The sequence below is a fragment of the Mya arenaria genome, chromosome 5 (assembly GCF_026914265.1).
Source record: "Mya arenaria isolate MELC-2E11 chromosome 5, ASM2691426v1".
In the NCBI taxonomy this organism is placed as follows: domain Eukaryota; kingdom Metazoa; phylum Mollusca; class Bivalvia; order Myida; family Myidae; genus Mya; species Mya arenaria.
Window position 1 is genome coordinate 76,063,435 of NC_069126.1, and position 72,089 is coordinate 76,135,523.

Here is a 72,089-nt window from a genome sequence, read left to right on the forward strand (position 1 = left end):
GTCACTGTGACCTTGACCTTTGACCCGATGACCCTCAAAATCAATAGGGGTCATCTACTGGTCAGGCCCAACCTTCATGTGAAGTTTGATGACCATACATCCAGGAATGGTTGAGTTATCACTCTGACAAGCTTTGGTCTACCGACGGACCGACCGACCGACATACCGACATGCCTGTGCAAAGCAATATACCCCTCTTCTTCGAAGAGGGGCATAAAAGTGTTATTCCCATTTTGTATGCATTGAGGTCAGGATCCTTTATTCCACTTTCTCCTCATGTGTCCCCTTTTTACATAACAAAGGCAACATATGCTCAATAATGTTCAATCTCTGACTGAAGCAACCCTCTGTCCTTTAATGCAGTTCATCGTTTTATATACATGTCAAAAAGTAAGGTGATTGCATTTGATGTATCACACCCAGTCATCTGTGTGAGTTAACTGCCTTAAATGTCAATATTAATTTACCATTTTAAAACAGGAAAAGGAAGTTAAGTTTATCTATACCATGTATTACTGAATTTTGATCATGTTTTTATATTGAAATGTTGTTAATTCAAAAAAATATGTATAAACTAAAACAAAAGGTCTCGACCCACCCTTAACAAATCATAAACAATACTATGCTGCTTATGAGACTCGTTTATTTGCCAACCCACAATTCCCTTTTTCACCTTTAACACACATGTACACAATAATTGACATGACGCGACCAGACAATCAAACCATCCGGTCGATAATCGACTGACCAATCAGTGTCTAGATTAGGCAGGGCTTATCAGTTACATGTTGCTATCCACCATGACTTCCCACATTCTGCTACCATATACTCATTTACAGCACTGTACAATGCATTCAATAAATGATAATGAACTTATATAATGCTCCATGCTATTTTTATCTGATTGTAAAGTATAACTTCTGTATTATTATTATCATCTGTTTCTGCTTACTTGTCTGAGGGCCCTTACTAAGGGGTCACGTGACACTGTAGGTGTAGCCTTATTGCTATCGGCATGGTGTTAATTTAGTTTCAGTCCAAATCTTTGCTTTTAATCAAATCAAAATTTTATAATCAAATGCCCCTTACCTTAATTCACATTAAGATTAGAGGAGAGAAAAGGTCACTAGTGTTTTCTAATTCAAGGAAAAAATCCTGCTGTTAGAAAAAAGCAGTCAACATAATTGTACAGAAATTGATACATTTATTATGATGCATAATTTAAAAAATCCAAGAAAATATTTCAAGATTAGAAGGATTGCAATATTTAAAATAATGAAAATTTAAAAACTTAAAAACCATCACATTTTTGGCATCTTCACAAATCAAGATTCCAATATTCATTCATAAATTAACAAATATCTGTAGTTTTCTCCATATAATATACTATTAGCTATAAGTATCAAAGATGAAAATAATTCCAAAGAACCAAGTCCGCTAAAGTTGTCCACCATATTATTGATCAATATTTATCAAATAATTACTTTTAACCAATACAATGATAAACATTCGTGAGATAGTCATAAGTTAACCTGTAGAATATCTCATTGGTTCAAATGTTCAGGACTTTGTCAAAGTTAGCAATTTTGTTAACGTCATCGTTGTTTACTTTCAAATCTATTCTGCTCTGGAAGTTTAATGGAAACACATGTTATCTGGAGTATTTCTAACAAGATTTGTAATCACTCTTTCAGCGGTACTCGTTCTATTTAAATATATGAACATATCAACAACTATTTCACGCTTAAAAGTTTACAAGGATGTCATTTAAAAGTTAACAACATTTTTTTTTGCATTGCTAACTTTAACTAAGTTCTGAACAACTGGCACATTACACTTTGGTGCAGCAGTTTATGACCATTGTCACAGGTTAAGAAGGAGATAAGATAATAGTTATTTTAAGTCATATCTTAACTCCTCTTACTAGAAGACTTCACATTAGGAACATTCAAAAACATAATAATATAAATAAAAACCATACACCAACTTTTATAAAAATAATATTCTTACTATACACAAAAATCACAAGCTGATTTTTTTATGAAAATTCCTCAAATTCTTTTCTATTAACAGAATATAAAATTGGAAATATTGAACAAAATCTACATTATATATAAAAATATGAAGTGTAACAACAACAAATAAAAGCATATAAATCAATCATGTGTAAAAACAATCATTCAATACCATAAAGGTCCGTGGAAATGATTCATGGAAATGGTCCTTGTAAATGATCCGTGGAAATGGTCCTTGAAAATGATCCGTGGAAATGGTCCTTGAAAATCATCCGTGGAAATGGTCCTTGAAAATGAAACTTACTTTAAAAATCAAGTTTAGTTATTTTATTGAGTTGCCTTTTAACAAAAGTATTCTGAAAATAATAAACAAATTAACTTTCTATGGTCTTATTTATAAGGCAACTTAGTTGATATTTGCTGCAAAGAGAACACGAAAACTCGCCTTTTGCTTGTTGCTGTTGTTTTTCAAATGAAAAAGGGGCATTACTTCTTTACCAAGTTACATTTGAATATCTTGAATGTTTTTTATATTTATGGCTGAGGCTTAAGTTTCAACTTTGCCGACAATGACAATGTCGCAAATGAAAATGACACTAAACCTGGCAATACTCTAACATCAGAACAAACACAAAGCTATCATAGAAATAAGGATAAAATAACAACTTATGATGGAAATGACATACATGTATAAAACTATGTACAATTCGTGCTACTACACTTGGTGTAAAAATATATGTATAACATCTTCTTTATAAATATGTAGACATCTATAAATATTCATGAAAATGTTTAATCTGATACAAGAAAGTCAGAAGTACAATTACTGATGTAAAATGGACAACATATATATTTGATGATAAGCTGTACAAACTATTACATTGGGCCGATTGTTGAGAACATTATTAAAGTTAACAGGGTTGGTTACTGGATCGTTGTTAATTTTAAAATATTTAATACTCTTACTGAATGTCTCATGGACACATATGAGATCTGGGGTACTTTTCCCAAATATTTAGCCAACTGACTCAGCTATGCTTGTTTCATCTAAATATATCTGCACGTGATATAATATTATTGTCACTGGCAATATTTGTACTAACTAGGTTTAATTGGCATTTGAGTTATGGTCAAGGCTGAAGATTTTACAAGTAGAAAATGCCATGTACATCGATACCAGAGCTAAAACAAAATGGAAGCATCAATTAAAATGTTAATTTTTTTAAACCAATGAGGTCTTAATAATACCTATAAATAACATTATACACAAATATTACAACATTCATTCATTAAACATTTACAATATTATCAAAATATTGTATTGAAATTATATTCAACATAAATTATTATGATTACATTACAACAGCTGTCACACAACAGCTGTTGTATTCGCCAACTTTGTATATGAGATATGCAACTAATTAGCAATCATTATTCATGAAATATGAGAATGAAAAAGGATATAAATTGTAGTTAAATAACATTTGAAGTATTACGTCAGTTATACAAACAACTTTTGAGATATGATCAAAAGCCCCAATGTACCAAGACAAGTTTTGACCTAACTTTCTTAATTAATCAGAATAAATAGAGTTGTGTACCTTTATTTCTGATGGCCCTGAACAACAGTTACTGGAAGAAGTATCAAGTCAACTAAATGCATGGTTTTTGAGATATGGTCAAAAGTCCAAACATGCCTTTAAACTGAAAACAAAGTTTGTATGTCAATCAGCAGCAAAAATTTGTATTTAGAACGATACAGAGTTGTCTTTCTTAATTGTCTGATGGCCCTGATTATGTGCCTTAAGCATCAAAAGAACAAATTGTATTCAATATACAAGTTAAAATCCCAACTTCCCCTAAAGCTTAACCCAGACACCATCACCCGGGGAGTAGAAAAACCCTCCTCATTGTATGAAATCATCAAACAAAATTAATAAATACATGTTCTAATTACCAGAGCTAAGATATAATTATATATACCGGTATATGTAGAGAAATTACCATTTATTCATTTACAGCATTTCAGCTACCAAATACTCATTTACAGCATTTCAGCTACCATATATTCATTTATTGCATTTCAGCTACCATTTATTCATTTACAGCATTTCAGCTACCAAATACTCATTTACAGCATTTCAGCTACCATATATTCATTTATAGCTTTTCAGCTACCATTTATTCATTTACAGCATTTCAGCTACCATATACTCATTTACAGCATTTCCGTTACCATATACTCATTTACAGCATTTTAGCTACAATATACTCATTTACAACATTTCCGTCATCATATATTCATTTACAGCATTTTCGTTACCATATACTCAATTACATCATTTTAGCTATCATTTACTCATTTACAACATTTCAGCTACCATATACTCATTTACAACATTTTCGCTACCATATACTCATTTACAACATTTCCGCTAACATATACTCATTTACAGCATTTTGCCATCATATTCTCATTTACAGCATTTCAATGACAAAATAGTTTTTAGGAGCACAAAGTATACAGTATTGACAGGTTTAGGAAATGCTCATTCAAAAATTGTGGTAATTAAAAAAACTTCAAACATTGCTGACTGGGGTATACATGTAGGAATATGACTTATCATTAACTAAAACGAAAGGTCTTTGAAAGCATTCACTATTCATTCACGTACCATTAATTCATTGCATTCCATTACTTTAGAACAGTTTCTACAGAGAGCTCTCCCATTACGCATAATGACTATTTGTCATTGTATAAAGCTTCTTGACAACATTTCCAGTCATCTTGGTACATCAATACATTATTGGGGAAAGCAATGCCATCAATAGCCATTAAATCAAGAAGACATTATGCATCGATAGGACTGTTGTTCAAAGAAAACTATAGCAAATGCTTAATTATCTAAGAGACATATATACATTACTTCAGATACCCATTAACAATATGGTGATAAGATATCACTCAAAATCTTAAAAAAGCTAGTATAAAACGGACTTAAACCTGATACTAACGTTTCAAACAATGTTAAAATCAAACTACATGTATATAAAATTGTTAAATATTGTTTATCATATTTGTCCATGAAAACCATCCTAGTGATTGCAAATAATCCAGGAGTTTCTTGTTAGCCCTCCTGGTAATGGCATGACTGTACAGCACATGTATGCATGCGTGAAACAGGTTTGACAATCTAACAATTAATTAATCATAAGATGTCTGGAGATGGCATTTGTTATGCAGCTTAAAAAGGATATTCTCCTTGAAAGTCTTTCACCCATGTATCGTAACAATCTAATCAATAGACCAGGGACCAGGGCTTTTTCTGCCCATTTTGGGGAAAAAAACCTAGACATTTTTGGAAATTTTGCGCCGTGAAAATGCCGAAATTGGGAAATTTTACAGTTAAAAGAAAAAGCTGTCAAGTCTCCTGCGAATTATAAAATGATTTCATATTAGTTTCTTTCCCTATAAAAGACCCAAAATGGCTGAAATAGCAATCCATGGGGTGTAAATATCTATTGAAATAAATCATAACAGATAATAATATTTCATACTGATCTCTGGATGTGATGAAAATAAATGATTTCGGCGTTCAATTATCAAAAAAAAACTGTACCTCACATTATTTATAAGGATGTTGAAAATGAACCAGTACAAGTAAAAAGACTTTCTAAAAAAATATTGGGATTTTTTTCTGAAGATTGGGAAAAATATCTCATATTTTGCTTTGGGAACGGGTCTGATAGTCAGACCCGTGGGTACTATAGAAATAGCAATGTTAAGACTTTGGGTGATGGGATTCCTGCTTGAAAGCCTCTCCACTAATTGATGGGGTGTAACTGCAATGAGTGTATCACCCGTGTGAACCTTTCCACTAAATGATGGGGTGTAACTGCAATGAGTGTATCACCCGTGTGAACCTTTCCACTAATTGATGGGGTGTAACTGCAATGAGTGTATCACCCGTGTGAACCTTGTGTGTTGAAGCAGTCTAATCATAAGACGTCGGGTGATGGGTTTTGTTATGCAGCTTAAGGAGGACATTCTGCTTGAAAGCCTTCCCACAGAGGCCACACTGATAGGGTGTATCACCCGTGTGTTGTCGGAGGTGGGTCTTCAGGTTCCAGTTGGTCGTGAAAGACTTGCCGCAGTACTGGCACACACATGGCTTGTTGTTGGAGTGCGTCATCTTGTGTCTGAAATCAGGCAGGAATCATGTTATATAAAAAGGAATTTTTAAAAAAGAACAATTTTATATAGCTATAAGCTTGAGAGCCCATGAGTTACATACAATTCACATATATAAAGAACAACTGTTAGAATGAACGGACAGACACATACAAAGTTCAAAATTTTGCTATGACCTTGGAAGATATGGACATGGGTCTTAAGCATGAAAAATCCTCATACTATTGCGGTCATGTCTGCCAAATAATTTTGAAATAAGACCATGAATGAAAAAGATATAGACTGAAAAAAATGGGACGGACGTTCAGACTTGAGGAAGCAAAGGATTCCTGTAATTTAAAAGTGCTTTGTAAAGCGGGGGTATAAATATTTAATTTTCTCATATTCCATATGAATGCATATAAAAATTACCCAGGGGAAATTTGCCCCATGGACTTACCAGAAGTTTTTCAGTTATATCATATCCAATGTAATACATGATTTTAAAGTGTAGACTCATGCTTCTGCCAAAGGGAATTCCAGAAAGACAGATTCATGTTCTATGATTTAAAAGAGCTCTGACAACCAAAACTCTATTGAGCAGATAACAACTACTCAAATTCCCTTAAGCAACAAAAACAAATGCCAACCTTCCTTTAAGACATTAATTCATTTTATTCAGTGAGGTATTTAAAAGCTTGCACATGCACACTTGCTAGTAAAGAGGTATTTGATAGGCATTTTGCGCCGAACACTAAGAGAGTTCTCACTCATTTTTGGTCTTCAAAACAATTAAAAAGTTGAAATGCCAACTATATCCTAAATTGAAGAGTGCTTCAAGACAGCACTATTTTAATGGTTGTAAAATGTCACTTAATAAACCCTAAAGTAATGGTCTACAAACCTTTAATTTTTAAATTATTTTGCCAATGTTTTATCATATGAATTGGACTTTCATGCTTCCAGGATAGTACTTGTTGCAGTGTAAGCTGCACATTTGTTCTTAAAACTCGCCTGTTAATTCCATTTAGTGTTGAAAACATCATGCCACAGTCGACACACTTGTACGGCTTCTCTCCTGTGTGGGTCCGGATGTGCCGCTTTAGATAGGACGCTTTCTTCACTGGATATGCCATAAGAAAATGAGTTAACATTTGAAGTCATAAACAACTTTCTTCAAAAGACATGAAGGTATTGTTATACATGGTTTTTTTATCTTTAAATCTTTAATCAGATTGTAGCAAGACCAACACAGAATTGTTTTTAGAAAAGATTCAAAGAGATAAATGCTATTAAAGGGGTATATTAATTTGTGCAATGATACTATGTCGTAATATTTAAATATGCACTCTTACCGTACTCCCACATAAGATTTACCACAATTGATACTATTGTTTTATTATTCCAAAATGTATGAATAAATGTGGAAAACAATAGTTCTAATGAAGGACATCTATTTTCATTTGAAAGAAATGTGCATAAAGCACAGTATTTCTACCTTATAAGACTTTAGTAGATCGCAGCTAATCTTTTAGCATTCACCAATCATTTAATATTTTTGCGTTTTCAGCTATTAAATACACGGTTACAATCTTGTTATTAGTAATTAATATTTTCCATAAATGCATGATTTAGTAAGTAGTTAAAGGTATATCAGTCAAAATTTATGTTTGTTATACATGTGTATGTATTGATATTGAATAAGAATGCCACTTTAAATTCCAAGAAGACCTCTTCTGGCGCATGACCAATTTATCTGATTTGATATATAAATCCAAGCAAGTACTTATTAAGTTATCATACAGTAGTGAGTACACCCATGCAAAGTGAGACTAGAAAAATATACCAAAAATTAAATTGTAGATGTAAGGGCTATTTCATTTAAACATATAACCACCGGGGAGAAGGCACTTTTAAATTATGCAGCCCCCTTACAGAAAAAAAAACCCTTTCGGGGTCCAAATTAGCGAAAAAAGACACCCATCCATATACTGTTTAAATAATTGCCTTCCCCCGGGGGTTATATGTTTTACTGGAATAGCCCTAAGAAAATTAAAGTTTTCACAGCATTGCATTAAAACTCTCAAATAGCATTGCATGTCATCACAACTTACATGCAAAGCCACAGATGTGGCAGACAAATGGTCGCTCTTCAGTATGCACCATAAGGTGAAGTTTAAGGGAATGATCAGTCTTGAACATCTTGTTGCAATGGGGGCAGGGAATCGTCTCCTCCACGGTACACTGCTTCCGGTGGTGAGTCAGGGCTCGATCTGTCGAGTACGCCTTCCCACAGTGCTCGCATTGTATCACTTTCTGGGTGTTGTGTTTAAGCATGTGACGCTGCATGTAATGCACATTAGTGAAAGCTTTACGACAAACCATACAACTTAGATTATCGGAATTGGAATGAACTACTAAGTGTACATTAAGTTCCTCAAGTGTCTCTGCGCGCTCACCACAAATCTGGCAAGAAAATTTTGGGTGGTGCTCACAAGAGCTAGTATGGTGATAGCAAATTGTTGCAGTCTCAAAAGTTTCTCCACACCATCTACATTCCATTGGAAGGGAATTGCAGGCTTTGGCTTTGTTTGGGTGGCTACTTTTCACATGTTTCTTTGCTTTGTAAAAGAATTTGAATTCTTCTCCACAAATCCTACACTCGTATGATCCATTTTCTTTTAGTTCAAGCCTCTTCTCATTTTTCCGTTCATCACTGGGATGAGTTTTTCGATGATGAGCATTGGCCTCTCGTTCACATTCAAAAACTGCATTGCAGGCTACACAATGCACTTTTCCATCTTCACCACCATAACTTCTTTGAATTTTCTTCCTCAGTCTCTTTTCACCTGGTAATTTTGGTACTTTCTTTGATTTTACAGGTTTTTCGCCATCTTCTTCATCTATTTCTAAAGCATTTTCGTACGGATCCATCCTGACAATGTTGGCGTCATATTTAGCTTCAAAGCCTTCTGACTTTATTCCCAAGCCCAACAAGCCTTCTGAAGAATCCATATCATAATCTTCAGTTTCATTGGAACAGTTGGACAAGTTATCATCTTTATCACTGTAATATTCCTTGATTTTCTTTACATATTTCTTCTTTTTTTTCATTTTCAGTCTTAAATAGTCTTTTTTCACAGTCTTTTTCTTTAATTTCTGTTCCTTAACCTTTCTTTTAACAAATGGCTTAGTTTCTTTTACGGTTATATCACATTTATCGCTGATTTCTACCTTCTCCTGTTTAATCGCAGAAACATTCACCAGATCTATTTCATTGGATTCTTCTACATCTGTCTGTATTGATATTGAGACCATCTCAAACTGAGGATATGCTGTTTTTATGGAATGATTGAAGATAAATGAGCCTGCGCAACCATGAGCCTCTAAATGTTTGTGTAGACAGCAAAGTGTATGGAACACACTCGGACAAGCACCACATCTATAACTCGCTTCAGAAGATATTTCCTCATTACAACTTTGTTCCCCACTGCCAGATTGTACAGTTTCTGCTGCCTTTGAACCATTCAAAGCTGCTTCTGTAGCCTTGTTAATGTTTTCTTGTTCAATGTCACCATCATGTTTATAAGACAAAGGCAAACTCATGACAGGTTTTGATGACAGTGATGGTAAAGCAGCATATTGACTTCCGGTACTAGTTTCCATCATTGCTTGGTTGTAATACTCAGGAAGCCGCATTTCATAGAAATCTCTTGGCCCATGAAGAGGGTATGGTCTGGAATAAGGAGCCATCTCAGGGTTGGTTGGGCCTGCTCTTCTCATGTCAACCCTGTATGGGTTTAGGCTCCCAGCAGCATCATCTGCTTTTCTTTCCATTCTTTCAACCTGAAAATACAAATTGAGAGATACATTATAACTTAAAACTTAATCTTAAAACACAAATTTTTCCCAAATCTAGCAACAAAGGGACAAAATCATGGACAAATTGAAACCAGCAGGATAGACCTCCAAAATGCAACGTTAAAGGAACAACAAAGCTGCAATTCAGGCACCAATGTGTTCCAACAATGTTAAGTCATTAATAGCACGGTCAAGCAAAGCACATCTTTCTGTTTGGTATAAATTGTGTAATATTGAATTATCCTCAATATAAAGAGCTTTAAGACTAATTATGGAGTAAATGGAACTTGGTTACTTTTCAGGTAAGCTTATGGTAATTGTTTAAAGCGACTGAACACCAGATTGGCACCAAAAAAAGTTTTTTTCTGTAACGCATCTCAGGACAATTATCTAATAGAATGTGTAACGCTTTGATATCATAATTGTAAAAAGAAAGTGCCAAAATGTAAAAAAAAAAATTGTGTCGGAGACCGGGTTCGAACCCATGTCGCCAAAATTGCAGTCCAGCGTCGCATCCACTGAGCTATGTCGGCTTACTCTTATTGGGTGACATAATTAAGCTATACACCTACCTCGGTAATATCACGTGATAACACCGACCAGCCAATCATGCATTAGGAATGAATTCTCCCTACTAGACATACCCAGTAATCTTTTTAAATGGAAAAATATGAAATAACTGCTAAACTTAAATAAATTGTAAACTATGTGGTACTTCAGTTAGTAAGTTTCAATGCATTTCAACACATTGATGCCAAGTTTATGTCAGTTTTCGACAATTTTCTTGTTGTTTTCGCTATTTTATCATACGGAGTACAGCCCCTTGTATATCTCATGATGTATGTTATATCTCAGTTTATGATTTACTGAGCAACAAGTAACATGAGCTCTTTAGAGAGAATTAAAAAAGGCAACAAACTGAATAACAGTTACTATTTAAATTCAGCTTCTTGCATGCAGTACACAGCTACCAGACCCTTTAACAGATCCTTACCAAATCAGCCCCTTGTTAAATGGGGAGGTTTTTTATCTCCTTGCCAAAGATGCTAAATCCTGTAGACATTTCAGCCCCTGATTACAGACATATTGCAACCCTCCTTATTTATTTTTTATAATACATGTAAAAAAGTATAAACATGCATTTTGTTAAAACCAATAAAAATAGATATACAGTAAAAACATTTTAGGACGTCATACCAGTTGTTTGTTTCGGCACCGATTATGTATTGCTTGAAAATACATTTTAAGACATTTCATAATGGACTAATAAAGAAACTTGGGTCATTCGAAGCATCAGATTACTCAAGGTTTTAGCTTCGGCCCCAGCGTCCTCGAGCAAACGCAGTTTTCTATAGATCAATAAAGACTTCAAAGAAATGTTTTCTTTCATCAATGCATCCTATGCCAGGCAAACTGTAGGTGTGAACAAGATGTGTGAATGAATTAGTGTCTTTCACTTCTTAATGTTTTTTACAAGGAATTAAAGAAGATTTGAATAATAACAAGAAACGCCGCAATGCAACAAAACCATGTTTTTAATGATTGACAGAAGAACTACAGCCTGTGTCTGTTTTTCTATTTTTAGTAACAGTGACCTTGACCCTAGGGACCCCAAATGCAATCCATTGAAAGGTATCCATAAACTCTTGCTTTATACCAAGTTGGGTCAGGATATGTCAATCCTAACTTAAGTTATTCAGTTTTTTCAGACGGATGAGTTTTGCACATGACATATTTTCTAAACATTTGTTATTTGCATGGTCAAGTAACAACCCTGACAAGCAAAAATGAAATGTTTGATCAATGATGATTGAATGTGACCTACAGACATGGGTCTGGTGTGTTACATGCTGTCCAGTCTCATGGTCAACTTTTTTGCAAGTTATTTTAAAATTTCCTTATGCATGACCAAGGTACAGCCACTACAAACCAAATCATACAGACAAACTAACGCATATACACTGAACCATATTTGACATGTACTTTATTTCCCTGCCTATAAGGCTATCCGCTTATAAGAGGACAACTAAACTTTGCCCATGAAATATGGTGTTTTTTGTATCTATAGACTTGTTTGTAAGACAGGGTCGATTTTTAAAGCAAATCCAGCACTTTAATTTCACAAAGTATGTGATAATGTTCAACCTAAACAGTCAATTATCAACTAAAAATGTTTATTTTCTTGTCAACTGTGAGCTTTCTAATGTGGAGGTAGGTTAATGGTAGAACTGTAACGGTATGCTGTAGGGTTGCGTAACAGTCCGCTGTAGGTGGCGGATGTGCGTTCATAGAATAACATTTCGTTAAAGACAGAAGTATGTTCATATGTATCGAGTGTTCATCGTAGAGAAACAAAGCAGATGGTCGTCTTAATATGACGGATGTGATTTTGGCACTTTTATTGGGGTGTCATCAACAGACAATAAATCGGAGAGTGGAATACTGTATGTTGAATATAACTGATTCTGAATTTCTTAAAACCTTGTTTATAAGACGGGCCCCTAACTTTCAGGTTAAAATCGGGACGCAATTTTCCCATCTTATAATGAGGGAATTACCGTATGTCATTACATGTGAGCCCGACATAAAGACAAGATTACAGCCAGACATGAAATGTCAAATCCTGACTGTGTTTTGTTATGGGTTTCATAATGGGATAACCAATATTACTATTAACAAGTTATTTCGCATATTTTATCATGTTAAAGTTGATATATTCATAGCCATATTGTAACCACAAAAACATTTATCATACGGGCCACAAAATATTTAGTTTTTACCCTTGCAGTAAAAAGGAGAGTTTTTTTATACATATCTCCATGATGTGTTGTACATGTAGGTAAACCTTTAATCTTTGGACACCCATGACTGACCCATTTCACGTTCTTTCAGCGACAGGGTTTCCACCAGGCCTATATGACTTTTCAGGGCCGACATCCCATTAAACTTAAACATCAGACTAACGGGTAACCTAACAGAACAATGAAATTTTACAAATACATTTCAAAAGCAGGAACTTGTGGAACTAGGAAACATAATTATACAAAATCTTGACTATCCGCGATTTTCTCCTACCATAGATCTTATCCCCTACTTATAGACATTAATAACAATAATAATTACCGTTACTTAAACACCACTTAAATCATTTAATTTGGCTTGTATTGTCCTGCTTCGGGTAGAGAAATTATTGACATTTCATGGCTAATTTATAAACAAGGGAAGAAGCTCTGACAATACATGAGATTTGGTTACATACAACTTTTAAAACAACAGAAAACCATTGGTGAGAAAACAAGAGATGTTATCAAATGGTAAATGTATGGTTCCACCACTTTACACTTTCAATTAAAATTGTTTTGAAAAGTTTAAGCTTTATTCAAAGTAAGGTTGTTGGCATCTTTGTCCTTCACTGTCTGATTTTTCTAGTAGTATATAACCTCAGTTGTACATTAGGGTTTAGTATTCTAAAATCACGTGACACCGGCAAACAATCAACATGTCGGAAAGATACAGTTTTTCGCTGACAACATTCAGGTTTTTGTACTTTACCTACTGAATTAATCTTTTTTTTTTACATTAAGTGATCCCATAAGTGTTAAACATTTATTGATTTTCCATCACAATTCATTCTTTTAAAGAAATGACAAAATAGTTTAAGTTATGGGAATTTTTGTAAAATGCTGTTTCATTGAACCATTTGCCGGTTGGTGGGTGGGGAAGTGATAAGCAAACATAAATGTTTATCAGAACTAAGAACGTTACCTTTAAATTATGTATTGTACAATGTGTAATTTTACACATATTTTATATTTGTTTTATTTTCATAATGAAATAAAGCCTTTTTATTGAAATAAGTCCACAGTCATTTGATTGGAATGAACTCCTGCTTTGTACTTGGTAGTCATAAACTTTGCCTTAAAAAATGTTCAGCACTTGTCCTTCATTGAAGAAAAACACTTGCCCGAAAGGATAACAGCATATTTAATTACAAGGTCTTCAGTCTTCTCTAAGTCATAATCATCATCCTCATCAGAATCATCCAAATACTTAAAAATCATCATTTAGTAACTAGGGCTTTAGCGAGTACCCAAGTAATCGCAAGTCAAAGCAAAATATTTGACACAAATACTCGCCAGTGCTGAAATCGCTGGATCGCGATTCAATTGCAAAATTTAATAAAAGAATAAAAACCAAATGATTTAATTCAATTCCAGCAAATATTGTGGTTGTTTAAAAAAAATAATGCATTGTTTATCCGAAATGTCTGAAATACATTACACTGACGCAACCGGAATTTAATTCATACAGAGCTAGCATTCAATTTAGTGTTGGGTGTTCGAATGGAGAATGCTTCTTGTCAAGGTTTTAAGGGAATATAATATTTTAAAAAGAATACAAATATAGAAATAAGAAATAAAAAGTCAAAAGGCATTAAAGAAATTATAAAGAGATGATCTACAATAGTAAAATAAAATGCAAAACTTATGTACTACAGCTATCATTAATTTTCGTCTGCAATTCAATGTCAACATGGCATCCATGTCAACAAAACATAAAATCCATATGCACCAGTCAATTGTAACAACGCTACCCCCCGCCCTCCCGGTCCGAGGAATAGCGGGGACTGAATTTAGGTCCAGCCAAGCCTGGGCAAACTCACTGGCCTGCGGGAACAAACTGCTGGTAAACCCCCCGCCAAATGCCCCCGCTCCCCAAGGTAAGGCCCATTCCCTGCTATATTTGGTGTAAAGACAAAACCACCACATTCATTCGGCACTGTGGGGCCCATTTCCCCGGCTATCCCCGGTATACCCCCGGACCTGGGGGGGGGGGCCGTGGTTACAATTGACAGGTGCAATATAGAAATGACTCAGCAGTGGTCGAAATTAGCACAAGCCCGCAAGCCCTGCACTGGTAAAATGTCTTTCGGGCTTGCTCAAATGCAGAATTTTATTTAGCAGGGCTTGTTACAAAATTTGATGCCAAGCATTAGTATAAGCATTCGGGCTTGTTCATCCAAAAGTCTAATTTCGATGACTGACCCAGCATCCTATTCTTCTAACATCTGGAAATATTTCATGTTTGATGTAAAGGTTGACAAAAAAATGAAAACTAAACAAAAATGAAGTGTTTGTTATACTTTTATAATTTATTTCCTTTCAAAATATGTATTGCTTAATAACCAAAGGAATTGTGAATCGATTCGTGGATCGCAAGTCAAAGATCGCGGTTCGAATCGGATCGCCTTTTGTCCGGCGATACACAGCCCTAGGGTTAAGGTCATTGTTACTAAAAAAAGAGCAATGGTTGGTACTGAATAAATTTAGTTAGGGTTGACATCTTGCAACAAAACTTGGTATATAAGAAGAGTTTATAGAGACTTTTCATTGGAGTGTCTGCTCTGAGGGTCAAGGTCAAGGTCACCATTACTAAAAATAGATTGAAACAGTTTAAACTGAATCTCACAAAGAAGGCTGAGGTTCTTGTTACTGTGTCAATTAGTGAAAACATGGTTTCGTCGCAGTGCGGCGTTTCTTGTTTGATTTTTCATTTGATTTTTTTATTGCTTTTGACAGGGACATGTTACATCATTATTGTATACATTTCTAAGACAAAGTGGTGTTCTAAAACATTAATTGTTTAAAAGCATTCTTGCATTCTAGGTATTATTCGATTTTTTTGGGTAATTTCCATTTTTACCTTATTTATTTAAATAATACCTATAGCTGTAGTAAAAAAGCACCTATCATTGTGTTCATATATGTACAAATATATAATTATATCATTTAAACTTTTCACAACGATTCTATGTATGTCTAAAGGCCTAGTTTAATCCTTCTGTAGGTGCCCCCCCCCCCCCCATAAAAAAAAAAAATGTGTATACCACCTATGTGTATTCATCTTAATCTAATTGCCTAATCATCTTATCAGATCTCTGATCTGTAAAATAAACAAATGAAAAGGAAATTGGCCCCTACTGTGACATCAGTGCAATAAAAGTTGAATTGAATTAGCAGGAGATGCACAGCAGGGGATTGTCATGCAAAACTGTTAAACATTCCTTAATCTAGGCCTTAATCTAGGCCTTAAACTCACATACATAAACCTAGGTGAAGTTGGTCTCACAGCACATTATATCATAATATAAACATATTTAAGTACAATAGTTGCTGTATTGTTTGCAGCCCCTCTGGGAAGCTGGTACAGATTGAATATGCGCTGGCAGCAGTGGCAGCAGGAGCTCCATCTGTTGGGATAAAAGGTATGAATTACCCATTGAGTATTTGATCAATTTGCGAACGTTTTAAAAAATATATGAGATAAGGTTCTAGTAGAAATTAATAAAACAATCTATACATCTATAACTGATCATTTATCAGGATCATAAGTAATGAAACTGAAATATTATCTTCATTTTTTAATTAGATGTATCATGTTATAAAATACTTTGAATTATTTTGCAGCGACAAATGGTGTTGTGTTAGCTACAGAAAAGAAACAGAAATCCATCCTGTATGATGACAGCAGTATACACAAGATTGAGCCCATTACTAAGAACATTGGCATGGTCTACAGTGGTATGGGACCAGACTACAGGTACTGGCATGAGTTCTTAATACTCAGGTTATTCCAAAGGAAAACTTTTAAGTTATTATATTGGGAGTATGTCGAAGGGTGGGATGCTGATTGGGTGGTAGTCAGCAATTTGTGTCTGGGCTGTAACTTCCACATGCATATCTAAGGAATTTTAAAATGACAAATGTTCACAATGAGAAGACCCATATGTGGAGGTCAAAGGTCAAGGTCACATCTAAGAGTCTATGGTAAATTTTCTTGTGTTTTTTTGCCAGGGATATTTGTCATAGATTTTTCCCTTCACCTGTTGAGGTGTTTTCAAAGGGTTGTTCATACATGTATAGCATTCTTTTTCATTTAAAGTGATGAATTAATGTAAAAGGCAACTTATCAGTTTCCCAAAGATTAATCATTCAAATGATCAGTATCTTGTGAAAGAGATAGCAACTATTTCGGAAAACTATCAAGATGGCATAAGTAGTCCCAGGGGAGATGGAGAGTGAGAAAAATGGTGTGTTATGTTGCAGGGTGTTGTTGAAGGATGCCCGTAAGCAGGCCCAGCAGTACTTTCTGCAGTATCAGGAACAAATTCCCACCTCACAGCTTGTACAGCGGGTAGCAAACACCATGCAGGAGTTCACACAATCAGGGTACGTAATTCATACCATCTCACCAAATCTGGTTATCAAGCTTGTTAATGTTTCTTGCTTATTTTTACAAAAGAACTATTTATTTTTATATTTGTATGACGTCTGATGATATAATTATTTCAGTGGTGTACGTCCATTTGGAGTGTCATTACTGATGGCTGGCTGGGATGAAGATGAAGAGCGGCCGTACCTTTACCAGTGTGATCCCTCTGTATGGGTCTAACTTTTAGCTTGTTTGTTTTCAAAGAAAAAGTGCTGGTATTGTGATAGCCTTTGTGTATAGCCTTGTGTCTTAGAGTACGCACATTGCCCTTGGCCTACACTAAAAAAAGAAAAAAACATTCAGGGTAATGAATGAAACTTGTAACACATGTTGCCAGAGATTACATGCACATGCACAGCTAGGCCAATAAACCTTCACTTCAATACTTAAGTGTATGCCTCTTGTTTGATTGAGAGAAAAGATGAGGGTTTGCATTCCATTAGCAGCATTTTTTTTAAAAATTTGTCGCAGTCTTTCACTCTGTATTATATCGAACTTCTCATGCTAAGTTGGACCTAAACATCTCTTCTTTCATGCTTACATGTATTTATGTACATTATCTCAGTAAATATCTTACCTTTTCAGGGAGCATATTTTGCATGGAAAGCCACAGCAATGGGGAAAAACTTTGTCAACGGAAAAACATTCTTAGAAAAAAGGTATATTCCAATATGGTATTTCACTTACAAAGTTTGTAACATATTAAAGGCCAATCTGTCAGAATAAGTATTGCCTGAACTACAAGGCTGATGGAATCTATTTTCATATTTAACTCATTAGCAGTATTCCCCTTAAACTGTCAAATAAACATTGGAGACATAATTAGACGTAAGATTTTTTTTAAAAATGCTTTTGATGCCCCCGAAGGTGGGCATATTAAAATCGCACTGTCCGTCCGTTTGAGTGTGCGGCTCAATAACTCGTCTGGGCAGTAACTTTCTCTTGTGTGGACGGATTTTAAAATAACTTGCCACATGTGTTCAACATACCAAGACGACATGTCGCGTGCAAGACCTGTGTCCCTACCTAAAAGGTCAAGGTCACACTTAGTGGTTATTCACAATGGAATGCTGCATATAAGTACATAGAGTATAGGTTGTCGTGTCCAGGCTGTAACTTTCCCTTGTATGGACATTTTTTAAAATAACTTGCCACATGTGTTTGACACACCAAGACGACGTGTCGCGTGCAAGACCCATGTCCCTACCAGTAAGGTCAAGGTCACACTTGGGTGTTTATTCACAATGGAATGCTGCATATAAGGACACAAGAGTATAGGTTGTCGTGTCCTGGCTGTTACTTTCTCTTGTATGGACATATTTTAAAATAACTTGCCACATGTGCTTGACATATCAAGACGACGTGTCGTGTGCAAGACCCGTGTCCCTACCTCTAAGGTCAAGGTCACACTTAGGTGTTTATTCACAATGGAATGCTGCATATATGGACATAGAGTATCTATATAGGTTATCGTGTCCGGGCTGTAACTTTCTCTTTTATGCACACTTTTTAAAATAACTTGCCACATGTGTTCAACATACCAAGACGACGTGTTGCATGCAAGACCCGCGTCCCTACCTAAAAGGTCAAGGTCACACTTAGTGGTTATTCACAATGGAATGCTGCATATAAGTACACAGAGTATAGGTTGTCGTGTCCAGGCTGTAACTTTTTCTTGTATGGACAGATTTTAAAATAACTTGCCACATGTGTTTGACATACCAAGACAACGTGTCGCGTGCAAGACCCGTGTCCCTACCTCTAAGGTGAAAGATACACTTAGTATTTATTCACAATGGAATGCTGAATATAAGGACATAAGAGTGTAGGTTGTCAAGTATGGGTGGTATTTTTTTATGTTCAGTGGCAATTTAAAATAACTTGCCATATGTATTTGACATGTCAAGGCAAAATCAACTTTTCATGTACTCATCTTGTTTATAGGTCAATGTCACATTCGGGGGCATTCGTCACATACTGTGACAGCTCTTGTTTGATAACTTGAGTACCAATTCTGTTTTCTTTGCTATTGTAGCATTTCATTGTCAATAATATAAAATTAGTCAGAAGAGGTATTGTACTTTATGGCTTGAGCCCCACGATTTTCTCCTCCTTGCAGGTACAGTGACAGCCTTGAGCTCGAAGACGCCGTCCACACCGCCATCCTCACCTTGAAAGAGAGTTTTGAAGGTCAGATGACCGAGGACAACATTGAGATCGGCATCTGCGACCACAATGGCTTCCGACGACTCTCGCCCGCTGAAATTAAAGACTATCTTGCTTCTGTGCAATGATCATGTCTAGTGAACATTTGGTTATTATTCGTTCATATTGATAATTTGTTCATGGATTCAGTTTTTGGTAGCACTATGTACACATGCAGTGCTCCAGGATCAAATTCAGTGATTTTCTTTCATGAATCTCCGTCAGAGGTAAAATATCTAGTTTAAAGAAAAAGTGCTCTTGTTAATATGGTAAACATAATTCTGCAGCAAAAAGGTTTGATCTTTTCAACAGGTATGGCAAAGAAAGTGCTACATCCAAAATGCATCTTTAAATGTTCATTTTTTTGTGTTTCATGACAACATTAAATACATGAAAACTTGACTTGTTCTCTGTCCTTGTTTTAAAACTGCTATTTTGACTTTTTAAGAGACAGTATTTCATCTTGTTGGAATTTGAACCTTTTAAACACTAGAGGCCACACATTGAGTGCATCAATATACAATCAATAACCCAGTGTTTATTGAACTGATACATAGGAATGGTCCCTCAGTACCTACTTATTTTAAACGTCCTGTAGTAATATTATTTTACATTAGGCCAAGTCGGAATTATATGTGAGTCTTGAATGTCCAAATAATTATTTAAAAAAATATAAACCATGTCCAAATAATTGTTACATAAAATATAGGTCAAGTCTGTAAATTTGTCAAACTGTTCAACTCTAGTCCAACTTTGTGAAGAGACGTGAGAGGTGTAGCATAAATCGGAGCGCGAGTGCCAGTGAAATACTACCACTTTTACCGTTTCTTTACTTTCCCCGTCTCTCCCTGTTCTTTGACCTGCCGCTCGACGAGCTGCCCGGCCGAGCTCGGAAGTTGCTGCAGTTAAAAAGCTCGGGTGCAGGCTTGCGGCCCGCTTCGCCAAGTTTGATGACCGTGTATTAAGCCACAATGTCGTAACCCGACAGGCACAAAGTACCAGCTTTTGGAAAATGATGGGCCATGTCTGAGTTTTGGGTACATGGGACATCAAATGCTGTTAAAGAAATGTCTTATAAAATATAGTCCATGTCCAAGATAATTGTTATGTAAAATATAGGTCAAGTCTAAAAATTGGTCTCGTAGGTCACCAAACTGTCCAAGTGATTGATTAATAATAATTAAATTCAGTCCAAGTCTGAATATTGTTTATATTGGATACAAATGTCACAAGATGGTACTCCATGCCTTAGCTGCTTCTCTATCCATCAAACGTTAGAAGTCGTGAATCAAAATCCAGTACCAATAAATGTGTCAACCATTTTAATAACTTATATGAAACAATTTATTACATCATCATTACACCTTTACATAATTCACCCTCGTTGGCACGAAGTTCCGAAGAGTGTGGTCTTGTGTTGCTAGAGCAATCGGAGGAGACTCACTTGTCCGGCTTGGTGACCACAAACAACTCATCTATGCCCAATAGCCAGGTCTTGAATCAAACCTGGGACACCTTGGTGAGAAGCGAGTGCGAAAACCGGACAACCTGGTATTGGTAGTCTGGTAAAAAGCCTCAGTGTCTTGCTTGTTTTAAATTTTTGTTTTAATATGCAGGCCATTTTCTGCTGAACTAGTCGAAAAATGTTTTAAAATCAAGGTGAAGTTCCTTCGAAGGTTTGCTGTCGCCATGCTGTTAGTTTCCAGTCACATTAAAACCTGTATATACTACATATCGTATGAGATATAGTTTCGTTTATTAAATGGACCATTTTTTAAAAATAAAGAAATACATATTGAATTATCAACCTTGAACTAATGGTGGAATAAAAACATGGGATATCACATTGATTGCGCTTACAATTTGTTTATAAAACAAACAATTGGTATAAGAACAATATAATATCACTGAACGCCACAGTTCAATTCTCCGCACTCAGTAGTACTTCATCATGGCTGTTAAAGTAAGCACATCACCATGTCTCACTTCAAAGTAAAAAGTATTAAAAAGTTGGTCATCCTGCCATGAACAGATTGTTAGTCTATCTCCAACGTTACATTCGTTATGAAAGGTGACTTCCATTCTCTGAAGTCCTACAGCGTACACATCTAGTCCTTTCCCATATCTTCCAGCCAACACGTTCTCATGGAATGAATCACTACAGTAACGTACGTATGCCGTAAAGTTAGCGTGACCATTTTCGTCCGTATCGCTAAAATGAACTCGATGGTCTGACGTAAACACGTTAACGTCCGGTTTGTCCGGAATTAAGAATTCCTGCCTTTCACCTTCCGTAGGAAAACAATATTTCGCTTTCCACCAGTCTTCAAATGCTGTAGGCTTTCTTGTTTCGTGATCAACGTTCACGTTTATACACATTGACGTGACGTACGTCTGGTTGGTTTCTGGATGGGACAGTGTTTTCTCCAGGCAACATGACGACCGTTTCATATATTTTACCCTGCTTTCCATGGTCATCGGGAACTTTGGTGTGTTCATATCGTAGAAAGCCTTGTTTATGTCTAGGGAGAGGTTGAGGATATAGAACATGGGTGTGTACAAAGGCCCGCCTGGTTCCCGTGGGGTGGACCAGAAGTAGGACTGGTCGATGGAGTCACATAGCTTCAGGATGGACCACGGCGTCACTTTCTCCGCTACAACAGAACGACAGAGTACTATAAATGAAGGTATTTTCTGATGGCATCCTACCCAAGATTTTTGACGCTAAACAAGTTCAAGTCCTCGTTCACAATTTAATAAACTGAATATTTTCAACTTTTATCCGACCTATGATGTACAGTTTTCGGCTTATTTCAGTGAACAGAGATTTTAGGAATTTCCGGAGACTGGCAATAAATATAACTCAAGGTCAGGGATATGGCGGTTCACCTATCATGCAAATCCAGTCTGTCACTGTCACAGTTACTTGGTATTTGGAATGCATTTTTGGCCAGTCGAGCTACCTGATTCGAGCGATTGGTCCCTAAGGTGATCACTTGGACTGAGAATCATAAAAATGTGTTTTAGTACTCTATGATACACATAATAAACAAATAACCCACTTTCAGTCGTTTATTTTTACATATTAAATATTTTTAAATTTCATACAATCTTTATCATTCACAAGTTATGAAGGTTAGCAGATTTTGGATTGAGACATGTGTTTGGAAACCAGCCCAGATCTACAAGGTTTTTTCAATAAAACAAATGTTTACGTCGCATGCATGTTCAAAAGAAAATTATCTCCAAGGTGCAATCGCTCAACAAGCACAAACTAGTAGAGTTTTTTATTAACTCTGCCAAGAATACTGTTTATTTACCGACTCACAGATCTTCGCCAGTAATTTTGACCATGCACACCGGCCGGACCCGGCAGGCGCTTTTCAACTTTACGCGCGAACGGGAACAGGGGATATGTTTACCTCGTGACTGGTACCCGTCCGCGCGTAGAGCCCAAAAGCGCATGCCAGGTTCAGCCCTTGTGCATACCCAAAAGTACTGGCGAAGATCTGTGAGTCAGTAAATAAACAGTATTCTTGGTAGTTCTGGCTTCCATAACTTAAATGTTGATATTTTTTTTTAATCTGCTAACCTTCATAACTTGTGAATGATTGTATGAAATTTTAAGATATTTAATATGTAAAAAAAAAGACCATAAGTGGATTATTTGTCTTTAATGTGTATCATAGAGTACTAAAACACATTTTTATGATTCTCAGTCCAAGAGATCACCCTTGGGACCAAATCGCTCGAATCAGGTAGCTCGACTGGCCAAAAATGCAGTCCAAATACCAAGTAACTGTGAATCCAGTGCTTCATAACTTGCGGCCGTAACACCGGGCAAGGTCGCCCGGATACAGCCCACATTGCAGATGGCCAAGCTATAATTCTGGACCTTCCGGATATCTTGTACATTTATTAACATGAAAGATCTACACCAACCTGGGGCGTCCAGCGCTTTGTACATTTATGAACATGAAAGATCTACACCAACCTGGGGCGTCCAGCGCTTCATAAGCCACGGTCGGCAGGGTTGCCCGGATGCGGCCCATATCGGAGAGGTCCCAGCTGTAGTTTAGGTACTTCCGCAGACTCGATACCCGCCGACTGGAATCAGCATAATATTAATACAAACATCAATATGTGTGGCATGTCGGGGTAAGGAAAATGTATGGAATGCCTATGACTCTTGAACAAAATGATCGCAACTAATGAAACATACGTTTAGCACCAGTGCATACTGGCAGGAAGATGTATCCCAAGGCCCAGCACCCATCACTAAGATGTCACTCGCACATCTGTGTCGCCGACTCGAGTGCTATGGCAATACAGAGCACCCTGATATTCTATAAAAACACATTTACCGAGTTTATATGACTTTCAACGCAGCTTACCTCAGTAAATTGTTCATATTTTACAGTAAAAGCCTCTTTTATATATTTGAAGTTCTCTTTATGTTTACTTCCGCTTACTCTTGTATCGGTCAAAATGTAGTACGCCAATGCATCGGTATACTGAGCAACATTTAAAACGCGATCCGAATATAGGGTAACAAGTCAATCGTTTTCAAGGACATTCCAATTAATGTTTCAAAACCGGTAGTTTCAATATTTATATGTGTGTATTTTTCAAACATTTCTAAAAGTAATTCATTTTGGCTAAGCTCATAACAAATGTTCCTTTTTTTCTATGACAAATGGTAAGATAAAATAGAATCTTACAAATTGAATATAATAAACAAATAGTCTTTAAATAAAGTATATTCATTTTAAAATGCGTTAAGTGAAAATACATGTGAAATATCCGTCTAGAAAATAGGTTTATAGCGTTCTTCTTCATAATTGTTGTTCAAGAACATACGTACATCACTGGCGGGTTGGCTAATGAGCATTTCAGTTCTTTGTGTCTATCAAAGATTAGAATGTAAATCGTGTGTTTTGTTTGAACCATAGAACCGAAGCATTGCAGACAGCAAAACATCAGAATCCTTCCTAATTTCGAAAAAAAATGTGTCTCGATTGATTCCGTCCTGCCAAGACTCAATAACAAGGCAATCTCCGAGCTCGCTGTCTTTGTGGTACGTTACTTCTAGGCGTTTCAGTCTACAGTCGTAAACGTTGATTTCTTTACCGTAACGTCCCGCAACCACGTTCTCGTAGAAAGCATCACAGCAGAATTTTACGTAAGAAGCAAAGTTTGTATGCTGATTGTCGTCTGTGTCGCTAAAACTGACACGCTGGGGTGAGCAAACTGTTCCACTGGGTGGTTTGGCCGGGATGCTGAACTGTTGTCTTTCACCGTCCGACGGAACGTTCAGTTTTGCTTTCCACCAATTAGGTAATGGCGTCGGTTTTCGGGTTGCGTAATCAACGTTGACGTCAATTTCACGGTACGTTGCGTAGCGCGTGTTAGTATCGGGATGGGACAGCGTTTTCTCAACGCACCGGGAGGAGTTTTTCACGTATTTAAGAACGCTGTCAAGAACTAGTGGATACTTGGGAGTATTAGCGTCATAGAGTTCCTCTTCGATGTCCATGCATAGGTTCAAAATGTAGAAAATCGGCTGGTAGACCGGGTCGCCTGGTTTGGTCGGGGCTGACCAAAAATAGCCTTGATCAAGGGAGTCGAAAAGCTTGACAAGTGACCAGGGGGTGATCTTTTCAGCTGAAATAAAAACAGGGATATGTTTTTAAGAGCTTTGAACATATGAGATTAAGTAGTTTAATGCACACGTACTAATATCAAAATGAAATATTCAGAACAATCTTGGCAACCTTTTTAAAATAGTTTTGACAATTAATATATCACATCATACTGACTAGTATCCGACTAATCTTTATAAGATCACAGCACTCCGCAGATATTATAGTTACTATTGGAAGTAAATTTACGGACCAGATATACGAGGGGGCATTCGATAAATTTCACATTTCACAAATAGCCTTCCGTTGAAACAACGTTGCACGTGAATTTCATGTAATTGAGTGTGGATGTTTACTTATCACACTTATGTAATTTTGATTTAATTCGCTTAAAACTGCTATTTATTGTTATTGCTATTACACCCAATCCGATATAGTTGCTAGAAAGTAAACCGTCCTCGTACCAGGTAGCCTATAGTCTGGGTATTTCAGAAAAGACTGTCCTTTACATTCTGACTGACTGTTTGCAACGTCAAGCGTTTCGATGGTGCCAAAAAACTATACAAATTGTAATCCTAGTAAAATTTCTGCGTTGATCACTGGGGATGATACTTGGGTTCATTGTTTTGAGTCCCAGTGATGAATAAATAACAAACAATTGGCTTAGTTAAAGTCAGGGAAGGCCGATCATTGCAAAGATGAAAAAAGCGTCAAGAAGGTTCTTTATTTTAACATGCGAATATTGAATACCCCTCGTATTTATAAAATTCTGACGCTTATTTTGATATGTTACTGTAATTACTGAAATCTCAGTATTAGAAAAGGATACGTAACTAATCCCAACCTGGGGCGTCTAAAGCCTCGAAGGAGATGCCAGGGAGCGTTGCTCGGATGTGTTCTATTTTGTCATTCTCCCACTGATAATTCAAGTACTTTCGTATGCTTCTTGTCCGTCGCCTGGAAACAAATACATTGAATGCTGTTTGTTCTAGATATCTAAGAACGTGTATGCCGTAAGGTCGGTTTTCCCTAAAAAAGCGTAATGTGTGGCCCATCTGCTCCCGCTCTTGCTGCATAAACAGCCGCTTGAAGGGGGCGGGGGTCCCATTAAGAACTCCTTAAGGACTATACAACTTACATTGTACCGTATTAACTCCAACAAAATAATTATGGTATCTACATTTCCTTCTCCTTTGCATCGATACGCTACTGCGCTGTGTAACGAATACCTCGACACACTACTTCGCTATTTATCATGGATTGTAACGAGTACCTCGATACCCTACTTCGCTATTTATCGTGGATTGTAACGAGTACCTCGATACCCTACTTCGCTATTTATCGTGGAGTGTAACGAATACCTCGATATACTACTGCGCTATTTATCGTGGAGTGTAACGAATACCTCGATACACTACTTCGCTATTTATCGTGGAGTGTAACGAATACCTCGATACACTACTTCGCTATTTATCATGGATTGTAACGAGTACCTCGATACCCTACTTCGCTATTTATCGTGGAGTGTAACGAATACCTCGATATACTACTTCGCTATTTATCGTGGAGTGTAACGAATACCTCGATATACTACTTCGCTATTTATCGTGGAGTGTAACGAATACCTCGATACACTACTTCGCTATTTATCATGGATTGTAACGAATACCTCGATATACTACTTCGCTATTTATCGTGGATTGTAACGAATACCTCGATATACTACTTCGCTATTTATCGTGGAGTGTAACGAATACCTCGATACACTACTTCGCTATTTATCATGGATTGTAACGAGTACCTCGATACCCTACTTCGCTATTTATCGTGGAGTGTAACGAGTACCTCGATACCCTACTTCGCTATTTATCGTGGAGTGTAACGAGTACCTCGATGCCCTACTTCGCTATTTATCGTGGAGTGTAACGAGTACCTCGATACCCTGCTTCGCTATTCATCGTGGAGTGTAACGAGTACCTCGATACCCTACTTCGCTATTCATCGTGGAGGGTAACGAGTACCTCGATACATTACTTCGCTATTCATCGTGGAGTGTAACGAGTACCTCGATACACTACTGCGCTATTCATCGTGGAGTGTAACGAGTACCTCGATACCCTACTGCGCTATTTATCGTGGATTGTAACGAGTACCTTACCTCGATAGCCTACTTCGCTATTTATCGTGGAGTATAACGAGTACCTTACCTCGATAGCCTACTTAACTACTTATCGTGGAGTGTAACGAGTACCTCGATACACTACTTCGCTATTTATCATGGAGCGTAACGAGTACCTCGATACACTACTGCCCTATTTATCATGGATTGTAACGAGTACCTCGATATACTACTTCGCTATTTATCGTGGAGTGTAACGAGTACCTCGATACCCTACTTCGCTATTTATCGTGGAGTGTAACGAGTACCTCGATGCCCTACTTCGCTATTTATCGTGGAGTGTAACGAGTACCTCGATACCCTGCTTCGCTATTCATCGTGGAGTGTAACGAGTACCTCGATACCCTACTTCGCTATTCATCGTGGAGGGTAACGAGTACCTCGATACATTACTTCGCTATTCATCGTGGAGTGTAACGAGTACCTCGATACACTACTGCGCTATTCATCGTGGAGTGTAACGAGTACCTCGATACCCTACTGCGCTATTTATCGTGGATTGTAACGAGTACCTTACCTCGATAGCCTACTTCGCTATTTATCGTGGAGTGTAACGAGTACCTTACCTCGATAGCCTACTTAACTACTTATCGTGGAGTGTAACGAGTACCTCGATACACTACTTCGCTATTTATCATGGAGCGTAACGAGTACCTCGATACACTACTGCCCTATTTATCATGGATTGTAACGAGTACCTCGATATACTACTTCGCTATTTATCGTGGATTGTAACGAATACCTCGATATACTACTGCGCTATTTATCGTGGAGTGTAACGAATACCTCGATATACTACTTCGCTATTTATCGTGGAGTGTAACGAATACCTCGATACACTACTTCGCTATTTATCGTGGAGTGTAACGAATACCTCGATATACTACTTCGCTATTTATCGTGGAGTGTAACGAGTACCTCGATACCCTACTTCGCTATTTATCGTGGAGTGTAACGAATACCTCGATACATTACTTCGCTATTTATCGTGGAGTGTAACGAATACCTCGATATACTACTGCGCTATTTATCGTGGAGTGTAACGAATACCTCGATATACTACTTCGCTATTTATCGTGGAGTGTAACGAATACCTCGATATACTACTTCGCTATTTATCATGGAGTGTAACGAGTACCTTACCTCGATACCCTACTTCGCTATTTATCGTGGAGTGTAACGAGTACCTCGATATACTACTTCGCTATTTATCATGGATTGTAACGAATACCTCGATATACTACTGCGCTATTTATCGTGGAGTGTAACGAGTACCTTACCTCGATACCCTACTTCGCTATTTATCGTGGAGTGTAACGAATACCTCGATACACTACTGCCCTATTAGCTATGGATTGTAACGAATACCTCGATATACTACTGCGCTATTTATCATGGAGTGTAACGAGTTCCTCGATACACTTCTTCGCTATTTATACGGAAGGTAAATCAAAATCCATTACAAGTATTACTATTATGGAATAGTTCTTGTATTGTGGAATAGTTCAGTTATAAGATACGACGATGATGATTTCCTGATTATTTCTCTGTCTACCGCCATATTGATGTTCTCGCTGTCTTCGATCATTCAAGACAATTTGCTTACGTGTTTTCATAATCTTTTTAAGGTAAAGAACGTTTTAAACCATTTTCTTCCCTTCATGTTGACAAACCTAATTTACGTTTTCACTGTTTCGTCATATTGGAAAATTAATAAACATTCCTCCGACAAAACCCAAAAGTGTTAACTGCGTGGTACATCATTGTGGAATTTTTCTGCACTTTTCTTATCACAATTTACAACCAAAAATATGCTATGTTAATAAAATATAGAAACTTCGATGCATTTTAACAAATTATTTCATCATGAAACATATGCAGTAAACTCACGCATGCGTTCGCAAAAAAATGCTTATGTTGAAGGGACTGTACACCAGATTGGCACCCAAAAAAGTATTTTTCTGTAACGAATCTCAGGACAATTATTTAATAAAATGTTTTACTCTATGATACCATAATTCCATAAAATACCAAAATGTAAAACAAAAAATGAAGTCGTAGATCGGGTTCGAACCGGTGTCGCCAAAATTGCAGTCCAATGTTGTATCCACTGTGCTACGAAGGCATACCCAAAGCGTTTGGAATATTAAAGCTCTTTACCTAACTTGGTAATATCACGTGATTACATCGACTAACCATTCACGCATAAACGGAATGAATTCCACTAGGTAGACATACCTAGTAATATTTTTAATGGAAAAATACGAAAAAACTGCGAAAAATAAATTAATTGTAAACTAGGTGGTACTTCAGTTAGTTGGTTTAATGCATTGTACATATCGATACCAAGTTTATGCCAGTTTTCGACAATTTTCTTTCTTTTTCGCTATTTCATCATACGGTGTATAGCCCCTTTAATTATGATTGGTTTCGTCATTTTTTTAGAACATAGAATGTGTTTCATAAAACAGTGACCAATTAAAACGATGTTCAGTGAACATGGAAACGAGATCATCAAATAATGTGTATACATGCAAACATATTATATGTACAAAGTTTCATTTTCATATATTGAATGGCTTTAGGATTGTGGCCAAGTTTCAATGTACCGTCGGATGACGACGACGACGACGAGGACAATATCAAGGCTATTGCAATAGCCGTTTTGTTCAAATAACAGACGGGCTTAAAACGGCCTTATACGTTCGTTTCATGGTAGAATTAAAACATCGTGAGACAAAATCGTTGTACGCGAAATCGACCAAGTATAATTATTTAAACTTCAAATGAGCTGGTCATGCAGTTTTATGATTTTTTTCACATGTGATTATATAAGCATCCGCGAAAATAGTCACGGACTTCATTTCTTTGATTTTAATGCGTATGTTTTAATAAACGTGTTTTATCATTCATTGAACGTTTCTATACTTGCATACAAGTAACTTATTACCATGATTATCCGAACAAGGAATCATCTGTTGAGTGCAACCGTCGTATTATAAAATTACTTTTATTCCTTAAAATGTCGAATAAAGTCTTTATATTAAAGGTAGAATAGAAATGTTCTTACTTTTGTAACGATCCGTCCCCAAACTTTGAAGAATTATCCATTTATCCTTCTTAAGACACTTCTATTGGTAAGATAACAATGTCATGAACGAGGTCAAGAATGGGAATGTATGTGTGTGTATACTTCACAACAAAAGTTGCGATACTGACCACGTTTTGAAATAATCAAGCGTACCACACAAAGTATGAGTTAAAGCGTAATGAATCTAAATCAATAGCGGTGCTTTTCTTTTATTCACCGATGAAATAAATACAGCATACAATCGATTTTAACACAGAATATATAAAACGACCATTTTTGTCTGGAGTCAGTGGTTGCGTGCAATGTTCTTTACGCAGATCCGGACAATGCGCGCTCCCATAGCTGCCAAAACTCCACGGCCACTTTAGCTGCTGTCGACCCGACATTGACCATGTCGTAAGCGACACTCGACTGATACCGAAAGTATTGCCCGCCGATGTTCGCTGTGACGTAAATGCGCGTGAACGTCAAACCATGTGCGGACGAAGGGTCGTACTTTATCTGTAGAAATCGCAGACATACTTTCAAGCCAAATTGAATTCAATATAATGTATGTTTCAATTAAGGAAGTACGATGTTATCGAAGTGGTAAAGATGTGTGTTTAGGCATTAACTGTAAGTACCGCTATAGGCATTAAATCAGGTAACGTATCGTCGGTATACATCATACATTTACAAGAATACAAGCATCATGTTCCAAACCTCATTCCGTTGAATCAAAATGCTAAAGTTCTATAGAAAGCTCACATCAGCGATGACCGGATGTTGCTTGTCGGAGACAGCAGCGAAGATGCTCTTGATCAGCCGAACGTTTGTCCTGACCGTCTGGTTGAACTTGATCACTTCCGCGCCACACACTGTAAACATATCTCACGAACGGTATAAATGCAATTAAATGTTTAGTTCAAATAATTGTTTAATACTTATAATTATATTTAACACAATGCGCCGTTTGATGTTTACTTATTTGTATGGCCATATGGCTTCGATCTTACCGGACGAGACAGTTTCGTCGTGTGTTGGTAGTAGGAGCGGTTGGCAGACGGAACACGGTTGCATACATCGCAATAATTCCGGGTTTACTGTCGCCCTCTTCCGGCCAAATATGCCTGAGATGTAGAATCATAGACTATCTTTTTTAAATTATATTCTAATTATATATGCATGACTACGAGAAGTTTTGAAATATATGTACCTTTACGGTTTTAAACTCTCAGTTAAATTGATCTAAATTCATATTGATAACGGATCTAAACTTATTCATTTAATACATTTATATATGTATTGTCCTAACTCACTCCCGATTCCATGGAGAATGGTGTTGCCCACGTCTTTGATGGCATTTCCGGCGGAGGAGAACCCGTCCCCGACTGTGTTTCCGATATCCGTGATGCCGCCAATACCCGTGCCAACGACGGACGACAGAGTGTCCTTCACAGAGTTGTAAGCGCCCTCTATACCGTGAAACGCGCTCTGAAATACGTTTAATTCATTATTGCATAATGTTAAATAATATGTAACAGGATGTCCATATGTTACCTTTAATATATCAAAATTAATGTCTTACATATTTGCAAGGGGTGTAACCTCCCACCCCACCACCACCCCTATTCGTACAGAACACCAAAATACTGCGGGGTTTTTTGACAATATTTTGACTTTGCGAACCGAATAATGCCAAATCATTAGGTTTGCGCATTGCGTACCTTCCTCCCGTGTCCGGTGACTTCTTTAAAGGCCCTGAAACCGCATACCCTCCTCCTAGGTCCCGTGACTACATGAATAGACCCTGGCACCGCGTAGCCTCCTTCTAAGTTCCGTGACTACCTTAGAAGACCGCGAAGACTGCGTTCCCACCTACTGAATCCCGTGACTATTTTTAATAGACCCCGAAAACCGCGTCCCCTCCTCCTCAGTCCTGTGACCTTTTTAATGGACCCCGAAACACTTAGACCCGGAACACTGCGTTCCCACCTCCTAAGTCCCGTGACTTTTTTAATATACCCCGAAAACAGCGTTCCCTCTCCTGAGTCCCGTGACTTTTTTAATAAACCCCGAAAACTGCGTTCCCTCTCCTGAGTCCCGTGACTTTTTTTAATAGACCCCGAAAACCGCGTTCCCTCCTCCTGAGTCCCGTGACTTCCTTAATAGACCCCGAAAACCGCGATCCCTCCTCCTGAATCCCATGAATACCTTAATAGATCCCGAAAACCGCTTTCCCACCTCCTGAGTCCCATGACTTCCTTAATAGACCCCGAAAACCGCTTTTCAACCTCTTGAGTCCCGTGACTTTTTTCATTGGCCCCGAACACCGCGTACCAAAGAGGGTGTTTCAGTCTTTTTCGTGTTCCATTAATCAAGAGTCTTTAAGACAGTTATAAAGGTCGAAAAGGGCATATTGTAGCATAAGAAACAGTCGTTGTGATGTATTGGTGTTAAAGTGGTGATTGAACAGCGGTACAAATTTCTTTATACGGCAATTTACGGATGTTTGAAAATTACGTGTCTCTCTTACAGTGAATGCTTCCCCGGCGGAATTCCCCAGGCCGACCATGGAGTCGATAAAGCTGCTACTTCCGGTCCCCAGCAGGTCAACGAGGTCCCCAAACTTGTCCCCGACCTCATTTAGGGGCCCCTTAAGATAGTTGACGGGGTTCACGAGCTGCACGGCCAGATTTAGGTAATCTTTGAACGTCGCCGATTGCTGAATTGCTTGATGTTCTGTGCTATTTGAATAAAGAGTATAAGTATCTTGTGGTTGTCGGTGTGATGGGTGTGGTGCTGGTGTTGAAGGTGGTGGAGGGGTTGTGGTGGTGGTGGTGGTGGTGGTTTATGAGTTGATGAGGTCAGTCCGCGCCCATTGGATGCGTTAATACTTTTTCTATAACTTTTTTTTATAACTGTATTAAAACTATAGCCTGACACAACGGACGAATAAATGTATGGCAAGCAGTCAAAAACGAAACAGTACCATGCGTGTGATCGGGAATTATTTAACCCACCCTACCCTCCATTTGACCCGTACAAATCACAAACCGATTAGGGAAAATTGTCACTACGTAAATCACGATTTCAAGAAAAAAGTGGTTTGTACAAACATGCCCCTGTATCAAACATTTTTCTCTCACGTCCAAGAAAACAACATTCTTATAGACAGTGTGTGTATACCACGTGATAAAATGCGTCATAAATGCTACGTCGGAAGGCAATATTTTGATTTGATAAAGGACTTTAAACAAGGATAACTTCACTATTTCTTCACAATTTTAAATGAAACATAGCACAGTCTACGCCGCTTACGGAACTCCACCTTCGGTCTTTTACCAGAGTTTGATTGCGAGTTTAGTTTCTTAAAACACTTCGACAAACCTTTTCACAATACGGCCGTCTGACGGTGCACTGTCAAAACATTATTTTGGAAACAGGTTTGTCGAAGTGTTTGATGAAACTAATGACCTCATCAAATTTCGGAAATAAAACAAATGTGGGGCTCTTTAAGCGGCATAGACTGCCCCTTGTTTCATTTAAAATGGTGTTGTAAATGAAAAGTTATCTTTGATGTAAGTCTTCATTTTAAGCAAAATATTGCCTTCCGACGTAGCATATATGACGTAATTTATCACGTGGTATACACACACTGTATAGAGCTTCCATTAGATAGAGCCTTTGTCTCATATAGCCCTTTTCCAAGTAGTTCTCGTACAGTTATACAACTCACATCTCCTCGAGCTTGCATCTAATGTAGTTTCCAGTCTCCTAGAATTCCCGTAGATAACATCTACGGTCTCCTAGAATTCCGCCCAGCTTGACACTGCAGATCGACATCGAATATTTGCTATATAATATCGAATCTCGAGCTAGAATTCCATCCAGCTCGACATTGCAGCTCGACATTCAATATCTCCTATATAATATCTAATGTCGAGCCAGAATTTGGTCCAGCTCGACATTCCAGCTCGACATTGAATATTTACTATATAATATCTAATGTCGAGCTAAAATTCCGTCCAGCTCGACATTATTTTTTTGTTACATAATATCTTATGTCAAGGTAGAATTCCGTCCAGCTCGACATTGCAGCTCGACATTGAATGTTTGCTATATTATATCGAATGTCGAGCTAGAATTCCGTCCAGCTCGACATTCCAGCTCGGCATTGAATATTTCCTATAAAATATCGAATGTCGAGCTAGAATTTCGTCCAGCTCGACATTCCAGCTCGACATTGAATATTAGCTATATAATATCGAATGTCGATTGTCGATTGCCGAAAACTGCATGATCAGTTTTAAAATTTGATAACTAAAGGGGTCATTTTCTATTGGTTAATAAAATTTAAAATAATCGTCAGAGATCGACTGCCCGTAGAATAAAAACACCTTTGTGCCTCTGGCAAGAACCAGCGACGTCCACAATCTTACTGGCTAGTTCTTTACACTGCAATGCCAAGTTCGTGCTCGAACCTACGACGTTAATCTAGACCGGTTTTTGATAACGAATTTTAAATGCATAGCGATCCACCAACCTGGGATTTGCATCCCGGTATCATAGACATCACTGATTATTTTGTACGTATAATGCCAATGTGACATCGGTTTGAGTCCATTATAAAATGGGTGCTGGATAAAACCAGCGAGGAGTGGATAACGTTTCTAGCGCGTGATTATTCGACCACGAATTTGCTCTGAATGCGAATGATTCGGTACCCTGTAATATTTTGAAGTGTAAAAGAACAATTATACTAGCAATGTGTGCCTTCTTTACAAATACAAGTATTTCAAAATTTATACAACATTGGCTTGCAAGGTCGATGTAGCTAATCGGATTGATTGGTATAAAAACGAGCATATACATGTTATAAATTCAATGAAGTATGACCATAGGAATGACTTAAATATTGACGTGACGAAGGGTCATTCATAAATGGTAAGGGACAGTTTTCAACGTTACATGTTGATCCGTCAGCAGTTAAAAATACCCCTGGAATCAATATTCAACGAGGTGAGTATTTAATGGTACACCGGCTCGATTCTGAAATTCTGAAACATTCGGAACTCCTCGGCCATTTTATCGAAAACAACCTCGGATGTATTTGGACGGTTTACATACTCAAAAAGTGCTACGTTTAAGTCCGCTGCAAGTAGATCGCGTAGTAATTTTATTTAGCAGTTGAAACTTTGTGACATTACTCTTGGGAGTCTTAATTATGTTTGCAATAATACAATTTAATGGCAATCAAATTAAACTTAGATCAATAAATACAACTCTAAAACACTACATTTAATTAATGATATAATTCAAAATTTTACGAACTACTTCAACTGATGTACCTGCATACATCCGAGGTTGTTTTTGAAAAAAAATGGCCGAGGAGTTCCGAATGATTCTGAAAATTTAGCAGTGTTACCGATGGAACCAATGAAACCGCATAACCTGTGTTTCCACAGTGATAAAAAGTTTTTCCCATAATTTTGCAATGGGCTAAAGTAGTTTATTTACGTACGGAGTTCGGCACGTGTTTTCAGCACAGGATTTACAACTGTTTACTGCCGTCTTAAGTTGGTCGCTGCATGTGTTGAGTGCTACCGTGAGCCGGGCGCTGTCCGTGATTGTATGGTTCCATTCCACGGCCACTTTCTGAAGAATCACCTCGCGGAATGGAACCAAGAAAGCTTCAGTAACAATAATAATAATAATTATAGTAATTAACAACAACTACAACAACAACAACAGCGACAACGACAACAACAACGACGCCGACGACGACGATGACAATAATAATAATAATAATAGTAATAATAATAATAATAATAATAATAATAATAATAATAATAATAATAATAATCATAATAATAATCAACGACGACGATTATAATTATAATACAGTAAATACAAATAACAATAATAATAATAATAATAATAATAATAATAATAATAATAATAATAATAATAATAATAATAAATTTTATTATGAATAAAAACGTCAGCGAAAATGAGTCGTGTGAAGAAAAATATTTATTTTATGCTAGGTTTCGTGTTTGATCAGCAGGCAATCATAGCTACGTACTATTACATATTTTGGAAAAAAGGTACTTTAACTTAATTTTACACATAGCAAAATTTATTTTGCTATCTTTTCATTATCTCTTTACTTTAACAAAACACATTTTCGCAGGCATATATATAAAGGGATATATTTTATTAACATATGAACGTTATAATTATTCAGCTTTTTGTGAGGGGGAGTTTGTCTCACAATGGATCCAATTGGCAATAAATCAATGCTTATCTCTCCGAAATTTGTCACATACGTCATTGCTTGAACTTAGTGCATAATAAGATGAAAACAACTGGGGGAGATTGAAATAACCACAGACAAAACTGCGCTATTTGATCAGTTATGTGCAACAGTTTTATTATTTATTAAGGCACAGCTGGCTATAGTATAGATATGTATTATATTTGGCGCATGAAAAGGTAAACTACCACATAATTGAAATGTGCGTCTTGTAGAGTTCATTTTGATTTGAATGTGTTGTGAATCATTTAGAATGTACTGACTGTATCTCGGGTGTTAGGCTGGTAGAAGTGTTAAGTTCTATCAAATTCTGAATGTGCCTGCCTGTGCCACATTGTAGATGGTAGATGTGTTCTTGAATTCTACACATCCGTACTCACCGCAAACTCCAAACACCCGCGAAATGACATATGCTTTAAACTTAACAAGGGTTGTATATTGTATATACATGAAACTTTTCGCTGGTTAAGTTTTTTTGTATTGTGATTGAGTGTTAGCGTTCAGAATGCTTGAAAACGGTTCATTCTAAACAGTACCGGGGTACTCTTAAAAGAGTCCAACGACAAGAGACACACCTCCCACACCCACCCCATATAACATCTTCAGACCAAAGTAATGAAAAACCTTCAAATGCTGACAACTCACTCACGTGTACGGGCCTACAGTTCAAAATGCTTCACGTACGCCACTGTTTATATCTGTATGTGCTATTTGGAAAGGGGTAAAATAACGTCTTGTAGTGTATATATTTATATAAAAAATGAACCATTCTTGTCCGTATATTACCATTGCCAATGATTAAACATGTAAGAAGAATGAGTGTTATAGAAATATGACTAACCTTCCAGGGCCGGAGGGTCCAGGGATTTCACTCCGCCCGCTGCCGGACTTGGAGAAACGCTGGAAGTTGTGCTGCATCCACTCACTACGAGTAAGAGTGCTAACGAAAATAGAGCTGTCATGATATTCACGGTTTCTAAATGTGTTCGTACACAAATGTACCATTGAACACCTGATATTTGCCTTCTCTAAGTTGAAAGATAAGAAGTTATGAATATTAGCGTAATAGAGTAGGTCTAAACCATTGTATATGAGTCCATACCAAATTTGACATTAGATTGCGTCACATTAGCATCCATTCAATCCTTACCAATTATGTTTGTCCTTATATTATTAAGATTAGCTTCGAGAGAATATATATGAGTTAAATTTCAGATTGGAAATGCAAATGGCCATGTGTAGGATCCGAGAAGGTCAATAGAAATATTATTTGTCGTTTGGTGTATATTTATATTCGCCTACTATTCAAAGCCTGGAACCATTAGACCTTGACTGTCAAATCTACTGTACACCATTCGACCACGCAGCTATGCACCATTCGACATTGAATGTCCTACCGATGGAAAATATTTGTCAATACAACAATCGACATTGCATGTCGAGCCAGCTATACAACAATCGACATTGCATGTCGAGCCAGCTATACAACATTCGACGGTATGCCGCTATACAACATTCGACGGTATGCCGCTTTACAACATTCGACGGTATGCCGCTATACAACATTCGACGGTATGCCGCTTTACAACATTCGACGGTATGCCGCTATACAACATTCGACGGTATGCCGCTATACAACATTCGACGGTATGCCGCTATACAACATTCGACGGTATGCCGCTATACAATATTCGACGGTATGCCGCTATACAACATTCGACGGTATGCCGCTATACAACATTCGACGGTATGCCGCTATACAACATTCGACGGTATGGCGCTATACAACATTCGACGGTATGCCGTTGTACAACATTCGACGGTATGCCGTTATACAACATTCGAAGGTATGCCGTTATACAACATTCGACGGTATGGCACTATACAACATTCGACGGTATGCCGCTATACAACATTCGACGGTATGGCGCTATACAACATTCGACGGTATGGCGCTATACAACATTCGACGGTATGCCGTTATACAACATTCGACGGTATGGCGCTATACAACATTCGACGGTATGCCGCTATACAACATTCGACGGTATGCCGCTATACAACATTCGACGGTATGCCGCTATACAACGTTTGACGGTATGGCGCTATACAACATTCGACGGTATGCCGTTATACAACATTCGACGGTATGCCGTTATACAACATTCGACGGTATGTCGCTATACAACATTCGACGGTATGCCGCTATACAACATTCGACGGTATGTCGCTATACAACATTCGACGGTATGCCGCTATACAACATTCGACGGTATACCGCTATACAACATTCTACATTGAATGTCTAGGTAGCTGTACAACAATCAACGTGGGATGATGCCAGTGGATTTCGAGCTATCTATGCAGCGTTTGGATGTGTGGCCAACTGAACAACATTCTAAATTGGATGTTGGGCCGGTGTAACGTTGTAAACTGACCCCCATAGAATAATGACCCCCCCGGTCATTATTTTATATAGAATAGTGGTCATAATATTATGACTCCCCCACACGTAGAAAAATGACCCTCACATAGAATTGTGACCCCCTATAAAATAACAACCCTCTAACCCAAACCCTAACCCATCTAAGGTACACTTACAACATAATTATCCCCACCGATAGGCATCGGAGGAGAATATGGTAATGGCACCCGTCCTCGCGTGCGTGCGTACGTGCAACATTTTTTGTGACCGCAACTCTTCATTCATTATTGGACGGAATTAATTAAAACTTTCAGGGATTACTGCTAGCGATGCCTAGTTGTACACAAAGAAAGAAAAAAGGATTTGCTCCACCTGTTCGGAAGTTATGGCCCTTAAATTCGAACAACATCTTATTGTCATGCGCGTCACAAGTCATAAAACATGGGACTTCCCCACAACCGATTTGCATATTTTATGCCTTATATTGTTATAAATTTTTACTTTTTCTAACTAAAAAAACGCCTGAAAAGTGACACAATTACTCCAAATCTAAAGAAGGATGTCTTTTCAACAATATACTGAAATTTGAATAATTTCTACCGATGAGGAGCGTCACAGGTAATAAAACACTGGGCTACCCCACATCCGTTTCGCCTATTGTTTAGGTATATGTGAGTGACATTTAGGTGACATAAAGAATGTTCAAGGGTGGCATAAAGTATTGTGCTTTTTCCACGTATGAATTGCCTTTTTTACAATCTTGCACTCTTTCGTAATGAGCCCGCGAGCCCATGCTATTACGAAATTAGTCCAACATGTAGGATGCAATAACAAAATGATGTTTCTTCTAAAATTTCGGACAAAATCACCGTTACTATAAGTTTCAGAATGCTTACATTGTACAGAAGGTAAATTAATAATTATATTCATGTATGCGTAACATAATGCGATGTCAAAAAGTTACGAGGCTGTTAAAGGAACTATATCTCAACGAATCTTGGAAAAATCTTGGAAAAATAAAACTTAAGCCTGTTGAAATACTTAAAGCATGATACCTTTATAGGTAACAAAAAGATTTAGATCTAAATCATGTTCTAAACAAAAGTCATGCACCTTTAAAGCAAGAGTTTCGTGATCTATGTTCTAAGTATGTTCTACCGTATACCTTGAAAGTTGCAGGGGTTTCAAGTTGCAAAAGGATTCCTTTATGTACCCCTATTCCATTAGGTCATCTGTTTCTATTGGCAACGGTTTGATACGGCGAAACAATATCTTTGGTGAGACTTATCCGCTTAAATAAGCAAGCGCGCTATCATTGCGCCACCGAGGCTCACGGTCAAGATCTTTCATATGAGGTAGCTAACCAGCTAGCTTACGGAACGTCGGTGGTCCTACCCAGGTGCTCGCCCGAGCCTGAAAATTGCCCGGAGAGGCACCTGGGGTCTTCCTCCACCATGTAAAGCTGGTATGTCCACACCATAATGTCCTCGTAACGAGGCGGGTGGGGGTCATAAAACTGGGAAATAACAACAACATCAAATAAAAGCAATAGAAACACAACAGTGACTTGAATTGAGCTAGAGTATGTTAGTAATAGTTTAGTTGGGGGTCAATATTTTATGGATACAATTGGGGGGTCATTATTTTATAAGGGGTGACAGTATTTTATAGAAAGGGGTCATTATTCTATATAAAATAATGACCGGGGGGTCATTATTCTATGGGGGTCAGTTTACAACGTTACACCGGCTCTGTGAAAACTAACATTGGACACAGAGCAAGCTATACAACAGTCAACACTAATTGTCAAATATCGAGCCAGCCATGTCAAATTCTACATTGAATGTGGAGCCAGCGACATTCATAATTGAATGTCAGTCAAACCAGTTATACAATTTTTAGCAATGAATGTCGAGCCAGCGACATTCGACATTGAATGTTAGACAAACTACACATTCGACATTGAATGTCGAGACAGCTGTACAACAGTCGATATTGTGTGTCGAGACAGCTGTACAACAGGCGATATTGTGTGTCGAGACAGCTGTACAACAGTCGATATTGTGTGTCGAGACAGCTGTACATCAGTCGATATTGTGTGTCGAGACAGCTGTACATCAGTCGATATTGTGTGTCGAGACAGCTGTACAACAGTCGATATTGTGTCGAGACAGCTGTACATCAGTCGATATTGTGTGTCGAGACAGCTGTACATCAGTCGATATTGTGTGTCAAGACAGCTGTACAACAGTCGATATTGTGTGTCGAGAGAGCCGTACAACAGTCGATAGTGTGTGTCGAGAGATCCGTACAACAGTCGATATTGTGTGTCAAGACAGCTGTACAACATTCGATAATGTGTGTCGAGAGAGCCGTACAACAGTCGATATTGTGTGTCGAGAGAGCCGTACAACAGTCGATATTGTGTGTCGAGACAGCTGTACAACAGTCGATATTGTGTGTCGAGAGAGCCGTACAACAGTCGATATTGTGTGTCGAGACAGCCGGACAACAGTCGATTTTGTGTGTCGAGACAGCTGTACAACAGTCGATATTGTGTGTCGAGACAGCTGTACAACAGTCGATTTTGTGTGTCGAGACAACTGTACAACAGTCGATATTGTGTGTCGAGACAACTGTTCAACAGTCGATATTGTGTGTCGAGAGAGCCGTACAACATTCGAAATTGTGTGTCGAGACAACAATACAACTTTCGACGTTGAATGTCGTGGCGTCTATACAACAACCGACTGGGCTGTCGAACCAGCTAAATAACAATCCACATTGATCGGCTTGGAGTGTCCTATTCATAAGTATAGGGGACTTAACTCTAGCACTTTTAATCCTCTTTCGATTATTCAACGCTTGGTTTCATTTGACGCTCAATTTTATTGTTAATATTCAAGTCGCGGGGAGCGGTCGTCTTAATATTATACGCAACAGTTTGGTGCTTTCTTTTATTTGCTTTTTACATGATATGTGGAAAATGGAGTAGTGTGCCTTTTACGAAGTTGTCTTTTGCTGGCACCAAATGAGCATGTTGCAATTATGTAACTATGTACGATTTGTTTTTAGGTTAATCATAAACACTCTTAAAGCTGCACTCCCAGAGATTGAACGTTTTGGCAACATTATTTTTTGTCTTGGAACGAGCAAATTTTTGTGAAAATCCATGGAAACCAGTTATATAAGACTGATGACAAAAAATTAGATCGCAGATTTTTATATTAAAGTTAAAAAATTGATGTTTTGTGCATTTTTCTTAAACCGCTAGTAAACGTTTAAGCTATATAACATTAATTTTCGAACGGAAATGTGAAAATCTACGATCTGACTTTTTGTAAGCAATTCTATAGCAATCCTATATCATTGGTTTGCAGATATTTACGCAAAAATTGGCTCGTTCCAAGACAAAAAAATAAAAAAAATGGTATATCTGTGAGAGTGCAGCTTTAAGACAAATCAATCCGGAGACAAATGTTGTTTTAACCTATGTCTAAGAATGACAAATCTCCGCTATGTCCAGTTGGCGCATTTTGATAGTTATATGTGTGATCTAACTCCAGCGGACATTTAAGACCTTTTGTGTTATGATTTTTACTATCACTTGATGCAAGTAAGCTTCACAGAAATTTTAACCGCCTCATGAGACTAACTGCTGTATTTGGAGCATTTGGGTATACTTTAAATTCTTTTTGAAGAGGGGGAGCTCCTTTTTACTAAGTGTGGAGTTCCAGGTGAATTACTTATTCCTTGAGCAACTGCAAGGCGGACAGTGTTTAGCCGTGTATGACGAAACTTTGATTCAGGCCGCTAGACATGTACCTCTGTCAATTTAATTTTTGACCGAGTTTTTGTTTTGGGTGCTTTGGCAGCTATTGTTCTGTATAATATGTGTGTATTAAGTATGCAGCCCAGGCAGAAAAATGGCCGTTATTGACAGGAAATAATTAGCGGAAAGTTGTTTTGACTGAGTTTGGATGGTAAACACAAAAAAGGTTGGTTTTTATTAATGCATTTACCAAACTTTGTTGATATATGTTTGGAACAGTCGATGAATTGTTGCTTTATATGCCACCTGTGCATGATCTTGACTCTGATCACACTGTTTTACATTGGGTTCTAAAAACATATCCGACCTTTGAAAATCGCACTGACAGGATTAATTATTTGCTCTATTTATTTTTGATTTGCGAAAGAAGTGTCAAGTGTTGTATATCATTGCAAAAGTTATGGATGGAGCTTATCAACAATGTACTGTATGTTTAGATTCTGACGGTCGTGTAAAAGAAAACAGAGATCAAAATTGACTTATCTGATTTTGGGCACGTAGTGCCGGTCCATTCTTTAATGATAGTATTAGTGACCAGGTCTTTGTCCGAAATAGTTGTTTTTGTCAGTATTTGGTCATATAATGACTTTCTTTAATGATAGTATTACTGACCAGGTCTTTGCCCGAAATTGTTGTTATTGTCAGTTTTTGTCATACAATGACTTTAATGTATCATTTAAGACCAATAACTGATTCAAATTCCTGTGCAGCCAACTATACAACATTTGCCATTGAATGTCCAGCCAACTTTACAACATTGCAATTGAATGTCCAGCCAACTATACAACATTTGCCATTAAATGTCCAGCCAAATATACAACATTGCCATTGAATGTCCAGCTAACTATACAACATTTGCCACTGAATATCCAGCCAAATATACAACATTGCCATTGAATGTCCAGCCATCTTTACAACATTTGCCATTGAATGTCTAGCCAAATATACAACATTGCCATTGAATGTCCAGCCAACTTTACAACATTGCCATTGAATGTCCTGCATACTATACAACATTTGCCATTGAATGTCCAGCATACTATACAACATTTGCCATTGAATGTCCAGCCAAATATACAACATTGCCATTTAATGTCCAGCCAAATATACTACATTGCCATTGAATGTCCAGCCAAATATACAACATTGTCATTGAATGTCCAGCCAAATATAAAACATTGCCAATGAATGTCCAGCATGCTATACAACATTGCCATTGAATGTCCAGCCAACTTTACACCATTGCCATTGAAGGTCCAGCCAAATATACAACATTGCCATTGAATGTCCTGCATACTATACAACATTTGCCATTGAATGTCCAGCCAAATATACAACATTGCCATTTAATGTCCAGCCAAATATACAAGATTTGCCATTGAATGTCCAGCCAAATATACAACATTACCATTGAATGTCCAGCCAAATATACAACATTACCATTGAATGTCCAGCCAAATATAAATTATTGCCATTGAATGTCCAGCATACCATACAACATTTGCCATTGAATGTCCAGCCAAATATACAAGATTGTCATTGAATGTCCAGCCAAATATACAACATTGCCATTGAATGTCCAGCCAAATATACAACATTGCCATTGAATGTCCTGCATACTATACAACATTTGTCATTGAATGTCCAGCCAACTTTACAACATTGCCATTGAATGTCCAGCCAACAATACAACATTTGCCATTGAATGTCCAGCCAAATATACAACTTGCCATTGAATCTCCAGCCAACTTTACAACATTTCCATTAAATGTCCAGCCAACTATACAACATTGCCATTAAATGTCCAGCCAACTTTACAACATTGCCATTAAATGTCCAGCCAACTTTACAACATTGCCATTAAATGTCCAGCCAACTTTACAACATTGCCATTAAATGTCCAGCCAACTATACAACATTCGCCATTGAATGTCCAGTCAACTATACAACTTGCCATTGAATATCCAGCCAGCAATACAACATTTGCCATTGAATGTCCAGCCAACTATACAACATTTGCCATTGAATGCCCAGCCAACTATACAACATTCGCTATTGAATGTCCAGCCAACTATACAACATTCGCCATTGAATGTCCAGCCAACTATACAACATTTGCCATTGAATGTCCAGCCAACTATACAACATTTGCCATTGAATGTCCAGCCAACTATACAACATTGCCATTGAATGTCCAGCCAACTATACAACATTGCCATTGAATATCCAGCTAACTATACAACATTGCCATTGAATGTCCAGCCAACTATACAACATTTGCCATTGAATGTCCTGCATACTATACAACATTGCCATTGAATGTCCAGCCAACTATACAACATTTGCCATTGAATGTCCTGCCAACTATACAACATTGCCATTGAATGTCCAGCCAACTATACAACATTTGCCATTGAATATCCAGCCAACTATACAACATTTGCCATTGAATGTCCAGCCAACTATACAACATTTGTTATTGAATGTCTAGCCAACTATACAACATTTGCCATTGAATATCCAGCCAACTATACAACATTTGCCATTGAATGTCCAGCCAACTATACAACATTTGTTATTGAATGTCTAGCCAACTATACAACATTTGCCATTGAATATTCAGCCAACTATACAACATTTGCCATTGAATATCCAGCCAACTATACAACATTTGCCATTGAATATCCAGCCAACTATACAACATTTGCCATTGAATGTCCAGCCAACTATACAACATTCGCCATTGAATGTCCAGCTAACTATTCAACATTTGCCATTGAATATCCAGCCAACTATACAACATTTGCCATTGAATGTCCTGCCAACTATACAACATTCGATATTTGACGTCGACGCAACTATGAAACATTCTACATAGAATTTGAACGCAGCTATACAACATTGGAATTTAAGTTTTGATTCATCTATACAACATTTGTCATTAAATATCGAGCCAACTATACACACTATTTCAATATTTCGACAACACAGCTAAACAACAAGTGACATTGAATATCCACGCAACTATACCACATTCGACAGTGTGCAGCTTTCATCATTTGGCATTATTATTTTTTACGGCGTTTGATGTTAAATGAAGGGCTCGCTTTATAAACAATGTTAGCAAACATGCGGGAAACTGATCTTACTGAATAAACCTTTAAAGCTGCACTCACACAGGCTAACCAATTTGTGCCCTTTTTGTTTTTTGTCAGCTGATTTTGGCATCGATGCCTTCAAGTCAGTCAGTTAAGAAAACTTACAATACAAAAGATCTCAGTTGTTCGAAAAACGGCCCAAAATTTCAACATTCTTTAAGCGTTTGTAACAATTTTAGCCAGCAAACATCAATCTTCGACCATAAATATGAAAATCTGCGATCTAATCTTTAGTCAGCCTTCTGATATCACTGGTTTCTAAACTATTACGCAAAAATGGCTCATTCCCAGACAGAAAATAAAAATGTTGTCAAAACAATCAATCTGTGAGAGTGCAGCTTTAATACGTATTTATAAATCAAAACCGCTAAGCATCGTTTTGTACAATATATTCCATAAACAACGGGCGTTGCTGAATGTGCACACCTTTTCCCATGGTACAGTTGGGTAACTCTTTACATGCATTGATAACGTTTTCGTTTTACATATCAATAAGTTTGTCCTGTGAACGATGGTTAGTTATTGTCAGTTCGTTAGTTCTGTAATTTATATGGAAATTATAACTTTCTTGCTCAAGGCGTTCCTTAAATAGATCGAGTTACATTCAATAAAAAAAACTATTAATAAGATAATAAATTTTATCAAATTTATAATTTTGCTGCTATAGATATATTAGCTTGAAATTATTCTTACACCTCATTTCGACTGGAAAATGTTTCCGTTCGAATATCGGAAAATATTGTAAAAATTAGAGGCATTTTCGGATTGAGAAATAAAAACAGTTCCATATGTAAGTACATTAAATAATGTCTAATAAAATAATCTACATAGTTATGGTACTTAAATGTTTACATGTACCATAAACAAAGCTATCAAAATGTACTTAAAATAAAAAAATACCTTTCTTTCTTTCTTTCTTTCTTTCTTTCTTTCTTTCTTTCTTTCTTTCTTTCTTTCTTTCTTTCTTTCTTTCTTTCTTTCTTTCCTTTCTTTCTTTCTTTCTTTCTTTCTTTCTTTCTTTCTTTCTTTCTTTCTTTCTTTCTTTCTTTCTTTCTTTCTTTCTTTCTTTCTTTCTTTCTTTCTTTCTTTCTTTCTTTCTGTGTAAAAGAAATCAGTCCCACGTTACAAACATTGTTGTTGGGTCGATTGAATATAATAATCATAAGTGTCATTTTATAGCCCGTAATAGACAAATGGATTGACATCCTTTCTTTTCAAGCGGTTTAAAAAAAATCCCGCAAAAGCCGGTCTAGCAGCCTAGCGGCATGACGGCCAATCGGCGTGAAGTAAGCGACATTGTGGTCAAGCGGTTTTAAGTAATTGTCTAATTTAAAGCGTTTTTATGCGTTGTCTTAAAAATAAACAATGACAAACTTCCGTTTTTATGCACTTAATTCATCCCGCTAGATCATCTTTTAAGGGGGGAAATTAAAATGTTCAAAACAACTTTAAACGAAAGAATATCATTTACATTAGAGGTGTAAAATGTATGTTGGAGCGAGTGGAAATAAACAAATTTGGACGTGCGTTCTTCCATCCAGACACAAACAATAGATGGTTTCTATGTGATTATGATGTTTTGGTTTTATCCAAAGATTTTTTTCCAAGATTTAGTCTGAAACTGTGTCTTCTGGTGTTTTCTTTCCATAATTTTCATGTTTTTGTTGATATTGACATAAAATGATTCCTTGTAGGGGGTTGGGGGGGGGGGGGGGGTATTGGTGCGACCGGTGCCACACCCCTGAATCAGCTAGTAAATTAGGTGGATGCACATGTTGGTCGCGTTTTAAAGCTGGACGATGTATTTGGACCAAAAAATTGTTAAACCGGTATTGCATCTGAAATAACATATTTTATTATTATTTTACTTTATGATATCAAAGATGCAGATAAAACTACAATGATTGTATAAAAAAGTATTTTTGGTTGTGGGTGCAATCCCAAGCCCGTAAAGTCAAGAAAAAAAAGAAGAAAACGACGCCTTTACCAATAGGACACCATGATTTATACAGAGGAGATGTAGTGACTCTTTAACAATACATTGATAACATCAGTGGTATTGCCAATCAACCAATCACGCAAAAACGAATCGCTCAAACCCTTCATTATCCCTTATGAAAATTTTGGTCTTCAAAGACCATATTTGAGCAACTATCAACATTTGCTGAATGGTTCCAGCTTTTAGTATCTTAGTTTTGATTTGCCACACTTTATTGTAAAAATAAAATGCATTTCACAAAACATTTAACAGGCAATTGAGAAAACCTTGGATATTATATCGTTCATCAAATAAGTAATAATGTTCTTTCAACAAAAAATGTTTAATGAAATTTAATGTAAGTCTGAGCTTATATATACGTGAAAAACGTGTTTTAAATACATCGTAGATACTATTTTATCCAAATTTTGAAGATAATGGTTACATGAACATTCATATGACATTACTTATATTCTTAAGCATTTATTCCATTCAGCCTATTGGTCAGCTAAATATACAGGCCAATCAAAACACTTAGTTTCTAATCTAGATTTTTAGTTAACACGTAAAACACACATAATACGTCAACACGTATAACACACATAATACGTCAACATGTATAAAACAACTCGTATAGCATATATAATACGTAAACACAAAAAACACATATTTATGTAATGCGTCAACCCGTATAAGAAACCTCATAACTCAACACGTTTTACACATATAAAACGTCAACACGTATAATACACATAAAACGTCGACACGTAAAACACATATAAAACGTTGACACGTATAACACATATAATACATCTAAAGGTAAATCAGTTATAATGCGTCAAAACGTATAACACATATCATACATCGACAGGTATAACAGATATAATGCGTCAAAACGTATGACACACATAAGACGTCAACACGTGTAATACACATAATACGTCAACACGTATTAAACACATAAGACGTCACGAGTGTATTGCACATAAGAGGTCATCACGTGTAATACACATAAGACGTCATCACGTGTAATACATATAAGACGTCAACACGTATTACACACATAAGACGTCAACACGTTTAATACACATAAGACGTCAACACGTGTAACACACATAAGAAGTCAATACGTGTAATACACATAAGACGTCAACACGTGTAATACACATAAGACGTCATCTCGTGTAATACACATAAGACGTCAACACGTGTAACACACATAAGAAGTCAATACGTGTAATACACATAAGACGTCAACACGTGTAATACACATAAGACGTAAACACGTGTAACACACATAAGAAGTCAACACGAGTAATACACATAAGACGTCAACACGTATTACACACATAAGACGTCAACACGTGTAATACGCGTAATTCGTCAACGCGTAACGCGACAGAAATCGTACGATGGGATAGTTTTTTTTGTTTTGTTTTTTAATTTAGTAACCTTTAGGAAAGAAAGTATCAAATACATGCGCGTGGTTGAGTAAGTTCAGAATTGTGGTCACGTGACTTTTACCTTTAGAGTGTGGTACACAGGTTAAGAAACACTACTTGTTAGGAGACGTGTATGTTTGGACAACTTTTGTGCACTACGTCATCCAAGTATGTGTACATTTTGCACATATAATGCATGGGGAAAGTGATTTATGCAATACGAGCGAGTCGGCAAAAACAAGTTTAAAGAGAAATTTCGCGCATGTTTATTTTAAAACTCAGCCGCAACTGTTAGCTGCATGTGAAGCTACACGTGCAAGTTCACGTACACGTCATGTCTCGCAATCTTTCTAAAAATATTTTTTATCTGTTTTGAATTAACAACAGGTACGGGTGTTTTTGTTTTCGCGTTGATTTTTGTTAACTAAAAGAATAACTAAATGCCGGAAATCAACTCTAAAACTATTTTCTATACATATATGTGTAATTGTATTAAAAGGAATTTTCCTGTCTTAAGTCACTAACACGGCTCCATCTTTAGAAACGAACAGTGATGATGCGCCATACAACCATTTACATCACAATCCTTGCGGCAGTTTTACACGTACACATTGATAGAAGTTTGGTTATGGCATCTGCAACAACGGCTGATTCTACAGTATCAACAACACCAATGGCCGAAACCACATCAGACACAGCGGATACGACAGTGGCAACCGAAACGACCTCAGCCCCAACCACAGTGGCAACCGAAACGACCACGGCCGCAACAATAGTGGCAACCGAGAGGACACCGGTCGCAACCACAGAGGAAACCGAAACGACCTCGGCCCAAACAACTGTGGCAACCGAGACGACCTCGGCCCCAACAACAGTGGCAACCGAAACGACCTCGGCCCCAGCAACAGTCGCAACCGAAACGACCACGGCCCCAACAACAGTGGCAACCGAAACGACAACGGCCGCAACAACAGTGGCAACCAAAACGACCACGGCCGCAACAACAGTCGCAACCAAAACGACCCCGGCCCCAACAACAGTCGCAACCGAAACCATCACGGCCCCAACAACAGTGGCAACCGAAACGACAACGGCCGCAACAACAGTGGCAACCGAAACGACCACGGCCGAAACAACAGTCGCAACCGAAACGACCACGGCCCCAACAACAGTGGCAACCGAAACGACCACGGCCGCAACATCAGTCGCAACCGAAACGACCACGGCCCAAACAAAATTAACAACCGAAACAACCTCGGCCCCAACAACAGTGGCAACCGAAACGACCTCGGCCCCAACAACAGTCGCAACCGAAACGACCACGGCCCCAACAACAGTGGCAACCGAAACGACAACGGCCGCAACAACAGTCGCAACCAAAACGACCCCGGCACCAAAAACAGTCGCAAGCGAAACGACCACGGCCCCAACAACAGTCGCAAACGAAAGGACCTCGGCCCCAACAAGAGTGGCAAAAGAAACGACCTCGGCCCCAACAACAGTCGCAACCGAAACGACCCCGGCCCCAACAACAGTCGCAACCGAAACGACCACGGCCCCAACAACAGTGGCAACCGAAACGACCTCGGCCCCAACAACAGTGGCAAAAGAAACGACCTCGGCCAAAACAACAGTCGAAACCGAAACGACCTCGGCCCCAACAACAGTGGCAATCGAAGCGACCACGGCCGCAACAACAGTGGCAACCGAAACGACCAAGGCCCCAACCACAGTGGCAACCGAAACGACCCCGACCCCAACAACAGTGGCAACCAAAACGACCTTGGCCCAAACAAAAGTCGCAACCGAAACGACCACGGCCCCAACATTAGTGGCAACCGAAACGACCACGGCCGCAACAACAGTGGCAACCGAAACAACCACGGCCGCAACAACAGTCGCAACCGAAACAACCACGGCCCCAACAACAGTGGCAACCGAAACGACAACGGCCGCAACAACAGTGGCAACCGAAACGACCACGGCCCCAACAACAGTCGCAACCGAAACGACCACGGCCCCAACAACAGTGGCAACCGAAACGACCACGGCCGCAACAACAGTGGCAACCGAAACGACCACGGCAGCAACAAAAGTGGCAACCGAAACGACCACGGCCCCAACAACAGTCTCAACCAAAACGACCCCTGCCCCAACAACAGTGGCAACCGAAACGACCCCGGCCCTAACAACAGTGGCAACCGAAACGACCACGGCCGCAACAACAGTGTCAACCGAAACGACCTCGGCCCTAACAACAGTCGCAACCAAAAAGACCGCGGCCCCAACAACCATCGCAAGCGAAACGACCACGGCCCCAACAACAGTGGCAACCGAAACGACCTCGGCCCCAACAACAGTGTCAACCGAAACGACCTCGGCCCCAACAACAGTCGCAACCGAAACGACCACGGCCCCAACAACAGTGGCAACCGAAACGACAACGGCAGCAACAACAGTGGCAACCGAAAAGACCACGGCCCCAACAACAGTGGCAACCGAAACGAAAACGGCAGCAACAACAGTGGCAACCAAAACGACCCCGGCCCCAACAACAGTGGCAACCGAAACGACCCCGGCCCCAACAACAGTCGCAACCGAAACGACCTCGGCCCCAACAACAGTGTCAACCGAAACGACAACGGCCCCAACAACAGTGGCAACCGAAACGACCACGGCCCCAACAACAGTGGCAGCTGAAAAAACCACGGACGCAACAACAGTGGCAACCGAAACGACCACGGCCACAACAGCAGTGGCAACCGAAACGACCACGGCCCCAACAACAGTCGCAACCAAAAGGACCCCTGCCCCAACAACTGTCGCAACCGAAACGACCACGGCCCCAACAACAGTGGCAACCGAAACGACCTCGGCCCCAACAACAGTGGCAACCGAAACGACCACGGCCGCAACAACAGTCGCAACCGAAACGAGCTCGGCCCCAACAACAGTGGCAACCGAAACGACTTCGGCCCCAACAACAGTGGCAATTGAAACGACCACCGCCGCAACAACAGTGGCAACCGAAACGACCACGGCCACAACAACAGTCGCAACCAAAACGACCCCGGCCCCAAAAACAGTCGCAACCGAAACGACCACGGCCCCAACAAAAGTGGCAACCGAAACGACCTCGGCCCCAACAACAGTGGCAACCGAAACGACCTCGGCCCCAACAAGAGTGGCAACCGAAACGAGCTCGGCCCCAACAACAGTGGCAACCGAAACGATCTCGGCCCCAACAACAGTGGCAACCGAAACGACCACGGCCGCAACAACAGTGGCAACCGAAACGACCACGGCCACAACAACAGTCGCAACCAAAACGACCTCGGCCCCAACAACAGTCGCAACCGAAACGACCACGGCCCCAACAAAAGTGGCAACCGAAACGACCTCGGCCCCAACAACAGTCGCAACCGAAACGACCACGGCCCCAACAACAGTGGAAACCGAAACGACCTCGGCCCAAACAACAGTGGCAACCGAAACGACCACGGCCGCAACAACATTAGTTGCAACCGAAACGACCACGGCCCCAACAACAGTGGCAACCGAAACGACCACGGCCCCAACAACATTGGCAACCGAAACGACCACGGCCATAACAACAGGCGCAACCAAAACGACCCTGGCCCCAACAACAGTCGCAACCGAAACGACCACGGCCCCAAAAAAAGTGGCAACCGAAACGACCTCGGCCCCAACAACAGTGGCAACCGAAACGACCTCGGCCCCAACAACAGTGGCAACCGAAACGACCTCGGCCCCAAAAATAGTGGCAACCGAAACGACCACGGCCCCAACAACAGTGGCAACCGAAACGACCACGGCCCCAACAACAGTCGCAACCGAAACGACCACGGCAGCAACAAAAGTGGCAACCGAAACGACCACGGCCACAACAACAGTCTCAACCAAAACGACCCCAGCCCCAACAACAGTGGCAACCGAAACGACCCCGGCCCTAACAACAGTGGCAACCGAAACGACCACGGCCGCAACAACAGTGTCAACCGAAACGACCTCGGCCCCAACAACAGTCGCAACCGAAAAGACCACGGCCCCAACAACAGTGGCAACCGAAACGACCACGGCCCCAACAACAGTGGCAACCGAAACGACCTCGGCCGCAACAACAGTGGCAACCGAAACGACCTCGGCCCCAACAACAGTGGCAACCGAAACGACCACGGCCGCAACAACAGTCGCAACCGAAACGACCTCGGCCCCAACAACAGTGGCAACCGAAACGACCTCGGCCCCAACAACAGTGGCAACTGAAAAAACCACGGCCGCAACAACAGTGGCAACCGAAACGACCACGGCCACTACAACAGTGGCAACCGAAACGACCACGGCCCCAACAACAGTCGCAACCAAAAGGACCCCTGCCCCAACAACTGTCGCAACCGAAACGACCACGGCCCCAACAACAGTGACAACCGAAACGACCTCGGCCCCAACAACAGTGGCAACCGAAACGACCACGCCCGCAACAACAGTCGCAACCAAAACAACCCCGGCCCCAACAACAGTCGCAACCGAAACGATCACGGCCCCAATAACAGTGTCAACCGAAACGACAACGGCCCCAACAACAGTGGCAACCGAAACGACCACGGCCGCAACAACAGTCGCAACCGAAACGACCTCGGCCCCAACAACAGTGGCAACCGAAACGACCACGGCCCCAACAACAGTGGCAACCGAAACGACCACGGCCGCAACAACAGTGGCAACCGAAACGACCACGGCCACAACAACAGTCGCAACCAAAACGCCCCCGGCCCCAACAACAGTCGCAACCGAAACGACCACGGCCCCAACAAAAGTGGCAACCGAAACGACCTCGGCCCCAACAACAGTCGCAACCGAAACGACCACGGCCCCAACAACAGTGCCAACCGAAACGACCTCGGCCCAAACAACAGTGGCAACCGAAACGACCACGGCCGCAACAACATTAGTTGCAACCGAAACGACCACGGCCCCAACAACAGTGGCAACCGAAACGACCACGGCCCCAACAACATTGGCAACCGAAACGACCACGGCCATAACAACAGGCGCAACCAAAACGACCCTGGCCCCAACAACAGTCGCAACCGAAACGACCACGGCCCCAAAAAAAGTGGCAACCGAAACGACCTCGGCCCCAACAACAGTGGCAACCGAAACGACCTCGGTCCCAACAACAGTGGCAACCGAAACGACCTCGGCCCCAAAAATAGTGGCAACCGAAACGACCACGGCCCCAACAACAGTGGCAACCGAAAAGACCACGGCCCCAACAACAGTGGCAACCGAAACGACCACGGCAGCAACAAAAGTGGCAACCGAAACGACCACGGCCACAACAACAGTCTCAACCAAAACGACCCCGGCCCCAACAACAGTGGCAACCGAAACGACCACGGCCCTAACAACAGTGGCAACCGAAACGACCACGGCCACTACAACAGTGGCAACCGAAACGACCACGGCCCCAACAACAGTCGCAACCAAAAGGACCCCTGCCCCAACAACTGTCGCAACCGAAACGACCACGGCCTCAACAACAGTGACAACCGAAACGACCTCGGCCCCAACAACAGTGGAAACCGAAACGACCTCGGCCCCAACAACAGTCGCAACCGAAACGACCACGGGCCCAACAAAAGTGGCAACCGAAACGACCTCGGCCCCAACAACAGTGGACACCGAAACGACCTCGGCCCCAACAACAGTGGCAACCGAAACGACCACGGCCGCAACAACAGTCGCAACCGAAACGAACTCGGCCCCAACAACAGTGGCAACCGAAACGACCACGGTCGCAACAACAGTGTCAACCGAAATGACCACGGCCCCAACAACAGTGGCAACCCAAACGACCTCGGCCCCAACAACAGTGGCAACCGAAACGACCTCGGCCCCAACAACAGTGGCAACCGAAACGACCACGGCCGCTACAACAGTCGCAACCGAAACGACCTCGGCCCCAACAACAAAGGCAACCGAAACGACCTCGGCCCCAACAACAGTGGCAACTGAAACGACCACGGCCGCAACAACAGTGGCAACCGAAACGACCACGGCCAAAACAACAGTGGCAACCGAAACGACCACGGCCGAAACAACAGTCGCAACCGAAACGACCACGGCCCCAACAACAGTGGCAACCGAAACGATCACGGCCGCAACATCAGTCGCAACCGAAACGACCACGGCCCAAAAAAAATTAACAACCGAAACAACCTCGGCCCCAACAACAGTGGCAACCGAAACGACCTCGGCCCCAACAACAGTCGCAACCGAAACGACCACGGCCCCAACAACAGTGGCAACCGAAACGACCACGGCCGCAACAACAGTCGCAACCAAAACGACCCCGGCCCCAACAACAGTGGCAACCGAAACGACCACGGCCCCAACAACAGTCGCAAACGAAACGACCTCGGCCCCAACAAGAGTGGCAAAAGAAACGACCTCGGCCCCAACAACAGTCGCAACCGAAACGACCCCGGCCCCAACAACAGTCGCAACCGAAACGACCACGGCCCCAACAACAGTGGCAAACGAAACGACCTCGGCCCCAACAACAGTGGCAAAAGAAACGACCTCGGCCAAAACAACAGTCGCAACCGAAACGACCTCGGCCCCAACAACAGTGGCAATCGAAGCGACCACGGCCGCAACAACAGTGGCAACCGAAACGACCAAGGCCCCAACCACAGTGGCAACCGAAACGACCCGACCCCAACAACAGTGGCAACCAAAACGACCTTGGCCCAAACAAAAGTTGCAACCGAAACGACCACGGCCCCAACATTAGTGGCAACCGAAACGACCACGGCCGCAACAACAGTGGCAACCGAAACGACCACGGCCGCAACAACAGTCGCAACCGAAACGACCACGGCCCCAACAACAGTGGCAACCGAAACGACAACGGCCGCAACAACAGTGGCAACCGAAACGACCACGGCCCCAACAACAGTCGCAACCGTAACGACCACGGCCCCAACAACAGTGGCAACCGAAACGACCACGGCCGCAACAACAGTGGCAACCGAAACGACCACGGCAGCAACAACAGTGGCAACCGAAACGACCACGGCCCCAACAACAGTCTCAACCAAAACGACCCCGGCCCCAACAACAGTGGCAACCGATACGACCACGGCCCCAACAAAAGTGGCAACCGAAACGACCTCGGCCCCAACAACAGTCGCAACCAAAAAGACCGCGGCCCCAACAACCATCGCAAGCGAAACGACCACGGCCCCAACAACAGTGGCAACCGAAACGACCTCGGCCCCAACAACAGTGTCAATCGAAACGACCTCGGCCCCAACAACAGTCGCAACCGAAAAGACCACGGCCCCAACAACAGTGGCAACCGAAACGACAACGGCAGCAACAACAGTGGCAACCGAAAAGACCACGGCCCCAACAACAGTGGCAACCGAAACGACAACGGCAGCAACAACAGTGGCAACCAAAACGACCCCGGCCCCAACAACAGTGGCAACCGAAACGACCCCGGCCACAACAACAGTCGCAACCGAAACGACCTCGGCCCCAACAACAGTGGCAACCGAAACGACCTCGGCCCCAACAACAGTGGCAACCGAAACGACCACGGCCCCAACAACAGTGGCAGCTGAAAAAACCACGGACGCAACAACAGTGGCAACCAAAACGACCACGGCCACAACAGCAGTGGCAACCGAAACGACCACGGCCCAAACAACAGTCGCAACCAAAAGGACCCCTGCCCCAACAACTGTCGCAACCGAAACGACCACGGCCCCAACAACAGTGGCAACCGAAACGACCTCGGCCCCAACAACAGTGGCAACCGAAACGACCACGGCCGCAACAACAGTCGCAACCGAAACGAGCTCGGCCCCAACAACAGTGGCAACCGAAACGACTTCGGCCCCAACAACAGTGGCAACCGAAACGACCACGGCCGCAACAACAGTGGCAACCGAAACGACCTCGGCCCCAACAACAGTGGCAACCGAAACGACCTCGGCCCCAACAACAGTGGCAACCGAAACGACCACGGCCCCAACAACAGTGGCAGCTGAAAAAACCACGGACGCAACAACAGTGGCAACCGAAACGACCACGGCCACAACAGCAGTGGCAACCGAAACGACCACGGCCCAAACAACAGTCGCAACCAAAAGGACCCCTGCCCCAACAACAGTCGCAACCGAAACGACCACGGCCCCAACAACAGTGGCAACCGAAACGACCTCGGCCCCAACAACAGTGGCAACCGAAACGACCACGGCCGCAACAACAGTCGCAACCGAAACGACCTCGGCCCCAACAACAGTGGCAACCGAAACGACCACGGCCCCAACAACAGTGGCAACTGAAACGACCACGGCCGCAACAACAGTGGCAACCGAAACGACCACGGCCACAACAACAGTCGCAACCAAAACGACCCCGGCCCCAACAACAGTCGCAACCGAAACGACCACGGCCCCAACAAAAGTGGCAACCGAAACGACCTCGGCCCCAACAACAGTGGCAACCGAAACGACCTCGGCCCCAACAACAGTCGCAACCGAAACGACCTCGGCCCCAACAACAGTGGCAACCGAAACGACCTCGGCCACAACAACAGTGGCAACCGAAACGACCACGGCCGCAACAACAGTGGCAACCGAAACGACCACGGCCACAACAACAGTCGCAACCAAAACGACCCCGGCCCCAACAACAGTCGCAACCGAAACGACCACGGCCCCAACAAAAGTGGCAACCGAAACGACCACGGCCACAACAACAGTCGCAACCAAAACGACCCCGGCCCCAACAACAGTCGCAACCGAAACGACCACGGCCCCAACAACAGTGGCAACCGAAACGACCTCGGCCCCAACAACAGTGGCAACCGAAACGACCTCGGCCCCAACAACAGTGGCAACTGAAACGACCACGGCCGCAACAACAGTGGCAACCGAAACGACCACGGCCACAACAACAGTCGCAACCAAAACGACCCCGGCCCCAACAACAGTCGCAACGGAAACGACCACGGCCCCAACAAAAGTGGCAACCGAAACGACCTCGGCCACAACAACAGTCGCAACCAAAACGACCCCGGCCCCAACAACAGTCGCAACCAAAACGACCCCGGCCCCAACAACAGTCGCAACCGAAACGACCTCGGCCCCAACAACAGTGGCAACCGAAACGACCTCGGCCCCAACAAGAGTGGCAACCGAAACGACCTCGGCCCCAACAACAGTGGTAACCGAAACGACCTCGGCCCCAACAACAGTGGCAACTGAAACGACCACGGCCGCAACAACAGTGGCAACCGAAACGTCCACGGCCACAACAACAGTCGCAACCAAAACGACCCCGGCCCCAACAACAGTCGCAACCGAAACGACCACGGCCCCAACAAAAGTGGCAACCGAAACGACCTCGGCCCCAAAAACAGTCACAACCGAAACGACCTCGGCCCCAACAACAGTGGAAACCGAAACGACCTCGGCCCAAACAACAGTGGCAACCGAAACGACCACGGCCGCAACAACATTAGTTGCAACCGAAACGACCACGGCCCCAACAACAGTGGCAACCGAAACGACCACGGCCCCAACAACATCGGCAACCGAAACGACCACGGCCATAACAACAGGCGCAACCAAAACGACCCTGGCCCCAACAACAGTCGCAACCGAAACGACCACGGCCCCAAAAAAAGTGGCAACCGAAACGACCACGGCCACAACAACAGTCTCAACCAAAACGACCCCGGCCCCAACAACAGTGGCAACCGAAACGACCCCGGCCCTAACAACAGTGGCAACCGAAACGACCACGGCCGCAACAACAGTGTCAACCGAAACGACCTCGGCCCCAACAACAGTCGCAACCGAAACGACCTCGGCCCCAACAACAGTGGCAACCGAAACGACAACGGCAGCAACAACAGTGGCAACCGAAACGACCAAAGCCGTAACAACAGTCCCAACCAAAACGACCTCGGCCCCAACAACAGTGGCAACCGAAACGACCACGGCCCCAACAACAGTGGCAACCGAAACGACCTCGGCCCCAACAACAGTGGCAACCGAAACGACCTCGGCCCCAACAACAGTGGCAACCGAAACGACCACGGCCGCAACAACAGTCGCAACCGAAACGACCACGGCCCCAACAACAGTGGCAACCGAAACGACCTCGGCCCCAACAACAGTGGCAACCGAAAAAACCACGGCCGCAACAACAGTGGCAACCGAAACGACCACGGCCACTACAACAGTGGCAACCGAAACGACCACGGCCCCAACAACAGTTGCAACCAAAAGGACCCCTGCCCCAACAACTGTCGCAACCGAAACGACCACGGCCCCAACAACAGTGACAAACGAAACGACCTCGGCCCCAACAACAGTGGCAACCGAAACGACAACGGTCGCAACAACAGTTGCAACCGAAACGATCACGCCCGCAACAACAGTCGTAACCAAAACGACCACGGCCCCAACAACAGTCGCAACCGAAACGATCACGGCCCCAATAACAGTGTCAACCGAAACGACAACGGCCCCAACAACAGAGGCAACCGAAACGACCACGGCCGCAACAACAGTCGCAACCGAAACGACCTCGGCCACAACAACAGTGGCAACCGAAACGACCACGGCCCCAACAACAGTGGCAACCGAAACGACCACGGCCCCAACAACAGTGGCAACCGAAACGACCACGGCCGCAACAACAGTGGCAACCGAAACGACCACGGCCACAACAACAGTCGCAACCAAAACCACCCCGGCCCCAACAACAGTCGCAACCGAAACGACCACGGCCGCAACAACAGTGGCAACCGAAACGACCACGACCCCAACAACAGTCGCAACCGAAACGACCACGGCCACAACAACAGTCGCAACCAAAACCACCCCGGCAACAACAACAGTCGCAACCGAAACGACCACGGCCGCAACAACAGTGGCAACCGAAACGACCACGACCCCAACAACAGTGGCAACCGAAACGACCACGGCCGCAACATCAGTGGCAACCGAAACGACCAAAGCCGCAAGAACAGTGGCAACCGAAACGACCACGGCCACAACAACAGTCTCAACCAAAACGACCCCGGCCCCAACAACAGTCGCAACCGAAACGACCACGGCCCCAACAAAAGTGGCAACCGAAACGACCTCGGCCCCAACAACAGTGGAAACCGAAACGACCTCGGCCCCAACAACAGTCGCAACCGAAACGACCACGGGCCCAACAAAAGTGGCAACCGAAACGACCTCGGCCCCAACAACAGTGGACACCGAAACGACCTCGGCCCCAACAACAGTGGCAACCGAAACGACCACGGCCGCAACAACAGTCGCAACCGAAACGACCTCGGCCCCAACAACAGTGGCAACCGAAACGACCACGGTCGCAACAACAGTGGCAACCGAAATGACCACGGCCCCAACAACAGTGGCAACCCAAACGACCTCGGCCCCAACAACAGTGGCAACCGAAACGACCTCGGCCCCAACAACAATGGCAACCGAAACGACCACGGCCGCAACAACAGTGTCAACCAAAACGACCACGGCCCCAACAACAGTCGCAACCGAAACGACCACGGCCCCAACAACAGTGGCAACCGAAACGACAACGGCAGCAACAACAGTGGCAACCGAAACGACCAAAGCCGTAACAACAGTCCCAACCATAACGACCTCGGCCCCAACAACAGTGGCAACCGAAACGACCACGGCCCCAACAACAGTGGCAACCGAAACGACCTCGGCCCCAACAACAGTGGCAACCGAAACGACCTCGGCCCCAACAACAGTGGCAACCGAAACGACCACGGCCGCAACAACAGTCGCAACCGAAACGACCTCGGCCCCAACAACAGTGGCAACCGAAACGACCTCGGCCCCAACAACAGTGGCAACCGAAACAACCACGGCCGCAACAACAGTGGCAACCGAAACGACCACGGCCACTACAACAGTGGCAACCGAAACGACCACGGCCCCAACAACAGTTGCAACCAAAAGGACCCCTGCCCCAACAACTGTCGCAACCGAAACGACCACGGCCCCAACAACAGTGACAAACGAAACGACCTCGGCCCCAACAACAGTGGCAACCGAAACGACAACGGTCGCAACAACAGTTGCAACCGAAACGATCACGCCCGCAACAACAGTCGCAACCAAAACGACCCCGGCCCCAACAACAGTCGCAACCGAAACGATCACGGCCCCAATAACAGTGTCAACCGAAACGACAACGGCCCCAACAACAGTGGCAACCGAAACGACCACGGCCGCAACGACAGTCGCAACCGAAACGACCTCGGCCCCAACAACAGTGGCAACCGAAACGACCACGGCCCCAACAACAGTGGCAACCGAAACGACCACGGCCCCAACAACAGTGGCAACCGAAACGACCACGGCCGCATCAACAGTGGCAACCGAAACGACCACGGCCACAACAACAGTCGCAACCAAAACCACCCCGGCCCCAACAACAGTCGCAACCGAAACGACCACGGCCGCAACAACAGTGGCAACCGAAACGACCACGACCCCAACAACAGTCGCAACCGAAACGACCACGGCCACAACAACAGTCGCAACCAAAACCACCCCGGCAACAACAACAGTCGCAACCGAAACGACCACGGCCGCAACAAAAGTGGCAACCGAAACGACCACGACCCCAACAACAGTGGCAACCGAAACGACCACGGCCGCAACATCAGTGGCAACCGAAACGACCAAGGCCGCAAGAACAGTGGCAACCGAAACGACCACGGCCACAACAACAGTCTCAACCAAAACGACCACGGCCCCAACAACAGTCGCAACCGAAACGACCACGGCCCCAACAAAAGTGGTAGCCGAAACGACCTCGGCCCCAACAACAGTGGAAACCGAAACGACCTCGGCCCCAACAACAGTCGCAACCGAAACGACCACGGGCCCAACAAAAGTGGCAACCGAAACGACCTCGGCCCCAACAACAGTGGACACCGAAACGACCTCGGCTCCAACAACAGTCGCAACCGAAACGACCACGGGCGCAACAACAGTCGCAACCAAAACGACCTCGGCCCCAACAACAGTGGCAACCGAAACGACCACGGTCGCAACAACAGTGGCAACCGAAATGACCACGGCCCCAACAACAGTGGCAACCGAAACGACCTCGGCCCCAACAACAGTGGCAACCGAAACGACCTCGGCCCCAACAACAGTGTCAACCGAAACGACCACGGCCGCAACAACAGTGTCAACCGAAACGACCTCGGCCCCAACAACAGTCGCAACCGAAACGACCTCGGCCCCAACAACAGTGGCAACCGAAACGACAACGGCAGCAACAACAGTGGCAACCGAAACGACCAAAGCCGTAACAACAGTCCCAACCAAAACGACCACGGCCCCAACAACAGTGGCAACCGAAACGACCCAGGCCCTAACAACAGTGGCAACCGAAACGACCACGGCCGCAACAACAGTGTCAACCGAAACGACCTCGGCCCCAACAACAGTCGCAACCGAAAAGACCACGGCCCCAACAACAGTGGCAACCGAAACGACCACGGCCCCAACAACAGTTGGAACCGAAACGACCTCGGCCCCAACAACAGTGGAAACCGAAACGACCTCGGCCCCAACAACAGTCGCAACCGAAACGACCACGGGCCCAACAAAAGTGGCAACCGAAACGACCTCGGCCCCAACAACAGTGGACACCGAAACGACCTCGGCTCCAACAACAGTGGCAACCGAAACGACCACGGGCGCAACAACAGTCGCAACCGAAACGACCTCGGCCCCCAACAACAAAGGCAACCGAAACGGCCTCGGCCCCAACAACAGTGGCAACTGAAACGACCACGGCCGCAACAACAGTGGCAACCGAAGCGACCACGGCCCCAACAACAGTCGCAACCAATACGACCCCGGCCCCAACAACAGTCGCAACCGAAACGACCACGGTCGCAACAACAGTGGCAACCGAAACGACCACGGCCCCAACAACAGTGGCAACCCAAACGACCTCGGCCCCAACAACAGTGGCAACCGAAACGACCTCGGCCCCAACAACAGTGGCAACCGAAACGACCACGGCCGCAACAACAGTCGCAACCGAAACGACCTCGGCCCCAACAACAAAGGCAACCGAAACGGCCTCGGCCCCAACAACAGTGGCAACTGAAACGACCACGGCCGCAACAACAGTGGCAACCGAAACGACCACGGCCAAAACAACAGTCGCAACCAATACGACCCCGGCCCCAACAACAGTCGCAACCGAAACGACCACGGCCGCAACAAAAGTGGCAACCGAAACGACCTCGGCCCCAACAACAGTCGCAACCGAAACGACCACGGCCCCAACAACAGTTGCAACCGAAACGACCACGGCCGCAACAACAGTGGCAACCGAAACGACCACGGCCGCAACAAAAATAGCAACCAAAACGAACTCGGCCCCAACAACAATGGAAACCGAAACGACCTCGGCCCCAACAACAGTGGCAACCGAAACGACCACGGCCCCAACAACAAAGGCAACCGAAACGACCACGGCCCCAACAACAGTGGCAACTGAAACGACCACGGCCGCAACAACAGTGGCAACCGAAACGACCACGGCCAAAACAACAGTCGCAACCAATACGACCCCGGCCCCAACAACAGTCGCAACCGAAACGACCACGGCCCCAACAAAAGTGGCAACCGAAACGACCTCGGCCCCAACAACAGTCGCAACCGAAACCACCACGGCCCCAACAACAGTGGCAACCGAAACGACCACGGCCGCAACAACAGTGGCAACCGAAACGACCACGGCCGCAACAAAACTGGCAACCGAAACGAACTCGGCCCCAACAACAGTGGAAACCGAAACGACCTCGGCCCCAACAACAGTGGCAACCGAAACGACCACGGCCGCAACAACAGTGGAAACCGAAACGACCACGGCCGCAACAACATTAGTGGCAACCGAAACGACCACGGCCCCAACAACAGTGGCAACCGAAACGACCACGGCCAAAACAACAGTCGCAACCAAAACGACCCCGGCCCCAACAACAGTCGCAACCGAAACGACCACGGCCCCAACAAAAGTGGCAACCGAAATGACCTCGGCCCCAACAACAGTGGCAACCGAAACGACCACGATCCCAACAACAGTGGCAACCGAAACGACCACGGCCCCAACAACAGTGGCAACCGAAACGACCACGGCCGCAACAACAGTGGCAACCGAAACGACCACGGCCCCAACAACAGTGGCAACCGAAACGACCACGGCCCCAACAACAGTGGCAACCGAAACGACCACGGCCGCAACAACAGTGGCAACCGAAACGACCACGGCCCCAACAACAGTGGCAACCGAAACGACCTTGGCCACAACAATAGTCGCAACCAAAACGACCCCGACCCTCACAACAGTCGCAACCGAAACGACCACGGCCCCAACAAAAGTTGCAACCGAAACGACCTCGGCCCCAACAACAGTGGAAACCGAAACAACCTCGGTCCTAACAACAGTCGCAACCGAAACGACCACGGCCGCAACAACAGTTGCAACCGAAACGACCACGGCCCCAACAAAAGTTGCAACCGAAACGACCTCGGCCCCAACAACAATGGAAACCGAAACGACCTCGGTCCTAACAACAGTCGCAACCGAAACGACCACGGCCGCCACAACAGTGGCAACCGAAACGACCTCGGCCCCAACAACAGTAGAAACCGAATCGACCTCGGCCCTAAAAACAGTCGCAACCGAAACGACCACGGCCGCAACAACAGTGGCAACCGAAACGACCACGGCCCCAACAAGAGTGGCAACCGAAATGACCCCGGCTCAAACAACAGTGGCAACCGAAACGACCTTGGCCCCAACAACAGTGGCAACCGAAACGACCACGGCCCCAACAAAAGTGGCAACCGAAACGACCACGGCCGCTACAACAGTGGCAACCGAAACGACCACGGCCGCAACAACAGTCGCAACCGAAACGACCACGGCCCCAACAACAGTGGCAACCGAAACGACCTCGGCCCCAACAACAGTGGCAACCGAAACGACCTCATCCCCAACAACAGTCGCAACCGAAACGACCACGGCCCCAACAACAGTGGCAACCGAAACGACAACGGCCGCAACAACGGTGGCAACCGAAATGACCAAGGCCGCAACAACAGTCGCAACCGAAAAGACCACGGCTCCAACAACAGTGGCATTCGAAACGACCCCGGCCCCAACAACAGTGGCAACCGAAACGACCTCGGCCCAAACAACAGTCGCAACCGAAACGACGACGGCCCTAACATTAGTTGCAACCGAAACGACCACGGCCGCGACAACAGTGGCAACCGAAACGTCAACGGCCCCAACAACAGTGGCAACCGAAACGACACCGGCCCCAACAACAGTCGCAACCGAAACGACCACGGCCCCAACAACAGTGGCAACCGAAACGACCACGGCCGCAACAACAGTGGCAACCGAATCGACCACGGCCGCAACAACAGTCGCAATCGAAACGACCACGGCCGCAACAACAGTCGCAACCGAAACGACCACGGCCCCAACAACAGTCGCAACCGAAACGACCACGGCCGCAAAAACAGTCGCAACCGAAACGACCACGGCCCCAACAACAGTGGCAACCGAAACGACCACGGCCGCAACAACAGTCGCAACAGAAACGACCACGGCCCCAACAACAGTCGCAACAGAAACGACCACGGCCGCAACAACAGTCGCAACCGAAACGACCAAGGATCCGACAACAGTGGCAACCGAAACGACCACGGCCCCAACAACAGTCGCAACCGAAACGACCTCGGCCCCAACAACAGTCGCAACCGAAGCGACCTCGGCCCCAACAACAGTCGCAACCGAAGCGACCACGGTGGCAACAACACTCGCAACCGAAACGACCTCGGCCCCAACCACAGTGGCAACCGAAACGACTACAGCCGAAACAACAGTGACAACCGAAACGATCTCGGCCGCATCCACAGAGGCAACCGAAACGACCTTGGCCCCAACAACAGTGGCAACCGAAACGACCTCGGCCCCAACAAAAGTGGCAACCGAAACGACCTCGGCCGCATCCACAGTGGCAACCGAAACGACCACGGCCCCAACAACAGTGGCAACCGAAACGACCACGGCCCCAACAAAAGTGGCAACAGAAACGAACTCGGCCCCAACAACAGTGGAAACCGAAACGACCTCGGCCCCAACAACAGTGGCAACCGAAACGACCACGGCCGCAACAACAGTGGCAACCGAAACGACCACGGCCGCAACAACAGTTGCAACCGAAACGACCACGGCCACAACAACAGTCGCAACCGAAACGACCACGGCCCCAACAACAGTGGCAACCGAAACGACCACGGCCGCAAAAACAGTGGCAACCGAAACGACCTTGGCCCCAACAACAGTGGCAACCGAAACGACCCCGGCCCCAACAACAGTGGCAACCGAAACGACGACGGCCCCAACAACAGTGGCAACCGAAACGACCTCGGCCCCAACAACAGTGGAAACCGAAACGACCTCGGCCCTAACAACAGTGGCAAAAAAAACGACCTCGGCCCCGACAACAGTCGCAACCGAAACGACCACGGCCCCAACAACAGTGGCAACCGAAACGACCACGGCCGCAACAACAGTGGCAACCGAAACGACCACGGCCGCAACAACAGTGGCAACCGAAACGACCACGGCCGCAACAACAGTGGCAACCGAAACGACCTCGGCCCCAACAATAGTGGCAACCGAAACGACTACAGCCGAAACCACAACGCCAATCGATGTAAACACGGCCGTTACATCATCGGCCACCGAAGCGACCACGGCCGAAACCACCGTTGAAACCGAAGCAACCACAACCGAAAAAACATCGATCGGGTCTACTGCAGCAACCGACGCGGTGACCACAACATCGATCGGGTATACTACAGCAACTGACGCGGCGACCACAACATCGGCCGGTTCTACTGCAGCAACCGAATCGACCACAACATCGATCGTGTCTACTGCAGCAACCGACGCGGAGACAACAACATCGATCGGGTCTACAGCAGCAACAGACGCGGCGACCCCAACATCGATCGAGTCTACTGCAGCAATCGACGCGGCGACCACAACATCGGTCGGGTCTACTGCAGCAACCGACGCGGCGACCACAACATCGATCGGGTCTTCTGCAGCAACCGACGCGGCGACCGCAACATCGGACGCTTCTACTGCAGCAACCGATGCGACCACAACATCGATCGGGTCTACTGCAGCAACCGACGCGGAGACCACAACATCGGCCGCTTCTACTGCAGCAACCGATGCGACCACAACATCGATCGGGTCTACTGCAGCAACCGACGCGGCGACCACAACATCAATCGGGTCTACTACAATAACCGACGCGGCCACCACAACATCGATCGCGTCTACAGCAGCAACCGACGCGGCGACCACAACATCGATCGGGTCTACAGTAGCAACCGACGCGGCGACTACAACATCGATTGGGTCTACAACAGCAACCGACGCAACCGAAGCGGCGACCACAACATCGGCCGGTTCTACTGCAGCAACCGAAGCGACCGCAACATCGATCGGGTCTACTGCAGCAACCGACGCGGCGACCACAACATCGATCGTGTCTACTGCAGCAACCGACGCGGCGATCACAACATCGACCGGCTCTTCTGCAGCAAACGACGCGGCGACCACAACATCGATCGTGTCTACTGCAGCAACCGACGCGGCGATCACAACATCGACCGGGTCTTCTGCAGTAAACGACGCGGCGACCACAACATCGGTCGGTTCTACTGCAGCAACCCACGCGGCGACCACATCATCGGTCGGGTCTACTGCAGCAACCGACGCGGCGACCACAACATCGATCGGGTCTACTGCAGCAACCGACGCGGCGACCACAACATCGATCGGGTCTACTGCAGCAACCGACGCGGCGACCACAACATCGATCGGTTCTTCTCCAATAACCGAAGCGGCGACCACAACATCAATCGGGTCTACTGCAGCAACCCACGCGGCGACCACAACATCGATCGGATCTACAGCAGCAACCGACGCGGCGACCACAACATCGGTCGGGTCTACTACAGCAATCGACGCGGCGACCACAACATCGGTCGGGTCTACTGCAGTAACCGACGCGACCACAACATCGATCTGGTCTTCTACAATAACCGACGCGGCGACCACATCATCGGTCGGATCTACTGCAGTAACCGACGCGGCAACCACAACATCGATCGGGTCTACAGTAGCAACCGACGCGGCGACCACAACATCGATCGGGTCTACTGCAGCAACCGACGCGGCGACCACAACATCGATCGGTTCTTCTCCAATAACCGAAGCGGCGACCACAACATCAATCGGGTCTACTGCAGCAACCGACGCGGCGACCACAACATCGATCGGATCTACAGCAGCAACCGACGCGGCGACCACAGTATCGGTCGGGTCTATTGCAGCAATCGACGCGGCGACCACAACATCGGTCGGGTCTACTGCAGTAACCGACGCGACCACAACATCGATCTGGTCTTCTACAATAACCGACGCGGCGACCACATCATCGGTCGGATCTACTGCAGTAACCGACGCGGCAACCACACCATCGATCGGGTCTACAGTAGCAACCGACGCGGCGACCACAACATCGATTGGGTCTGCAGTAGCAACCGACGCGGCGACCACAACATCGATTGGGTCTACAGCAGCAACCGACGCGGCGACCACAACATCGATCGTGTCTACTGCAGCAACCGACGCGGCGATCACAACATCGACCGGGTCTACTGCAGCAAACGACGCGGCGACCACAACATCGGTCGGTTCTACTGCAGCAACCCACGCGGCGACCACATCATCGGTCGGGTCTACTGCAGCAACCGACGCGGCGACCACAACATCGGTCGGGTCTACTGCAGCAACCGACGCGGCGACCACAACATCGATCGGTTCTTCTCCAATAACCGAAGCGGCGACCACAACATCGATCGGATCTACAGCAGCAACCGACGCGGCGACCACAACATCGATCGGGTCTACTACAATAACCGACTCGGCCACCACAACATTGGTCGGGTCTACTGTAGCAACCGACGCGGCGAACACAACATCGATCGGGTCTACAGTAGCAACCGACGCGGCGAACACAACATCGGCAGGTTCTACTGCAGCAACCGAAGCGACCACAACATCGATCGGGTCTACTGCTGCAACCGAAGCGGCGACCACAACATCGATCGGGTCTACTGCAGCAACCGACGCGGCGACCACAACATCGGTCGGGTCTACTGCAGCAACCGACGCGGCGACCACAACATCGGTCGGGCCTACTGCAGCAACCGACGCGGCGACCACAACATCGATCGGGTCTACTGAAGCAACCGAAGCGGCGACCACAACATCGGTCGGGTCTACTGCAGCAACCGACGCGGCGACCACAACATCGGTCGGTTCTACTGCAGCAACCGACGCGTCGACCACAACATCGGTCGGGTCTACTGCAGCAACCGACGCGGCGACCACAACATCGGTCGGGTCTACTGCAGCAACCGACGCGGCGACCACAACATCGATCGGGTCTACTGCAGCAACCGACGCGGAGACCACAACATCGATCGGGTCTACTGCAGCAACCCACGCGGAGACCACAACATCGATCGGGTCTACTGCAGCAACCCACGCGGCGACCACAACATCGATCGGGTCTACTGCAGCAACTGACCCGGCGACCACAACATCGATCGGGTCTACTGCAGCAACTGACCCGGCGACCACAAAATCGATCGGGTCTACTGCAGCAACCGACGCGGCGACCACAACATCGATCGGGTCTACTGCAGCAACCGAAACAACAACCTCTTCTGCCGGCTCTGCATCGCCAACGGATTTAACCACAACTTTAGCCGGATCTTTTAAAACCTTTACTCCTACCACCGAAGTAATAACTACCGCGTCCTGTGGTTTCGGAAATCAAAACGTCGGGTGCCCATGTCCTGTTGGCTTTTATAGACAACAGCAAAATTGCACAGGTGAGACTAACTTCCTTCACTTTAAACATTGTTTTTCGTAAGATCAGGACATTTTCATTGGAAAATGAATTTTTAACTAAAGGCGTTATACAGGTTTTTTAAATATATTTTACCGTCTAAACTCGCTACGTTGAGTTCTGTTATCTCTATGTTCAGGTTATGTCCAACGGTTTTCTTCTTTTTTTTCGGTTTTATTAAACTCTTTATATATTTCTGTTATATCAAATGGTCGTTGTCCTGGAAGAGGTGCAAACGACTTCGAAATAGTGAGTTTTGACTGTAGTTGATCTTTGTAGTGTGATTTGGTTTTTTCAGCATGTGTAGGTAATAAGTATGGTGATAACTGCTCTTTGTCCTGTGACTGCGAGAATTCACACGCGGCCGTTGATATCCAAGCATGTAACCATGTGACCGGAATTTGTGAATGCAACTCTAAGTGGACTGGTCACCGGTGCCAGTTTGACGTAAATGAATGCATTACGGGAGCCAATAACTGCAGTTCCGAGAATAAGATTTGCAACAATATCATTGGTGGATTCGAATGCTCATTTGAGGACAAAAGCGGTTATTGTGCCGTGCCACCAGGTAAGATGCTTCATAATTTTAGTAGAATGAATTTTGAGACCGATATAATAGTAAAGATGTCTGCCTTTCACCCAATTGGTAGTGAGTTCTAGTCCAAGCTCAGATGCGATCCCATGCTCCCTCGAATGACCGAAGAAGCTGTCTCGAGCGTGGCTTTTAAAATTTGCAAAAAAACAACTAAACTTCACTGTAAAGTGAGTTTTTTAAAGAGTCATGTCATTATATTAAATGTTATTTAGCATAAACATCCATTTCAAACAACCTCAAGCTTCCTTTTATATTTTCAGAAGCAGCTTCAAATAATAAAGACGGTGAGTGATTGTCTTTCAGTGTGTAATTTTAACTAGATGACTATATCTTTATTACACTGATATTGTTATTTCGTCCTTCATGTTTAATGGTTATGAGTTTTTCTTACACGTGTACACAGCGTGAATTAATCAATTGAAAATAAGGCCATGCGATCTCTTTCCGAGATGTTCTAGGTAATCTGTGCTTAACACTGATGGAGCAAATCATATCACCACAAATGTGAACGGCCACAGCGAAATTGACTCATCAAAGCGCATGTTTGCGGTATTTTCTTTCTTAACGGTAATCGAATAAAAATACTAGCCCATCGTACGCCATTTGATTCCAGCTTTCATGTGGAATGATGTATGTCACTCTTGGTGTTGTACTTCTTGAGAACTTGGAATCGGCAATGGAGACGACCACACATTTTGCAGAACTTGCGAAAACAATTACTAAGCGGCTATTTGTAAATGGTTCTCTACAAAAAACATATCTTAAAAATGTTTGCAATGCGTA

At 43.1% G+C, this 72,089-nt stretch overlaps 7 protein-coding genes across 9 annotated transcripts in view; 3 read left to right on the forward strand and 4 right to left on the reverse strand.

The window, feature by feature from the left end:
* Positions 1 to 633: 633 nt before the first annotated feature.
* LOC128234793 (zinc finger protein 624-like) lies at positions 634 to 13,267 on the reverse strand. Its single transcript, XM_052949311.1, has 4 exons — positions 13,171 to 13,267; positions 8,301 to 10,032; positions 7,201 to 7,309; positions 634 to 6,215 (listed from the first exon to the last, which is right to left on the reverse strand). The coding sequence occupies exons 2-4, from the start codon at positions 10,021 to 10,023 to the stop codon at positions 6,011 to 6,013; spliced, it is 2,037 nt and encodes a 678-aa protein (XP_052805271.1). The 5' UTR covers positions 10,024 to 10,032; positions 13,171 to 13,267; the 3' UTR covers positions 634 to 6,010.
* A 220-nt stretch (positions 13,268 to 13,487) lies between these two features.
* LOC128234901 (proteasome subunit alpha type-2) lies at positions 13,488 to 19,926 on the forward strand. The gene is made up of 7 exons (XM_052949513.1): positions 13,488 to 13,584; positions 16,236 to 16,312; positions 16,515 to 16,647; positions 17,154 to 17,276; positions 17,400 to 17,487; positions 17,905 to 17,978; positions 19,439 to 19,926. The coding sequence occupies exons 1-7, from the start codon at positions 13,547 to 13,549 to the stop codon at positions 19,611 to 19,613; spliced, it is 708 nt and encodes a 235-aa protein (XP_052805473.1). The 5' UTR covers positions 13,488 to 13,546; the 3' UTR covers positions 19,614 to 19,926.
* A 903-nt stretch (positions 19,927 to 20,829) lies between these two features.
* On the reverse strand, positions 20,830 to 24,473 carry LOC128234903 (uncharacterized). 3 transcript variants are annotated; one of them, XM_052949518.1, is made up of 3 exons: positions 24,389 to 24,473; positions 23,519 to 23,631; positions 20,830 to 22,178 (listed from the first exon to the last, which is right to left on the reverse strand). In XM_052949518.1, the coding sequence occupies exons 2-3, from the start codon at positions 23,574 to 23,576 to the stop codon at positions 21,460 to 21,462; spliced, it is 777 nt and encodes a 258-aa protein (XP_052805478.1). In that variant the 5' UTR covers positions 23,577 to 23,631; positions 24,389 to 24,473; the 3' UTR covers positions 20,830 to 21,459. The 3 variants fall into 3 exon arrangements, with proteins under 3 accessions (XP_052805478.1, XP_052805476.1, XP_052805477.1); XM_052949516.1 differs by lacking the exon at positions 24,389 to 24,473 and adding an exon at positions 23,919 to 24,020; XM_052949517.1 differs by lacking the exon at positions 24,389 to 24,473 and adding an exon at positions 23,747 to 23,887.
* On the reverse strand, positions 24,434 to 30,533 carry LOC128234902 (uncharacterized). The gene is made up of 3 exons (XM_052949514.1): positions 30,416 to 30,533; positions 26,011 to 26,123; positions 24,434 to 25,188 (listed from the first exon to the last, which is right to left on the reverse strand). Exons 1-3 carry the CDS (start codon positions 30,454 to 30,456, stop codon positions 24,434 to 24,436), a joined length of 909 nt encoding a protein of 302 aa, XP_052805474.1. The 5' UTR covers positions 30,457 to 30,533.
* Positions 30,534 to 30,629: 96 nt separating this feature from the next.
* LOC128233477 (uncharacterized) lies at positions 30,630 to 37,727 on the reverse strand. Its single transcript, XM_052947161.1, has 7 exons — positions 37,576 to 37,727; positions 35,940 to 36,108; positions 32,952 to 33,162; positions 31,735 to 31,909; positions 31,432 to 31,545; positions 31,184 to 31,293; positions 30,630 to 30,937 (listed from the first exon to the last, which is right to left on the reverse strand). The coding sequence occupies exons 1-7, from the start codon at positions 37,694 to 37,696 to the stop codon at positions 30,746 to 30,748; spliced, it is 1,092 nt and encodes a 363-aa protein (XP_052803121.1). The 5' UTR covers positions 37,697 to 37,727; the 3' UTR covers positions 30,630 to 30,745.
* Positions 37,728 to 41,067: 3,340 nt separating this feature from the next.
* Positions 41,068 to 41,934, forward strand: LOC128235971 (keratin-associated protein 10-5-like). The gene has a single exon (XM_052950755.1). It carries the CDS (start codon positions 41,068 to 41,070, stop codon positions 41,932 to 41,934), a length of 867 nt encoding a protein of 288 aa, XP_052806715.1.
* An 8,263-nt stretch (positions 41,935 to 50,197) lies between these two features.
* LOC128235972 (uncharacterized) overlaps positions 50,198 to 72,089 on the forward strand; it is a 39,258-nt gene continuing 17,366 nt past the window's right edge. The window contains exons 1-9 of the mRNA XM_052950756.1: positions 50,198 to 50,677; positions 55,974 to 56,059; positions 56,800 to 56,994; positions 64,215 to 64,381; positions 65,703 to 65,869; positions 66,415 to 66,628; positions 67,407 to 70,694; positions 71,010 to 71,279; positions 71,567 to 71,590. Of these exons, the coding sequence (XP_052806716.1) occupies positions 50,198 to 50,677; positions 55,974 to 56,059; positions 56,800 to 56,994; positions 64,215 to 64,381; positions 65,703 to 65,869; positions 66,415 to 66,628; positions 67,407 to 70,694; positions 71,010 to 71,279; positions 71,567 to 71,590 (4,891 nt within the window). The remainder of the gene's footprint in view (positions 50,678 to 55,973; positions 56,060 to 56,799; positions 56,995 to 64,214; positions 64,382 to 65,702; positions 65,870 to 66,414; positions 66,629 to 67,406; positions 70,695 to 71,009; positions 71,280 to 71,566; positions 71,591 to 72,089) is intronic.

Bases quoted from the DNA above. Each gene is read 5' to 3' on its own strand.
- LOC128235971 (XM_052950755.1), top strand. From the start codon at position 41,068: ATGTCGAGCCAGCGACATTCGACATTGAATGTTAGACAAACTACACAT.
- LOC128234902 (XM_052949514.1), bottom strand. From the start codon at position 30,456: ATGGATAATTCTTCAAAGTTTGGGGACGGATCGTTACAAAA. The intron at 26,124-30,415 runs GTAAGAACATTT...ATTTGTTTCCAG, and splicing joins GGGGACGGATCGTTACAAAA to GCGACGGACAAGAAGCATAC. The intron at 25,189-26,010 runs GTTGGGATTAGT...TTTTTATTTCAG, and splicing joins CGAGGCTTTAGACGCCCCAG to CTGAAAAGATCACCCCCTGG.
- LOC128234903 (XM_052949516.1), bottom strand. The intron at 22,179-23,518 runs GTTGGTGTAGAT...GTTCTGTTGTAG, and splicing joins TGAAGCGCTGGACGCCCCAG to CGGAGAAAGTGACGCCGTGG.
- LOC128234793 (XM_052949311.1), bottom strand. From the start codon at position 10,023: ATGGAAAGAAAAGCAGATGATGCTGCTGGGAGCCTAAACCCATACAGG. The intron at 7,310-8,300 runs GTAAGTTGTGAT...TGGCATATCCAG, and splicing joins CCACATCTGTGGCTTTGCAT to TGAAGAAAGCGTCCTATCTA. The intron at 6,216-7,200 runs GCGAGTTTTAAG...GCCTGATTTCAG, and splicing joins ACACTAAATGGAATTAACAG to ACACAAGATGACGCACTCCA.
- LOC128234901 (XM_052949513.1), top strand. From the start codon at position 13,547: ATGTCGGAAAGATACAGTTTTTCGCTGACAACATTCAG. The intron at 16,313-16,514 runs GTATGAATTACC...ATTATTTTGCAG, and splicing joins TCCATCTGTTGGGATAAAAG to CGACAAATGGTGTTGTGTTA. The intron at 17,277-17,399 runs GTACGTAATTCA...TAATTATTTCAG, and splicing joins CAGGAGTTCACACAATCAGG to TGGTGTACGTCCATTTGGAG.
- LOC128233477 (XM_052947161.1), bottom strand. From the start codon at position 37,696: ATGACAGCTCTATTTTCGTTAGCACTCTTACTCGTAGTGAGTGGATGC. The intron at 36,109-37,575 runs GTTAGTCATATT...TTGTTACTGAAG, and splicing joins GGACCCTCCGGCCCTGGAAG to CTTTCTTGGTTCCATTCCGC. The intron at 31,294-31,431 runs GTAAGATCGAAG...ATATGTTTACAG, and splicing joins CGACGAAACTGTCTCGTCCG to TGTGTGGCGCGGAAGTGATC.